Source organism: Eptesicus fuscus, chromosome 15 (assembly GCF_027574615.1).
Source record: "Eptesicus fuscus isolate TK198812 chromosome 15, DD_ASM_mEF_20220401, whole genome shotgun sequence".
Lineage (NCBI taxonomy): Eukaryota > Metazoa > Chordata > Mammalia > Chiroptera > Vespertilionidae > Eptesicus > Eptesicus fuscus.
The window spans coordinates 47449007-47521095 of NC_072487.1; the positions used below are offsets into that span (position 1 = coordinate 47449007).

At 40.7% G+C, this 72089-nt stretch overlaps 1 protein-coding gene across 4 annotated transcripts; it reads right to left on the bottom strand.

The window, feature by feature from the left end:
• Nucleotides 1–997: 997 nt before the first annotated feature.
• TUT7 (terminal uridylyl transferase 7) lies at nt 998–57125 on the bottom strand. 4 transcript variants are annotated; one of them, XM_028146209.2, is made up of 29 exons: nt 56733–57124; nt 55392–55942; nt 48949–49130; nt 48529–48645; nt 47897–48074; nt 45989–46077; nt 44754–44805; nt 44038–44107; nt 43080–43206; nt 40752–40871; nt 37916–38068; nt 34775–34955; nt 31805–32856; nt 30814–30964; nt 28994–29080; nt 28093–28193; nt 26465–26522; nt 23433–23536; nt 21764–21853; nt 21254–21367; nt 20561–20638; nt 19774–19951; nt 18034–18081; nt 17863–17954; nt 15679–15794; nt 13897–14222; nt 11754–11830; nt 11317–11380; nt 998–2601 (listed from the first exon to the last, which is right to left on the bottom strand). In XM_028146209.2, exons 2-29 carry the CDS (start codon nt 55909–55911, stop codon nt 2534–2536), a joined length of 4593 nt encoding a protein of 1530 aa, XP_028002010.2. In that variant the 5' UTR covers nt 55912–55942; nt 56733–57124; the 3' UTR covers nt 998–2533. The 4 variants fall into 4 exon arrangements, with proteins under 4 accessions (XP_028002010.2, XP_054582675.1, XP_054582676.1 ...); XM_054726701.1 differs by lacking the exon at nt 11754–11830 and having other exon boundaries at nt 2531–2601; XM_054726700.1 differs by lacking the exons at nt 11317–11380; nt 11754–11830 and having other exon boundaries at nt 56733–57123.
• Nucleotides 57126–72089: the final 14964 nt, after the last annotated feature.

Consider the following 72089-nt stretch of genomic DNA (forward strand, 5'->3'; position numbering starts at 1 on the left):
CAGGAGGCAGCTGATCAATGACTCTCTCTCATCATTGATGTTTCCATCTCTCTCTCCTCCCTTTCTCTCTGAAATCAATATCTATACTAATAAAAGGGTAATATGCTAATTAGACTGGGAGACCTTCCAGGAGACCTTCTGGATGTTCTTCTGGACAAAGCCATGGTAGAGGCGGGGGCTGAGGCAGAGGCGATTAAAGGCCAAGAGGGGAGGGCAGTTGTGGGTAATCAGGCCAGGATGGGACGGCAGTTGTGGGTGATCAGGCTGTTGGGGGTAAGTAAACCAGCGGGGGGGGGGGGGGGGGGGGGGCAGTTGGGGGCAAGCAGGCTATCAGTGGGGGTCAGTTGGAGGTGATCAGGCCAGCAGGCCAGCAGGAGTGCAGTTGGGGGCAAGCAGGCCAGTGGGAAGGGAAGGTGGGGGTGAGCAGGCCATCAGGGGGAGGCAGTTGGGGGCAAATACACTGGCAAGGGGGGCAGTTGGGGGCGAGCAGGCTGGCAGGCAGAGTGGTTAGGGGCAATCAGGCAGGCGAGTGGTTAGGAGCCAGCAGTCCCGGACTGCGAGAGGGATGTCCGACTGCCAGTTTAGGCCCGATCCCTGTAAACCAGCAGTAGGACATCCATCAAGGGGTCCCAGATTGGAGAGGGTGCAGGCCAGGCTAAGGGAAACCGCGCCCCCCCCCCCCCCCGTGCATGAATTTCGTGCACCAGGCCACTAGTATATATATAAAAAAAGCCCTGGCTAAGTTGCTCAATTGGTTGGAGTGTCATCCTGTACATCAAAAAGTTGCGGGTTCAACTCCTGATCAGAGAACAAACCTAGGTTGTGGGTTTGGATCCCAGTTTGGGGCATGTACAGAAGCTGGATGTTTTTCTCTCTCTCTTTCAAACCAATACAAAAAATACCCTTGGGTGAGGATAAAAAACAATAAAAACAACTTGGGTAGGGAGATATATTGGATTCGGTTTGGTTGAGAAAAAAGTCACTGACACAAAAGATACAGGAATAAACACACAAGCTTCAAAGCAGAAAAATAAAACCTGCAAGGGAATAAAAATCAGGCTGGCCTCAGACTTCTGCTATAATGCCAGAAGACAGCAGCGTCAATAGGCTTTCCACAGAAAGTCTTGTAGAGCAGAGTTTCAGCCCAGGTTGCATAATCCACTTAATTTACGAGTTTGTATTCATTCAAATTGAGTAAGGAATGATCACTAATTCTTTCTATCACAATTCTGAAGTTAATTTTTACATGATTCTCCTTTAGCTGGAATATGTTTTCAAGTAATTTGTTTAAAAGAAGGGCCATGGGTATATATGTTTTGAGTTTTCCCCTATCTAGGAATGCTTGCCCAGCAAAACCCTCTGGTACCTCCCTCTACGTATTTGTCCTCCTAAATCTGTGCCTAGTTGTGCATTCCTAGTGCTTGCCACACAGTGGGTGTCCGTGAACACCAGTACAGTATAAGCACAAGTAAAGGGAGCACGAGATAAAGAGGCTCAGATCTGTACTGCCCTTACTCCCGATCTAGTTTCCTCATAAAAGTTAGGACTCTCACTAGAAAGGGATGTGGATAAAATTACAGGTTGAAATTTTGCTTTTATTTCAAAATCAAACTGAAACATAGTTCTGACCATGTACTACTATTGAAAGGCTTGTGAAGTTACAGAAACAGTTCCATAAGGGTTCCAGTCAGACCCAAAATGACACCAAGCAAACTTATAATTGGCAGAGATGGCTTCTTTAATCTGCAGGGATTTTTTTTTTTTAAGTTCTCCACCCTAATTTCTGAATATCATAAAAAGTAAAAAGCACTTTTATTTGTCATTTTTCCTTTGAAAATGTTTTTTAGCAGCAAACAAGACTACTTGTTTTCCTCACTTCATTTTTAGGAGCATAGTAGATATATGTCAACTTAATTAAAATTAGAGAGGGAAAATACCAAAAAGCCCCTCATTGGCATTGCTCATCCATGGAAGACTCACACAAACAGGTAATCATGTTCATGTTATCACTTCTTCTACAAATATCAATAAAATAAGGTTTGTAAATGGTAAACACAGTAGTAGCAGTTCACACATATTTGACACACTTTCACACAGAATTCAGTAAACAACAATAAATATAATTTCCCCTCTTCAAAACAAAAAAGGGATTTATAGGAAAGAAAGAATTAATTTCTTGGGGTTTATCAGCACACCATTTTAGTGTGATTTGAAAGAATTAAAAACCATGAAATTGTATTCACTGAATACTGGCCCATCGTTACTTTTTTTTTTTTTTTTAAACCTGGCTTAAATACATACACCATGGCTTTCTATTAAAATCCTTAAATCTATGAGGATTTGTGGTAGGTAAGACTACATTAAAAATTTTTTCCTTATTATGAATTTCATTCAGTTAAAAAAAAATCTGACATTTCCCTTAAATGTTAAGTTGAAGCCTGATCTATGCTGCTGAGTCCTGTAAAATGAACCTAATTTTCAGAGTGATTAGGAATGCCTGAGTGGCCATTTAGAGCGCTGCATTTTCCTTCCCTCATGATTCCTGCTGGGTCCTCTTCACTGAGGCTTTTCCCTGAGTCATATATTTACTGGAAAGGCTACCTAGAGGAGGGGAAGAAACAAAACCCAACATAAATGAAATAAGTCTGACTTCATCAAGAAATCTGTAACATTGCTACTTATGGTTAATTATTCACGGAAAGTTTTCACACTGGAAATGGTCACTTGTTTTGAATTAAGTACTTAGGCTAGATATAAAAAAGTCTACAGCATATGAAACATGATCTATTAAACATAAGCCTAGTCCAAATCTTTTTTAAATGCAGACAAGTCGCTAGAGTGACATCATTTTAATACAGTTTCAGAAAGGAGGATTACTAATTAAAACCATACCATAGAACAGTTAATAATATATGCTATAACCTAAACAATTTGACTTCTGAGCACACACACCCTATAGAACCTCTCACCTATACTCAAGGACATTCACACAAGAATGTGCACAACATTGTTTATAACAGCAAAAAATCAGACTCAATTTAATGCTCATGTACTAGGTAATGGATACATACAATATTCTGTATTCATATGATGGAATACTATTAAAAAATACCATAAATTTATATACAGCAATATGTTTAAAATACAGCAATATGTTTAAAATTTAAAAATCATTTTGTTAAATAGATATGAAAAAGCAGGTTGTAGAACACTTTATACAGCATGATGCCATGTAAATTTAAAAATTCACCAGGGGTAATATGTTAAAGGATACATATGTATGACCTTTCACGAAGAACTGAAGGAGCCCTCAACTCATAATAACGGATGCCTCTAGAATGGAGGGGGATATGACGACCTGGGGGTGGTAGTAAAAGGGTACTTTCACTATTTTAATCTTTTATTTAAAAAAAGATTGTAAATGTGCCCTGGCCAGTGTAGTTAAGTAGTTAGAATGTTGGCCTGAGCACCTAGGGTCATAGATTCAATTCCCAGTCAAGGACATGTACTTGGGTTGCAGGTTCAATTCCTGGCAAAAAAAAAAAAAACAAAAAAAAAAAAAAAAAAAATCGATGAAAAAATATCCTTGGGTGAGAATTAACCAAAAAAAGGATTGGAAATAAAATGATGCTACTTCTCTAGTAGATGGGTAGTTGTTATGTGTGTCTTCTTATATTTTCCCCAAAGTGTTAAGAACCATTCTTTTCTAATAGTACTAATAGTTTTATTAATGTATTACCTAAACATGTAACCTCCTATCTCTCTCTATATAAAAGCCTAACATGCAAAGTGTCCCCTTGGGAGTTTGACTGACCGGGAGTTTGCTTGCTTGCTTGCTAGCTATGATGTGCTCTGACCACCAGGGGGCAGTACAGAATAAAAGGCAGCTGCTGGGGACCCTACCTGTGCACGATTTTGTGCACTTGGCCTCTAGTATAAACATAAATCTCAGCATACCTGAAGATACTTTAAAACTAATAGAAGTAAAATATAAATGAACACCATGAAATTCATAAATTGTGTAAGCATGACTTGAAACTACAGGAAAGTTGGCTTGAAATCAAACTACAAAAAGAAACAAACAAGCAAACAAATGTCTGTATGGCAAAACAAATAATAAATGAGGCTGAAAGAATAATAAACTGGGGGTGGAGGAGGTGAAGCACATAACACTTTTGACAAAGCATGAATGAATTTCTATGTAGAAAGAACTAAAAACAAAGATGACTACTATAATAAAAAGTGCAAAGATATAACATGAAGAAATACAAATGAAAACATGTACAAAATGTTGAGTTCAATGGTATAACAGAAATTCAAGCAGATTGACAAAAAAGAGTATCTCAATGAAGTGAGGGTGTGGGAAACAGGTTGTGAATGACTCTGTGATTGCTAATCATAAATTGGCATTACTGGTACCACTGTTGAAAGGTACATACTTTTCAACCCGTCATTCTAACTGGGAATTTATCCTGAGGATATATACCTAGGCAAATATCCTTTATAGGGTTTTATATACATAGTGATCTTCAAACTTGGGTATATGTATTTCTTTTTATTTATTTATTTATTTATTTATTTATTTATTTATTTATTTTTTATTTTTTGGGTATATGTATTTCTGAGCTGACTTAACAAGACAAGTGGGGAAGGGGTGTTAAGAGAATTGCTTGCAGCCTCTCAATTTCTATCTGAATTCTTTCTGATAATGCCTTCATGGCTAAGGCTTTGGGCAGGTTATTAGAGATCACACCAATTTTTCTTTCCAACTCCCCTTTCACAATTCTTTTCCTACTTTCACTATAATACAAAAGACAGGCATATCTCCTAACCATCCAAATCTTAATGTGGTACGCTGCCCTGGAGTGGAAAAACCTGGAGGCAAGGAGGCAAAGAAAATGATGGTTTGTGATAAATGCAAAATGCCTCTAATAAAACCCCTAAGTTTTAGTTTTTTGTAAAATTACATTAATAGCTGATGATCATCATGAATAATTTCTGATATTACATTACTATGTGGTTTTTGGTCATTTAATGAACGAAAAATAATTAAGAGTCATTGTTATAATACATTTTCCATTCCCAAACTCTCAAAAGAATTTGTATTTTTTTTTAATTTGCTATCATAAAGTCTACTAAGTTTTCTCAATATTTACCAACCATAAAAACAAAAAAACAAAAATTAGAGATAATAATGTTAAAGAACTCTGTTTTCATTCCTGCAATAAGTAGTATTGGTCCATAGACAGATAAATGCACTGGGAAAAATCCCATCTGCTCATTAAATGACAGTCATTTTTAGTATGTAAACATAAAAAGTAATTTTAAATCCAAATTTGTATCAATTGCTTTGATCAATCATTGTTCTAATGGTTGTAAAAACAACTTAGAAATGGCGGGGGAGAGGTCAATGGGGGAAAAAAGGAGACTCATGTAATACTTTAAACAATAAAGAATTTTAAAAAAAAACAACTTAGAAGAAAATTTTATACTTTGGGACTTAAGAAAAAGCTTAAAATTCCAATTTACATAAATATTTTTATTTCAGATAAGTATGATAGAGTGATCAATAAAATGCTTGAATTATATGACAAAAATATATCATCCTATATAATAAAAGCCTAATATGCAAATTGTCCCCTCAACCAGCAGTTTGACCAGGGGGCAGGGCAGACAAGACCTGCCCCTGATCACCGCCCCTTCGTGGGGCCAACCACCTGCAGCTCCTCCCCCAGCCAGCCCTGCCCCCGGTGCACGAATTCATGCACTAGGCCTTCAGTCTTAATATAAAATTCTGTGGAAGTGAAACAGAGGTAGTCAAGGAAAAAAATGAAATGATGTAAAGTTTCTGCAATAATATTTATATTTCATTTGATACATATAAGGCTGATTTAAAAGTTGTATTTTATAATGCCAATATTTATAATCCCCCACACCCCCAGAAATTACAAAAGCTTTGCAGTATGATGAAAAATTTAGACATCAACTTAAAAATATAAAGGAGATATATGAACTTTCAATATGTTGTGAAAAAGTATAAAATCAAAAAATGTTTTGAAGACATTGATATATCATATATTTGAAAACAGTCCCTTAATCAGGAATGATTAAAGAAATAATAATATAGTGATACACTGGAATAGCAAGAATACCGGATATCTAAAAGGATGATGTACATTCACGGATAACAAGATCTCTCCACACTGTTTCAAAAAATATTGGCATGGCTCAGAGGTTAAGTGTCGATCTATGAACCAGGAGGTCATGCTTCGATTCCTGGTCAGGGCACCTGCCTGGGTTGCAGGCTCGATCCCCTGTGTGGGGCGTGCAGGAGGCAGCCCATTAATGATTCTCATCATTGATGTTCCTGTCTCTCTCTCTTCCTCTCCCTTCTTTTCTGAAAACAATAAAAATATATTAAAAAGAAAAAAATTGTATAAGTACACATCATCATGAGGGAGAAAAGATACCCATTAATCTATTTACTATTACAGCATCTTTAATTTTTAAGATTTCAAACCATGGAATTAAAGTAGAATAAATGAAGAAACAGGTAGTTCCTTTAGAAAAGTAATTTCCTTTGGAAAATGGGGGAGGATTAAGGATCAGAAATATGTTAGGTTCTTGAGATTCACAGACTGAATAAACTGTTATACGTAATTATGCCAGAGTAATTAATTTATGCAAAAAAGTCAGTTTATAACTACGATTCTCTAATCTCCAAATACTCTTATCTTATTAAGAAGATAAGAGTATTTGTAAGATAAATTACAGCAAGGTTGATACCTCCTGTTAATTACAGTAATAAGAACGGTGATAATTTATTGAGTGGTATGTGCCTGATACTGTGCTATGGGCTTTACATATATGAAATTAATCTTTATTGCCCTGTAAGGTGCTAGTCCCAATTAACTGATAAGGAAACTGAGGCAGAGAGAGGTTCAAAACTTGCTGAGGTGACACAGCCAGTAAACATTTGGGCTGGATTTCAAACCCAAGTATGTCTGACTTTAAAACCTCATGTTCTTAGCCATTCGCACTCTATTGTTCCTCCAAAGTGAGTTCACCTCTAATCAGTACCATTTACACACCATCTAAGCCACTGTGTTGGCCGTGTGTATGTGGGGAGGGAAATAACAACGAAGAGCAAGGAAATTCATGAAATTTTCTATTCAATACTATCTCATTTAGGAGGTTAAGAACTATACGTAGCCTAGTGGAAAAGAATCGCCTGGCTGGCGTGGCTCAGTGGTTAAGCGTCAACTTATGAACCAGGAGGTCATGGTTTGATTCTCGGTCAGGGCACATGCCCAGATTGCGGGCTTGATCCCCAGTGTGGGGTGTGCAGGAGGCAGCCGATCAATGAGTCTCCCTCATCATTGATGTTTCTCTCTCTCCCATCCTCTCTGAAATTAAAAAAAAAAAAAAAGAATGCAGACAGGTGTTAGGAGAGAACAGGGAATGTGGCTGAGTGCTTACTATAATCTGGGTGCATTTTCTCAGCACCCAGCCAGATAAATGGTGCTTCTGCAATTTTATACATGAGACATCTGGAGCTCAGAGAAGTTAACCTATTGCCTAAGGTCAACACAGCTAATGTGCAAGAGTAGGGGCTGTCCATATCAACAGGCTCTGGTGAGAAGGAAGAGCTTTGGGGAAATTTAACACTACTTATAATTGAGACATTTCACATTCAGAACAACATATATAATTTGGGTAAGTTTATCATGGATAAGTTTGGTAGTCTTAACAGCTGTCATGTACTTACTTGAAGAGTTTAATTTATTGGAAAGGATAGATTTTAGCTACCTATAACAGTTATTTGTATTTTTCTGGTATCACACTAATTTTTTTTTTTCCGTAGTAAATTTAAGTTTTACTAGTACAGTTGCTCAAAAGATTTATAAGTGTCAGTTTCTTACTTAGAAGATAATTACAGAAATCCTAACTTACTGTCAATCAGTAATGCTATTTTATAATGTCTAACATCTGTATTCCTCCAGCACTTAAAAAAATTATAATAAAATTCTACTTTCAAGATGTGTAAAACCTTTAGCAGGAGCAATGTTGACATAGCCCTGCAGAAATATCAATGAACCACCACCCACCACAAACCTCTGCTCTGTTCTTGCTGTATGCAGGGGCTGTTATAAGTGCTTTGACATGGATTTCTCAACATCCCTACAAGTCAGGTATTTCTCTTATTATTATCCCTTAGAACAGATGAGGAAACTGAGGCAAGTGGAGGCTAAGCAGGTGTTTCACTATTATAAAGCTAGAAAATATACCATGCAATCTGACTGCAGAGCTGATGTTCTTAAGACATTTCATCTTTGGCCAAATGAACATCTAACCTAAGAAAGAATCAGTGTTTTTCCTATGTAACATGTTTTGGAAATGTCTGTTCAAGGCTGACCCTTACAAAAACAACTCTTGGCTTGTTTACATATGCTAACCTTGTGACCCTCAAACTCTGAGGATCTCTGAGAAACAACCCGTAAACTGCAGTGGAGTCTGTTTCCCACAGGCTTTCATTTGTTGAATCAAAGTTGCTTCCAGGGGCAGCCTGTCAACGTCCTTAGCCTTCGTTCATGGCTGCTCTCATTGTCAATCAAATCATCTCACAATAGGCTCCATTCTCATTTCTCTTCTGTCTATTTGATTTTGGGGTTTTTCCCAGTAGTAGTTTTTTGGTTTATAAGTCCAAGCATCCTACTGAGAACAATTACAAAACCTTCCCAGCTAACAGCTGCTCCTGAATTTTCTCACTGAGCCTCCTGTGTCTTTACCTTTCATGCATTCCAGTCCTCTTTTGGGTAAGGGTGGCAATTCTTTGAAGCTTTGTGCTTCTCTTTGAATCATCTGACCTCACTCTGTGTACCAACCTCAATCCCCATGCCTTTGAAATTTTGATTGTAAAAAGTTCTGATGCTACTAAAAAACCCACCACCTATCAAGTTCACGGATCATAAAAATAAATGCCTATTTCTTTTTAGATTATTTTATATGAGATAATTGACCTTGGCCCTCGCAGAAGTGGAAATAGTTAAACAACTTAACAATTCCATTTACTTTACTCCTGTTAACAGTCAACCAAACATTCCTCACTGGAGCTTTCTTAGCCTTCCCAGGTGAGATCACTGCGCCCTGGCACCCGGCTGGTGAAGCAGGGAAGAGCTCTCTTTACTGCAGGACTTAGGAGGCTGCTGAGGACGTGAGAGTGCTACTTCTCAGTCACTGACATACATGGGAGATAGCTTAGACTCTTCACACTCTCCAATCTAAAGGCAAACAGTTGTTTGTGCATTAGCAATATGACACATACAAACTGAGCATACAAAATGTGGGTTGACATGATGTACAAAAATGTCAGGTTACCTTAATGAAGTTTTAAAATTTCAAAAACGTTTCTCATAAAGTACACAATCAAGTTCAAAAGACTACACATGCTTATATAAATTCCCTCCTTTAAAAAGACTTTACTGAACAAGATGAGAGAGAGAGAAAGGAGAGAGGTGAAAGACTGACAGGCACTTTTAAGTAAAGTTACTAAGGATATCAACAGGCCAGAAGTCAGAATGTTTGCATCAAATTTATAGTTTCATCCCTTCATACTAAAAAAGCTGAAAAAGTTAGTATATTAAAGTTATTTTATTTTTCTTTTCTGTCTCAATTCCCTCCCTTCCATTTCAAGACTCAAAAGCACGACTGAAACTCTAGAAAAAGGCCTGCAGAGCCTTCCATCGTCCCCTCCCTTTCAGCACCTGTCCACAGACCTGGGGCCCTGACACTTGGTGCCCGTAGCTGAAGTCATGTTGCCTACAATTCCTCTCCCAACATTTCTCACCAGAGCTCCCTGTAATCACGTTTTTCGCCCTTGCGTGCCAAAGAAACAGCTCTTTTCAAAGTCACCAGTGACTTCTGCATTGCCAAGTCCAGTGCTTAATTCTCAGTCTACAGCTGCAGCAGACCTATGAGCAGCAATTCACGCAATTCCCTTCTCTTTGAGGAACTTCCTCCATTTGAATTCTAGGACCCAGCTCTCTTGCTGCTTCTGCTCTCTCACCATTTTTTATCTCCTTTATTTTCTACCAGAGTCTCTAAATGCTCTTCTCTCTTCTATCTGTATTTCCTTTCTAGGTGATCTTACTCAGACCCAGGCCTTTAAGTACTATTACACACTGATAATACTCAAATTTGTATCTCCAGCCTGAACCTCTGCTCTAAAGGCCAGGCTTGTAGGATATCCACTTGGCTACTTGGCATCTCTACACAGATATCTAGCCAGTTTCTTAAACTTAGGTTTCTAAAACTAACCCCCCGCCGGGCCCCCCGCCCTCGCTCCCCCCAGATTTGCTCTTCAGCAGAGAAAATTCAATCTCTATTCTTCTGGTTGCTCAGGCCAAATATCATAGTGTCATCTCTGATTTATACTTTGTCATCCAACCTTCAAAAATCATGTTTGAAGATGCTACCTTCAAAATACAGTAAAAGTCCTCACTTAATGTCATCGATGGGTGCTACCTGATCCAGACCATCTACCCTGACCTCACCTCTTACCACCCTTTCCTGCTCATTCCACTCAGTGACCCTGGAGGACAAAAACTGTTTGTAGTTCTGCTGTAACAGTCGAACTCGAATTTCCTATGACTTGCCCCTCCCTTGATTCTTTGCTTAAATTTAGAAGTGACTTTATAAGAAAGGCTGCCTCCCTCTCCAACATTCTCTGTTTCCCTTTTCCTGCTTTATATTTCTTAACACCTGTCACCACATGAAATGTTTATGTATCTCCTCTGACGAGAATGAGAGAAGGGGCTATGCTGGTTCAATGCTGTATCCTCCGTGTTTAGACCCATGCCCTGCACTTAGCAGGTGGGCGGGTGTGGGCCTTAAATATTTGTTAAAGGAATGAACAAATGACTTAGTGAGAGAGTGGAGTTCAGGCCAACAATTACTTTCTTTCCTTCCTTTGGTGCAGTGAATAATCTCCATGAAGGGATTACACTGTTGACAACACAGTGGCAATTTCAAAGCAGAAACAAAAAGCATGGAAGAGGAACAAATAATTCAAGACTATGGTTTCTTCTCAGGGATGGTATAAGAATCACCTATAAATTAAAAAAATATACAGGCCCAAGCCTAACCCTTGAAGAATCTGACTTAGGAGATGAAGGAGGGGCAGGGTAAGTTCCCCAGTTGATTCTGATGTCCAATCCCTGTTAAAACCGCTATTCAAAAGAAGTGTCTCAAAAGGCATGTGGCAACTATGCAGTAAGTAAAATAACACACATTTGTTGTTGTTTTTAACCCACATACCTGACTGGGGACTCAAAAATATAGTTGCTTTTTGTTTCTTTTTGTCTTCATGTAAAAGCACTGCCTAAAAAATGAAATACACTGGTTTACAAAATTGAAAGGAATAGCATCCGAAAGAGCTTTAAAATTGCAACCTTATCCAAGGAGAGCTGAAATTAGGCATGTGGGAGGCAGAACTTTGCAAGTTACTGAAAAGCAAGACACATATGCAGGGATCCTTAAAGCATGCCCTGCCATCCCCGGCACAGCAAGCCTCCTCACCACACTGTGCTGAGGGCAGAGGGAGGGAGCCGGGGGGTTAGCCAGAAGGAAGGAGTCAGGGCCTGGGCCTGCCCAGCACCTCGAGGACCCGGCACAGAGCTGCTAGCACCCAGTAAAGGTTTGCTGAATAGACAGATGCTGCAAGGCCTTCTTGCTTAGTTCTGAGCTAGGTTTACCTGAACAAATGTTTCAGTTGGTCTCAAAGTACTAGGTGAAGAAGGGGATCCACATACCCAATGTGACTTAAACATACCTAAGAAAGAAATCGGCACTTTTTGTTCCTACTTTAAATTGAAAGCAGTAGCCCTGTTTTCAAACTTGCACAGAAAGATTGTCTGTTGATATGACAGAAGCTCCACTGAATACACTGTGTGGACAAAATAATAATGTATTTGCAGAAACGAGAGGGAGCAGCCTAACTCTTAGATAGGAAGCAGCAGCTAACTATTTTTCATTGCTACTGGAGGAAATTCACCTCACTCCAGCCCCACTCTTCCCTTCTTATTTTACTTTTATAATATGACTACTTGACTTAAACTGTACATACTGCATTCTGAAGTAAAGACTCCAAAGCTTTTGCTTTGATTGGATTATACCCACCTCCCGCCCAGGATGTCCCCTCTCCCTCGGATTTGCTGCTGTCCCAGCCTGACAGAATCACTGCTCTAACTGTTTTGAGAGCTTCACTAGTAGATAACGTAAAACTTGCTACTAGCTAGAAGGAAGCAATCCATCCATGCTGAGGACCACAGGGGCATTCCTTCACCACTGCATTGTACCAAAAAGGAACACAATGACAATGTGCTTCGAGCTATTAGTAACACAGACCTTGAGTTCCTCTGAATGGTGGCCTACAAAAATAACGGTGGCAAAACTTTATTACATCTTATCTATACTGTTTACAGTTTCCTCATCTGTAAACCGGGGATATCAATAATACCACATTTGATGGGGCTGTGGTGAAAATTACATGAAATTACCCATGTAGTTAAAATAGTGCCTGGTCTATATTAAGCACTCAATGAATGTTAGTTATTGCTATTATTTTAAATTCTTTTAATTATATTTATCTCATATAATCATAAAAGAAAATCATTTTATTCTGGTATTTGTCCCACATTAGGGCAAAAGAGCTTGAGTTTGTCTGAGTTCTTTAGAAGTAGGGCAAGATGTATCTTTCATAAATGTTTTAAACTATTTCAAAATCAATAATTAATTTACTCCTTTGCATATAAAGCTTCTTTTTGGAAAAAGAAAGTACAGGTGATCTATAACTTTCTTGTCTTAAAAAGAAAAGAGACAAAAAAGAAAGAAAGAGACACCATATTGCTGATTTAATGAAGTGGGGAAGAGGTTATTAGTGTTCCAGGAACAATAAACACTGGAATGAACACTTTAAGGAAACTATCAGCAGTGCTAACTTTTGTATGCTATTCACAAACATATACAATTGAGGACAGAAATAGGGTACTATTTTAATTTTAAAAATGGTCTCAAGAGTTTCTTTTCTAAACTAACCATATTTCATCCACATTCACAGGTTTGTTCTAAAAAAGTGAGTGTATAAACTGCTTATACATACACAAAGGCACCCTTACTCTTACCAGTCTGTTAAAAAGGTACCTTCAATGGATATTTGAGCCATTTAAGATAATATGTTAATTCAGATCCAACAACTTAAAGAGGCAAGATAATGGATGATTTTGAACTACTGACTTATGTTTTTCCGCATCATAATAATCAACATACATATTGCAGAAAAATATTTAATGATAAAATCCAAAGAGAAACTCCTCCATAATTCTCCTCTGCAGTTAGAACCACTATTAACTGTATAACCTATTTCCTTCTAGTCCCTTTTCCACGCATGTGCATGTTATGTATTTAAATAAAAATACATGTGGCTCAGCGAACACACAGTTTGACATCCTGCGATAACCGGATGCCTCCTCCATGGCTAGGCAGTGCTTCAACTTCAAAAGTGCCCACACTGAGTAGCGAAGCTCAAGTTACAGTTTGTTTTATGGTCACTTAGGCTACATTTTTTAGGTACTGGGGATGACCAGGTTTTCATTTTATTGATAATCTTATTTAAAAAGTCAACCAAATTACTTTTATAAGCTTCTAAATAAAACCAGGAATTAAGTGTTTAAGACTTATAAAAGATCAGAATTAAAGGAGGGGAGGGAATCTCACATTCTTAAAAAATATCTTTTTAAGTCATTAGATTTGTTGAAGAAATTAATAGTAGAGAACTCTAAAAAGGAGATTTCCCTTGAGATGTGATTGGGAACATCAAAGTGTGACTGGTGTGCATACCTGGAGAGCCTTTGAACTGCGGGCATTCCTTTTTAATGTGCCCCTCTCGTCCACAAATAAAACAACGTTTTTCTCTCAAGTCTTTGTCATCCTGTCTCTTCCACTTTTCCACCGGTGGCCTGAGCATCTTCTCTCTCCCCAGATCGACAACTGCCTTCGCCGGCTTGGCTTTCTGAGGCGTGTACTGCACGGGCCTCTCCTCTTTTGATGACACCTCCCTCTCCGCACACTTGTTTTGAACTTCTTTGTCATCTTTGCTTCTTTTGTCTTTGTTCTCAGGGTATCTTTGGTTTAGGGTATCTTCCTGATCTCGCCGTCGCCTCACTCTGTAGAAAATGATATAATACTGGTAGAAAAAAAATCCAAACAGAATTCTAACAAAATAAGACAACTCCAGGTTTAGGAAATAACGAGAAACAGAGGGCATTAGAGGGCAACCGCAGAATTTAACAAACTTAAATCTATTCTTTTCTACTAAGAAGCAACCTCAGGGTGTAAAGGGTGTTTTTCCTTTTCATTTTCACAATTACTCCAGTGCTCTAAAACCAGTTTTACAATTAGTGGAACTCCTTGATATTGATGTAATGAAACTTATCCTTGGGGTGATTTTTTAGAACCTTTCTGGCCTGCTTAGCATTCTTTACTAGACACTGGAAATTTGAGATGTGAAACTTTAAATACATTCATTCACATGCCCAAAAAAGGGACTAGAAGGAAATAGGTTCACATGCAAGTGATGGTTATATAAGGAGATTTAGGGTCTTAAAATATTAAAATCATTTCTTCCTTGCCCATGACCAGTGACTATTATTATTTGAGTAAAAAACAAATATGTACTAAATAAGAGCCTTAAATTCCACATGATGACCTGTTTTATTTTTGTTGTTGTTTTTGGTTAATCCTTACCCGAATATATTTTTCCCATTGATTTTTAGAGAGAGTGGAAAAGTGGGGGGAGAGAGAAACATCGATGTGAGAGAGACACATTATTGGTTGCCTCCCATACGCATCCCGACAAGGGCCAAGGATCCAACCTACTACCCAGGTACGTGAACTTGACCGGGCATCATACCCACGACCCTTTGGTGCCAGGGCCAATGCTCTAACCACTGAGTAACACCAGCCAGGGAGATGATAACCTGTTTTTAAATGAGCATATTATCATCCAAGTAAAAACACCACTACCACCCTAAACAGTATGTTCAAAGTGAGCATCCACTTTGTCCCTCTGTCCTCTTGCAAAGAGAAGCATCGTCACCAAGCTGAGTAGGTCACCATAGCAATATTAAGGTGTACAAGTGAAAGGGTCTTAGAGTCTGAGACGCTGTCAGTGAGTCCCAATCCCAACGTGGCACACCTCAGTTACTGTACATTAGAAGTGTAATTGACATCCTGAAGGAACCAATTGTACCTTCCATTGACTGAAATGATTCTGAACTTCTCACTGCTGTAAAAGGGAAGCATTTTATTGTCCTCTTTTCTCTTCCATCCCAGCTGGAGAGGCCGATAACCAAATGACTGAGTAATGATTAGGGCCATGACCAAAATTAGGAAAAGGGACCAAGCCTGAGAGATTGTCACTGTTACACTGGAGTCAATTCTCATTATCTGTATGTAAGGCCATATTTTAAATCACCTCATTTTCATTATAAAAATCCTTAAATTTATGTGAGAACTGCTGAATTTCCTATGAGTTTATTTTCTGTCACAACAGAACCTCATTTAAAAACTGGTACATTAAGAGCATAAAATCAAAACCACCACTTTTGAACAATTACTTACTTTCTCCTCAAAGGACAGTCCTTCATGAAGTGTCCAATTTTCCCACAAATTCGGCAACATCTATCATTTGGGGCCAGCTCTCCTTCAGTTAGCACATCTGGATCAAAAAAGTACTCCTAGAAAAACATAAATATATACAAACATGAACTATTACTATGAGATCAAAACACAAAAACTAACCCGACAGCAATCAGGTATCTTATATCTCAACATCAACATTATCATTAACTTAATAAATATTATTTATACTGATTAATTTCAAATCTAAAACCATTATGAGGTCAAATCAGGATAATTTTACCTAAACTCCAATTTTATGTAGTCCTTTCCATCACGCAGCACTGTTTATCCTTAACCATAAAGGTAGCTTTTCCCCAGCACTTCTATTTTTTTATGTATTTTATTTTTTACAGAGAGGAGAGAGAGGGATAGAGAGTTAGAAACATCGATGTTAGAGAAACATCGATCAGCTGCCTCTTGCATAACCCCTACTGGGGATGTGCCCGCAACCAAGGTACATGCCCTTGACCGGAATCGAACCTGGGACCCCTCAGTCCACAGGCCGACGCTCTATCCACTGAGCCAAACCGGTTTCAGCCCCAGCACTTCTAAATAAGAGCATCACATTCCCCAGAAGTCAGCTCCCCAGGACTTGGGGGGAGCTGAGTCCAGGTACAAAGGCTTCGCTGCTCTAAAAAAAGAAAAGCTAACACCTAAGGAATTGAGGAACATGATTTGCATATACAGATTACAGAGAAAAAGAAAGAGGCTATGTGCTGTTGCTTTATTTCATAGTGGCTTCTGGAGGGAAATATCAGAAGAAAGGAAAGACAATGGTCTGGACTTTAGTCTCTTTACCAGTGAAATTAAGGTGGGGGACCAGCATCACCAGCATCACCTGGGAGCTTGTAAGAAATGCACAGTCATGCCTTGGCCGGCTTGGCTCAGTGGATAGAGCGTCAGCCTGCGGACCCAAGGGACCTAGGTTCGATTCCAGCCGCGGGCACATGCCTGGCTTGCGGGCTTGATCCCCAGAGGGGGCTGTCCACGCAGGAGGCAGCCCATCAACGATTCTCTCTCATTATTGATGTTTCTATCGTTCTCTCCTTCTCCCTTCCTCTCTGAAATCAATAAAGAAATATATTAAAAAAAAAAAAAAAAGAAAAAGAAATGCAAAGTCCTCCTGAATCAGAATCTGCATTTAACAAAATCCCCAAGTGATATGTTTGGACAAGTTTCAGAAGCACTGACAGACTACTACAGCAATATCTACGACTAGATGTACACATGTAATCAAATGCTGAATATGGCTACACACCGAACAGTTAAGGTTCATTAAAAGTGTATTCAGAAGATTAATGCAGAAAAATAATAACTTTATTTTAAACATAAAACCCTCTAGCTCTGCTCTAGCCGGTGTGGCTCAGTTGGTTGGAGCATCATCCCATGCACTGAAGGGTTGACAGTTCGATTCCTGGTCAGGGCACATACCTGGGTTTCAGGTTCGATACTCAGACAGGAGGCAACCAATTGATGTTTTTCTCATATATCAATGTTTCTCTCTCTCTCCCCCTTATCTCCTCTCTAAAATCAGTAAAATATATCCTTGGGTGAGGATAATAATAATAATTTAAAAACCCTCTAGTTTCTAACCCCCTTTTTTCTCACTGAAACATGTTATCTTGATAATGCAATTTTGTTTTTAATGAATGCGGCTCAATAGAAACCTGAGCATTAGTTTATATGAGAACAGACAATTCTAGTACAGGGATGTATTACTCTTTGCAAGTACAGTAATAAACAAACAAAGGAAAGTCCAGACTTCATATGGATGCCCTTAGGCATGTGCAAAAGGCTTGGCTGAGACTGGCATGGAGCTCAATGTTGGTGGCACAGCAATGCCACCTATATGTGTTACCAAGGAAAAGCAGCACCAAAATTATAAATTTTCTCAACCAAACTCCACCTCTGGCTATTTCTCCCGTACTCCTGATGAACTGTCTCAGAGCTGGGATGTTTTAGAAAGGGTTTTTAGGGATTTGTGTTGTAATTGTTCATCTTGGTGGCTAGACTCACCAGATATTCAGAGTATTTAAGTTATTACTGAAGTAATGTGTACTAATTAAATGTTTAATACGGGCTTTCAGAATTGTTTTTATTTTTTTATGTCCAACAGATGCTTACCATTTTTGAGGGGTAGTCCTTTGGAAATCCTTTGACTGGAATACCAAATACTCTTCTACCATTAATAAATGCTTTCATTATAAAATTGGTCACTAAAAAGCAAAGAATAAGAGCTCAAGTAGGTGAATTAAAGAGAGATTACATGAATATTTATAAACAAAGTTAACTTACTTTTTCTTGATAATCCAGCTCCAAGATTATGATTCAAATCAAAGGGATCTAAGTAAAAAAAATGAGAATAAGATAACCAAAAAGAAAATGCTACTATTCATACAATAAATGGTTTATATAATAAGTGTTACATAATTTATCATTATTAAAAGTATTAAATAAATACCTTTTTAATGATCTTCAAATTTGTTATATAGTTAGGTAACATATATTCCCAACTGTAAGGCAAGTTTTTTTCTCAAAAGTGTCCACCAGAAAAGATGGTGTTGCTTTATATTTGAATTCTTATAAAATCTTTCACATTATGAGGAGTTGCTTTATTTTGAACAAGAAAATACTATTTGGAGAAGACTAACATTAGCCTGACATTTTTTAATGCGAGTTTTTGAAGGCATATAGAGGTCACAAATATATTTAAAACATTTTAGAATTAAATGTTCCCGCCAATTAACAAGCTTTTTAAAGATCACTTTAGAAAATAATTCATCATGGATATCACAGAATGCATTCACGTGATAAATTAAAACACACACAGGCAATAGCTACTTGGATCTCAATTTCTAGTAAAGGCTTCATATAAGCATTCCCATATGATCTTAAATATTTCCACTCAAACATCTTAGATGAGTGGATATCTGTTGTGATCTGGAACACTACGGTATTTGTTAGATGATCCAGAAAGTGGTAGGAAGGATAGAAAGCTGCTGATGTCAAAGATATATGTGGGATCTGAATAAACTGGTTCATAAAATAAATGGGGATAAATCATACTTTCTAAATCAAAATACTTTATAAATGATTTAAAATAAATTTACACGCATGATAATTCATAAGTGAAACCTAATGTGTAGATATTTAATTATTTCCTGTAAATGCTTAAAAACATATTCAAGAAAGCAAAAACACAACAAAACAAAACAAAAACCACTCCAAAAATCTTTTTTTTTGGGGAGGGGAGGGGTCAACCCATTGTGATTTGATTTTCATTTTACATATTTTCACATTATAAGACTATCAATAGGTAGATGAAAGTTTAACCTAGAGCAGTGATTTTCAACCCATGTGTTGCCACATGAACTTTAAAACATGCAATACCTGTCTTAGTCAGGGGGACTGATCTCTTTTCCCTGAGACTGTCAAATAAAAACAAGACAACAGCGCCAACACAACAATAGCCATGCAATGTGAATGAGTCAAAATTATACCAATTTATTTTTTGCCAAATCGACAACAAAAATATATTTTTTGGTGTGCTGCAGAATTTTAGTAATTAGTTTATGTGTGCCATGAGATGAAAAAGGTTGAAAATCGCTGACCTAGAGTAACACATTATTTAGGTGATATGACTCCTGATGGGTAAAAAGCCTCCATTAATAGCAAATAAAGATGTTGAAAATTCACTCTTATTAGGAAGGTTTTAAAAGTCCCACTTATTTTGAAGCTGGCTTATGTCTACTGTGACTTTTCTTATTCTCCACTAAGTGTTCAATGATAGTAAAAGATCTGTCATGGTGACCAAAGATGTAATGTGAGAGGCTCCACATGAAGGCACCAATCATTTAAAAATAAGTGTTTAGGTGGGAAGCAGATGCCTCCACCTGATGCAGGCAGTAACAGGATGGTGCACTGCGCACCCCAATCAGTGGCTCCGGGCTGCCCCTCCTGGAGAGATGAAGAACAATGCCCTCCTCATTCAAACTCTACATTCTATGTAACTTTAAGTTTTGATTTTATTTGTACCTTCAATAACAATGTATTTTGAGGTCCACTGTTTCTTAAAAGTTGTAAGCAGGCTTTTTCTTCTGATGCTAATAACATGTTCTTTAAAATCAAAGTCCTCTGTGTAGAAACGAAGAAGTCCCAACCAGAGCTGCCCAACAGATTCTGTATTATTTCCATATTCTGGCCAATAGGTGGGCTAGAAACAGAAGAAAACAAGGGATATCATGCCCTATAGTAAAGTGTTAATGTCATTATTCACTTGTATCTTATGAAGTAAATTTGGACTTATTCCTAATTAACTAGAGTTTAAATACACAAAATATGTAATTACAAAGCTTTTCTTTTACATTTTAAAATACCACCTACATGAGTTTATTAATCTTCAGCCTATGATTTGGAGATAGGGAGAGCTCAGGGTTTTAATATCAAACCTCAGAATGCATGTTAGTGGAAGAATCTTGAAATAAACTTTAAAAGAGCCTTGGTGATAATTAAGTCTTTCCAAGCTATGTACAAAAATCACAGAGCAAATATTTGTTTATTTGGAAAAAACTACCAAATTATTTGAAATTATTAGGCATTAAAGAACCTGGATATAGTCCCTAAAAACTCACCTGGCTTAAAAGTGTTTTAAACTTCAAAGGAAGCATCTGTATATGCTAGCTGTTATTTTTTTACTATCATAATATAAATAAATATAGCAAATGATAATATAGTTGTTGACCATCTTTCTATACTACAGCATAGTATAGCTAACTTTTAGTCAAGGATGTAAGAAAAAAATCTTTACTATTAAAATACGTACCAGTTCATCTATTTGATCAAAAAAATAAATATTCCAGCCATCAACAAATATTTCAGGTTTCTTTTCACCTTTGTATATCTGCAATTAATTTTAAAATTATTAGTATGGATTACAAACTTAATGCACTGATACAAAAATTTTTAGAAAAATTGGTGAAATTTTAACTACAAAACCAGAGAATATTTTAAAAATATATTTTAATTGATTTCAGAGAGGAATGGAGAGGGAAAGAGAGATAGAAACATCAATGATGACAGAGACCCCCCCACTGGGGATTGAGCCCATATCCTGGGCATGTGCCCTGACTGGGAATCAAACCATGACCTTTTGATTCATAGGTCGATGCTCAAGCACTGAGCCATGCTGGCTAGGCTACAACCAAAGAATTTTTGAGAAGGAAGAAGGCTCAAAATATCACCCAGCTTTACAGATGAGAAATATAATTTACTTTATTTTATTTTTAAAATATATTTTATTGATTTTTTCACAGAGAGGAAGGGAGAGAGATAGTTAGAAACATCGATGAGAGAGAAACATCCATCAGCTGCCTCCTGCACACCTCCCAATGGGGATGTGCCCGCAACCAAGGTACATGCCCTTGACTGGAATCGAACCTGGGACCTTTCAGTCCACAGTCCGACACTCTATCCACTGAGCCAAACCGGGTAGGGCTATAATTTACTTTATTAATACCTCTTGAAGGACAGGAATGACTGGTGGATTCCTCTGCTGGAGAAAATATAGCACCATAAGTGTGTATGCATATGATGATAAGCTGCCTCTGGATGCATCACCAATATCACACATCTGGAGGGAAGGAAAAGGAGCACAAAAGAAAGATTACCAATGTTTTCTGCTTGTAGCTATTCTATTATCACTAAAAGTAAGTGCTTCTACAGGGCATTAATATAATAATTACATTTTCAAATGCTAAAATATGCCAACAAAACCAAATAAGAAAAAAAAACAAACAACCCCAAATAAAACAAAGGACCCAACAAAGCAGTGGAACAATTAGTCATAGCAAGATCAGATAATCATGTAAAATTTAAGACAAAATTTTAGCTTGCTGAGTAGGGCTTCCCAAATAGTTAAAAGAAGCTTATGACATGGCTAGTCTTTAAAATAAGAGAGACATGTTTTCAACAAGGTCTAAAGATGCAATAAGATTTCCTGATAAGGTAAAACTGAAAGCATACTCACCTTTGTAAAAACTTTCATGGTATAGCATAAATATTTCACTCTGGGATCAATGGCTGAATAAGCAGATAAGAGCCTTGTGTTATGAAGGGCCTGTTAAAAAGAAAATGATACTATAAGGCTATCATTTAGAAAAAAAAGTTTTAAGCTAGAATATTCTGAAAAGGCTTATACTGTAATTCATTTTAGAATAAACATACTTAGACTAAAACTAGTATTTCTTCCCCCCAAATAAGCTTCAATAATTTAAGAGATAATAATTAAGAATTGTAAATGACATTTGATTTTATGATTTCCATTATGTTAATACTAGAGGACCCAGTGTGCACCAGTGGGGTCCCCTAGCCTGGCCTGAGCCCTCTTGCAATCTGGGACCCTCGGGGGATGTCTGACTGGGTTTCTGGAATCATGCCGAAACCAGCAGTCCGATATCCCCTGAGGGATGTAGTAGTGCCCGGAGCGGCAGGCGGCTGGGGAGGAGCCCAAACCCAGGCAGGACGCTGCACCGCTCCTGCTCATCCTGGCCCCGCTGCACGAGAGGGCTTGCACCGCTGAAGCTGCGCTCGCCAGTCATAAGCCAAGCATCTGGTGCCTGTCAGTCAGCTGAGTGGCACTCCCGCTGTGGGAGCGCACTGACTACCAGGGGATATATATAGACTAGTCGCCCTGTGCACGAATCTGTGCGCCAGTAGCTCTTTGTGGGGCCTGGTCGCTCTGCGCCCGCTGCCCAGAGGCTTTCCACAGCCCAGAGGCCCATCCGCGGCCAGGTGCGGAATGCTTGCCTCGTTGCTGCGGCGACGAAGCAAGCATTCTGCCAGGCCGCTCACGCAGCCTGCTCTCAGTGGCCTCCCCCAGGACTTGGGGACTCCAGTGGGGCTGAGAGGACTGAGTGCCGCCATCTTTGTGATGAGTGACAGTTAATTTGCATATTACTTTTTTATTAGATAGGATGTCCTTAGTGTGGACATTCCTAAAAAATAAGGGCTATAAAATAATCAGTTTCCTGAATATAATGAACAACTTAAACTGATGAACAAAAATAGATCCAGAGATATAGAAATATCGAACAGACCAGTGAAACCTTAGAGGGAAGAGGTGTGTGTGTGTGTGTGTGTGTGTATGTGTTTAAGATATCAACCAAAGGACTTATATGCATGCATATAAGCATAACCAATGGACACAGACAGTAGGGGAGAGGGTGAGGTCATGTGCTAGGGGTGGGAGCAGCTGGGGAGAGGTCAATGGGAGAAAAAAGGAGACATATGTAATACTTGTAACAATAAAAAATTTAAATAAAACAAAAAAATCAGTTTCCTGTAATAAGTTGATGGATGATTCCCCCAACCTGCCCTGGCATTGCCCTTAGGGGCCAGAGAGGTGCCATAAAGCCCTGAAACAAACCAAGTGTGAAACCAGATACACACACACACACACACACACTCCAAAATTAAAAAAGTTCAAGCCAAACAAAAGCACCTGCCACTCTGACCTAATTTTAAATGAATATTAACATTAACTTAATTCTCTGTTATACCCCCAGCCTCAGATCACTGCCAGGCACAGAGCAAGCACTAATAACTACTGTAAGAATGAATGCAATGGAATGAATGGCTTAAGAGACATCTGTTTCCCTTAATCTCTCGAGAGAAGCCACTTAGAAGGTATATCTTACCAATGTGTTATACAAACTGATGTCCACTTCCAGACCACTTCTCAAATGGTAGAACTTTACAATTGGCACCTTTGCTGTTGTAATAGGCAAGATATTTCTCAGACCTAGGTTGAAACAAGAGAATATCATTAAATACTGCTGGGCATGGAAGCTATTATGTGAACACTAGAGGCCCGGTGCACGGATTCGTGCACTGGTGGGGTCCCTCGGCCTGACCTGCTCCCTCTCGCAATCCAGAAATCCTTGGGAGATGTCGGACCTATGGGGCCTGTGGGGATCGGGCTGAAACCAGCAGTCTGATGCCCCCCAAGGGACGTAGCAGTGTGTGAAGCAGCAGGTGGCCGGGGAGAAGCCCAAGCTGGGGCCGGGCAATGCTTCCGCTCATCCCAACCCCACTACGCAGGAGAGGCTCCCACCGCCACATCCATGCTCACCAGCCATGAGCCCAGCTTCTGGCAGAGTGACGCTCCCGCTGTGGAAGCACACTGACCACCAGGGGGCAGCTCCTGTGTTGAATGTCTGACCTTGGTGGTCAGTGCGCGTCATAGCAACTGGTTGTAATGGTTGCTTAGGCTTTTATATATAGATTAGAGGCCTGGTGCACAAAATTCGTGCACGGGGTGGGGGGGTTCCCTCAGCCCAGCCTGCACCGTCTCTAATCTGAGACCCCTCGAGGGATGCCCGACTGCCCGTTCAGGCCCAATCCCAGGGGGCAGTCAGATATCCCTCTCACAATCCAGGACTTCTGGCTCCCAACTGCTTGTCTGCCTGCCTGCCAGCCCGATCACTCCCTAACCACTCCCCTGCCAGCCTGATCGACGCTTAACTGCTCCCTTGCCAGCCTGATTGCCTGTAAATGCCCTCCCCTACAGGCCTGGGTCCCCCCCAACTGCCCTCCCCTGCTGGCCTGGTCCCCTGCAACTGCCTTCCCCTGTAGGCCTGATACCCTGCAACTGTCATCCCCTGAAGGCCTGGTCCCTCCCAACTGCCCTCCCCTGCAGGCCTGATTGCCCCCAACTGTCCTCCCCTGCAGGCCTGGTCCCCCCCAACTGCCCTCCCCTGCTGGCCTGGTCCCCCCCAACTGCCCTCCCCTGCAGGCCTGGTACTCCCCCTCCCCCAACTGTCCTCCCCTGGAGGCCTGGTCACCCCCAACTGCCCTCCTCTGCCAGCTCGGTCACCCCTAACTGCCCTCCCCTGCAGGCCTGATTGCCCCCAATTGCCCTCCCCTGCAGGCCTGGTCACCACCAACTGCCCTCCCCTGCAGGCCATCTTGTGGCGCCCATCTTGTGTCACATGGGGGTAGCCATCTTGTGTTGGAGTGATGGTCAATCTGCATATTATCCTTTTATTAGATAGAACATCAATATAATATGGATGTAAACTTAACTTTATTGTTATTCCCACTTTACAGATGAGTAACTGAGTGCTAATAATGAGGTTGAGTGACTTTCTGAGATCACATAGCCAGCAAGTGGGGGAGCCAAGATTTAAAACCAGAAAGTTTGATTCTAGATCCCCCAACTACTTTGCTATACTGCCTCCAAAGTAGACAGTCTTTTCTCCACCTACTTCCCATTCTAGAACTTGACACTGTTAACCTTAATGACACTTAGAAACCCATCCTCTAGGACTTATTCACAGCACATCATCCTGGTTTATTTTATCCCAATGGCTCCTTTTTCAGTGTCCTTCCTTCATTTCTACACACAGAAATTAAAGTGTAGTCCTCAACTTCTCTAAACAACAATTCCCTTGGCCCCTCTACTTTTCTCTTTCTTGGCTTCTCTACTTCTCTCTCATTAAGGCTTTCAATGCAAAACTTCTATTTTGTTCTACAATCCTGATTTGACAATTCCATATTTTTAGTTTCTTACTAGAGTGCTACCTCTTGGAGATTATACTTTCATGGCAAACTAAACACCTCCACACTAGTGTTTTCTGCAAATATTCCCATTTCCCAAATACCCAGACATCAGCCTGAACCCTTATTTCCTACTTGTAGGTACCAAATCTAAGACATTTTCCTTTGGAATCTCTGATCTTTTCCTTTTCGGACTACTTGGACCTGGATAAGGTCTTTCTGCTCTGTCACTTAGGTTATAGCCTCCAACAGAGACAATGCTAGTTGCCTAAAAAGCTCAAGTTATGCTTTTATTGGGTTCCTCATCTCCTGCAGAAACTTGAGTGGCTTCTTAATATCTACAGACTTTACCTTACCTCCTCATAGTTTCCACTTGAAACTCCTCTCTAAATGTATCAATCTTCTCACCGTTCTCCAAAATATACTACATTCCATTTTAAGGAAAGACTTCTCTCTTCCTATTCTTTTCAAATCATATTCGTCATCATTTGAGATCAGAACAAGCCCATCTTTTCCACAAACCTCTCCTATGCAACAATTTCCCACTCTCTCCTCAGAAGTTATTTAATACTTACTAATATTAGTAAGACACCAATTCTGCAAGTATAATATAAATAAGCTACGATGCTGTTTTATTGGCATTAGTAAATTCTAACTATGCAAAATACTGATTTGGCTCAGTGGATAGAGCATAGATAGGTCTGCGGATAAAGGGGCCCAGGTTCGATTCTAGTCAAGGGCACATGCCCAGGTTGCAGGCTCCATCCTCAGTAGGGGGAGTGCAGGAGGCAGCCAATCAGTGATTCTCTCTCATCAATGATGTTTCTATCTCTCTCCCTCTCCCTTCCTCTCTGAAAAAAAAAAAAAAGGGGGTGGGGGGGCGGTCCTTTAAAAAAAAAAAAAAGACGAAAATATTTTTAGGACTCTCTTCCTCTCTCTCTCTGCCTGCGCCCTCTTCCTTTAGGCGTGTCTCTTTCTTTCCTTTTCCTAAGCTCCAACGGCCATTCTTTTGCCTCTGCAGCTTGTTTCCTGAGCCCATGCAGCCCAGCTAAACTCACTTCCTCCATGGCTCATTTCTTCCTCTGTGATTTTCTAAATACACTTTTGCTTGTAAATAAATAAGTCTATTTCTATATCTATATTTATATTTAGAAAAAAATTATAGAGATACCTGAATGTTTTTTGAGGACTCTGGCCAATTCTTCAATAGTTCTTACACAGTCCAACCCCTGTAACAAAAATGGCATAAAGTACTGAACCAAAAATGGAAGATAGGTTTCTAATCCGGTTATAAATAGTTTCTATTACCTTCAGAAATAATGAAATTAATTTCAACTCGTTTTTTTTTTTTTTTCCCCTTTTAGGTGAGCATTAATTAGTATACATAGCAAATATCCTAAAGATACAATTCCTTCCCCCAAATACAGCCAACTAATTGCTTTTGGAGGCTCAATAGAGGCTGAAATTGGAGCCTCCAGAAGTCTCTGAACCAGTGAGGACCTCCATTTTTCCCTCTGGGTAATTATGTCACCAATTATGTGCCAGCATAAATAAGAGGAAGCTTCTATGCCCTAATTCATTCTGGGTAGCCCTTCATTATAGTTTCATTAAGAGCTGATGAACTGTTATGGGTAGTGATTAAGCTCAAATTATTTTTCCATAGGACTAGACAAAAATATAATGTACAAAATGAAAGTCATACAGCAAATATGAATATTTCTAATAGATCATACTTAAAAATATTTCTGCTGACCCTTTCCAACATAGGTTTGTTTTTTTTTGAAGGTTATATATGTCCCACAATACACTGAAATTTTATTTTAGAAATGCCTTCAAAACTAGTTTATAAATCATGTAAAAATTCCATCTTGATGATGTACATTAAAGTCATTCTATGTATCGATCCCAGTATTACTTATCTACCTTATTCACTAAAGTTGGGCTAGATAACGTGGCTATTTTCCCAAGTCAGATACATCCTCAAAGACAGACTTGAAACTAAGAAAAGGCATAAAAAGATCTTGGGCAACAGCAGCATCACTCATGTGGATATACATACAGTATTTGGACTGTTGCTAAATATCTTTTTAAGAGTAGGGATTTGGTACTTCTCAGATTTTATACCTTTTCACAGTATTTTTATTTCATCTTCACCAGAGCTGGCCAACCTTTTATTTTGTGGATCATATAGTCTGTTGCATCTACTCAGTTCTGCAGTTAGAGTGAAAGTGGCAGTAGAGTATACATAACTGAAGGGGTGTGACTATGTTCTAATGAAAATGTATTTACAAAACAGGCAGTGGGCAGAGTTTAGCCTGGGGACCACAGCGTTTGCTGACTCCTGACATACATGATCCAGGCTGATGTGCGTAACAATCTCCTGAAGCAAAAGGACCAGAATTACCATTTCCATTTTGCAGATTATCAACCAAAGACCACATGTATAGGGACTGATAAAACCAAGTTTATCTTGAATCCAGGTCACTGGACTACAAGTTCAGTACTCTTGTCATTATACCACATTACTGCTTTCTAATCTAAGCCTAGCTGCTATGCCAATGGGACACTGGAGAGGCTGGCTTGGCTTTCTAGAATTCCCCAAAGTTGCTTTCAAATTCACTTTGTACTCCAGGTTGAAAGTATAAGACTTTCTAACCCTTACATCCACTCTAAACTTCTTACTATATTTGGTCAAACAGACTGTGTCCTGATAAATTTGGAGAACATCGAGCTATACTGTCAGTCAAAGTTATCAAATCACACTGCCACAGCAAATGGAAGTTTATGTGGTCACTGTACCTCAGCAGTTTCAAGTCCATTAATTGTCATACAGACGTCAAGATCACTCTGTTTGAACCCAAATCCATTTTTGGAGGAGCCAAACAAGCTCAATTTAGTTCCTGTTAGGGATATATGAAAAGTAATAACTAATTACCTGATTATATTTAATTTTTGGATCAAAAGGTCCCTCTCATAAATCAAAATACCCAGTTAACTATCCTATATTAATCACCTAATTATGTCCTTATTAATCAGTCATTTATTATATTTTTCTTTCAAACTTTACCTTAAATAAATACAAGTTCTACATGGCATGAAAGATTACCAAGTGCCACTTTATTCTTAAATGTAAGGATATTGCCTGGTCAGGGTGGCTGTCATTGAATGATGACCTATAAACCAGAGGTCATGGTTCAATTCCCGGTTAGGGCACATGCCCAGATTGCAGGCTCGATCCCCAGTGTGGGGTATGCAGGAGGCAGCAATCAAGGATCCTCTCTCATCACTGATTCTATCTCTCTCTCCCTCTCCCTTCTTCTTTGAAATCAATAAAAAAAAATAAAAAATGTAAGGACATTTTGAGGAAAATTTGAATCTCCTAAACATATTTAATACATTAAGTTTACCACTTTCTAAACAGACTTTTTAGAGGTGTGAACTTTGACTCTAAACATAGTCCTCAATGAAATTCACTTCGAGGCATCTGCTAAGAGAAATCCTACAGGCAGCTGTCTTCTCTGTTGGGAAGCTAGGACTGAGCCGAACAATGGCCACCCTAGGCATGCCACACACTGAAGCCCTGTCCCCATCACTGCAAGATTACGTTCTCTTTCTCAAAATTAATGTGATTGTAACACATGGACGCTTTCTGAGGAAGGTCACGCTACCCTTCTTTTCTTAAAGGTAAAAAGTTAGTTACCTGGAAACTCCTGCCTTATGAAACTTTCTAGGTTTTGCCGAATATGTTCACGAGCTTGATCTTCTAAAATAGTTGGAGAAAAATCCTCTGTTTAAAATAAAGAGAAACATTCAGAAAAAATGATGTTCACATTCTCTGAAAATTATATGAAACCTAACAGGCTTACAGAAAAAAAAAAAACCCACCCTAAATTTTGTGTCTTCTCAGTAGAAAGCATGTAAAATAAAGAGGATGCCTTTAAAATAAGATTCTACCACCAAGAACTGCTTCTGAAATGGAAAGTAACCTGAGAAATACTGCATTTCAGAGACCCAGGGTTCTCTAAAGGGCAGCCTTCAGGGAACTCTTCCAGAGGGCGCACACACAAGTTTGTGAGCATGTGTGTGTGTGTGTGTGTGTGTGTGTGTGTGTGTGTATATATATATATATATATATATATATATATATATATATATATATCTCCTATCTAATAAAGAGGGAATATGCTAATTGAGCCTCACACCATCACAAAGATGGTGGTGCCCATAGCCAATAAGGAGGGAATATGCTAATTGACTGCCCCGCCTTCAAATATGGCAGCACCCACAGCCTATAAGGAGGGAATATGCTGATTGACTGCCACACCCTCAAAGGTGGCGGTGCCCACAGCCACAAGATGACATTGCCCAGTCCCCTCAGCCCCACCAGGGCATCAGGCATGCAAAAAGGACAGGTCCGCTTGCCTCTGGTGTCCCCCAGTCCCCTCAGCCCCCCAGCCAACAAGGGCTGGCTGAAGATGCAGGCAAGCCTTTGATGTCGGCTGCCCAGCCGCCCACGGCCGGCCTAAGGTGCAGGCAAGCCTCGGATGTCAGCTGCCCAGCTGACGCCCGAGGCTCAGGTAAACAGGGCCAGCAGAGGTTTGCACTGCTGGCAGTGGCAGCAGCAGAGGTGTCATGGGGTGTCGCCTTCCCCTGATTGCTGGGTTGCTTCCCACCCCTGAGGGCTCCCAGACTGTGAGAGGGGCTGGCTGGGCTGAGGGACCCCCCTCCAGTGCATGAATTTTCATGCACCAGGCCTCTAGTATATATGTATGTGTGTATATATATATATATATATATATATATATATATATATATATTAAAGGAGAACCTACAATTTCCTTTCATAGGTTATAAACTCCAAAAAGGCTTAAAAAGTAAATCACTTGTTAAGAATGGTCATCTTTTAGCACACAGACACCTCAAGATGTAGCACTGTGATGCATCCAGTTCTCCTCTAAGTAGCTGCATCCCTTTCTTTTAAAAGATTCTTCTTAGTAGAAATTTAAACCTCTGCACACCAGTGCTTCCCCAAACCAATGCTTCTTCAAGTGCTGTTATGTAGGCTACTAATTACTGTTAACCAAAAGTATTCTAGGCTCAATTTTGGAAATGTGGGATTAAAGAGTTAAATAAATTCTTTACCATAACATTTATCAAAAGCCTTTATTATGCTACTGTGCCCTGTGCTCTCTGAGGGAACAGTAAGTAAGTAGAGTTATTCCCTACTTGACCCGTGAATACTTCTTATCACAAGACACTATTAACTGTACCTAGAAACACATTTCAAGAAACACCACTTGGGAAATGATAGTACTCTAATCTTAAGCCTTTAAAGATCCTCCTTCCTGTCTTTAACAATTATTTATTATATATCCCAAATGGAACAGGAGACAAAGAACATTGGACACAATGGGGAACGGAACAGACTTAGTCCCTATAAAGAAGCTAGAAGGTTAGTGATTCAGGTGACTCTTGAGAAAACATCAATTTAACAAATCAAAAGAAATGGTAACAACTTACTATAACACTGGATACAAACTTGATCTAGGATAGTTGTAAATTTGGGTGTCAATGGTGGCAAAGGTTCCAGCTGGATTCTTTTGAAGTCGTCAGGGCAGTCCTTCTTTAGATGACCCTCTCGTTTGCATAAACTGCACACTACTGTGGGGGACTGCAGGAGGGCAAAGCAAAACAAGACTTAAGATAAAACTTTTATTTGCCAAATAAAGGGGCCCTAAATCTTTTTTTTTTTTTTTTTAAGTACACAGTCTACTCTTCACATTCCACAGGAATCCTCCTATATAATAAAAGCCTAATACGCTAAGTGTCAGGTCATCTGGTTGTCCATTCAACCAATCAAAGCATAATATGCTAATGATATGGTAAGGCAACTCAACCATTCGGTATGATGTGCACCTACCACCAGGGGGCAGATGCTCTGGCTGGTAGGTTAGCTTGCAGTTGGGGTCTGTCCGGCTGATAGGGACTGAGCGAGATGGGCCAGACATGCCCTGGAGCCCTCCCACGGTCCTCCCCTGGCTGGCCAACCTCCTGCGGTCCCTCCCCGGCCCTGATAGTACACCGGTGGGGTCCCTCAGCCTGGCCTGCGCCCTCTCACAATCCGGGACCCTTTGGGGGATGTCGTAGAGCTAGTTTCGGCCTGATCCCGCAGGCCTGGCCGAGGGATCCCACTGGTGCATGAATTCGTGCACCGGGCCTCTAGTGAAAATAAAAAGTGCAGCCATTCCAAGCTATCTGAGATGGGGACACCCAGATGGCATACTCAAGAGGAAAAGGCAGTCATTTTCACTACCAACAGCATTCCCTTTCTCCTGTGCAAATTTCCATGAGACTAAGGAGGGAAGTGGACCAGTGCTGAAGTTGTAGACCAACTCATTAACCACTACCAAATGGGGAGCCCCCTGTTCTAGTATATACAATTGTAACCACATGTATTACAACTGTTTCAAGTCTCCCAGTTCTATGTCTAAGACTGGCACTGATTACCTACCTTGCCTTTGGTGAAGGTGAGCTTACTAAATTCATAGAAGTTCGATGGATCCATGGTTGAATTTCCTTCACATACATTTTCCTCCTTAAGACTGATTTTATTAAGTTCTGTTAGTAGAGCTCCATCCACATCTTTTCCACATTCTTTCGAGTCTTCATACTTAGACTCGCCTACCTCCTCATCCTCGTCAGATAGGGCATCCTCATCCCCTGATCTGGTGTAGGCATTGTCTAACCCATCTTCATTAGCACCATCGTCCTCCTCTTCTTTTCGGGTAACGCCCTCCTCCTCCTCTTCATCAGAGTGAATGATTCCTGATGTCTGGCCCTGTCTTAAAGGGGCAAAGTGGCTGAGAGAGTCTTCTAGTTCATCAACATCTAAGCTTTCTTCATCAACATCTATGTTATTATCTAAAGTAGCAAATCCATCACATTCTTTAGCTGTAGAGCTTTGGAAACCTACATCCAAAGTGCAATCTGTCTCAGTATTTCCTGTGCTACCAGAGGTGAGAGGCTCTCCATGTTTGCTACTGCTTAAATCTTGAGCATCAGCAGTCAAAGGATGCTTGTCCTCCTTTCCAATTTTTTCTTTCTCAGCTTTACTTCCAGTTTCTCCATGGTGTACATTAACATCCTCATGATCATCACAAGTAACTTCTACCTTGATACAATCTGAGTTTCCCAGCTGGACACTGATGTCTGTGCTTCCTGTTCCCTCTGCTGGTGGGCTTCCACGGCTTTCAGCAGTCTCTTTAAGAGTAACTGGCTGTACCTTGCAGGTATTTGCAGTTGAACTGGGAGCACTGGGACCTTGAACAACAACTGAGTTTTTGAGTTTATCATTTTTTGCTTGTAAATCTGGATCATGCTTTGCTACTTCTTTAGAACGTTCTGAACATGTAACAGTACTCAGAGGCTTCGGAAGGCTAGGTTTTGTAATTTTGTGTGGAAGAGCAAAATATTTATAGGTTGTTCTTAAACAATGAAGTATGTATTCAAACACAGGTTGACTGTTTAGGGTTCTTGCCACATTCCTTTTAACAGAGTAGGGATCTGGAATGAAAAAAAAATCCATTGCATACATTTGTATTACACATTTTTAAAATTAGCCTGCTCTAGATAAAATTAGACAACAAATGAATTATAAAATTCAGCATGTATCTTATCTATGCTTTTAAAAACTTGGAGATGGGGAGTAAGATGATTAGAGTTTAAGAACAAAAAGAAATGTTTTCTTAAATATCTGCCCTATGAAGAGAACCCATTCTGTTCTGAACCAGTACCCCTTCTCTATTTTGTTCTGTGACTACGGAGGTAAAAAATATGTCCTGAATGTGGCTCTTGTGCCTGGGGAAGTGTGGGCTTTCTACCAGGTTCTGCTGAGTGCTCTGCCTCCCCACTCAGCCAGGCTGTGTGGTTTGTACAGCTTACCTCCACTCTTCTGCCCTGGGAAGCCCCATCACTGACTGGCTGAGCTGAATTCAGGGGCGAGAGGGAGGCACCAGGAGGAGACACCACTTCTCTCAATCTTTTCTCCTCCCCTAGACTCCAGCAGGTTAGGCAATTGGCCAGAAGAGCTGAGCCAGAGAAACTGCAGGGGAGGGTTTAAAAAGGTGAGATCCCTATGACTGTACAAAGAATTTATGCAAAATGCAAAAAAAAAAAAAAAGACCACCCCAAACCCTCTTATGCAATATAAAGCTTGAAAAAAATCAAGCAAAAATAAGAGAATTCCATTTAGGAGATTCTTTAAAATATTTAAAAGAGGAGAATTAAGATTTCTAGAGAGGTTTCTACTGCCTGACTTTGAAAAGCTGAGAAGAGCTAGTCCATTTAATGAAGTCTATGGGGCACATCAGTGTGTCTTTTATTTTATTTATTTTTAATCCTCACCTGAGGATATGTTTTAGAGAGAGAAAGGGAGAAAAGGAGGAAAGTAGGAAAGGAGGGAGGTAAGGAAAGACAGACAGAGACAGAGAGACGGGGAGAGCGAGAGAAAGAGAGAGAGAGAAAACCATCAAGGTGAGAGAGAAATATCGACGGTTGCTTCTGACCAGGGACTGAACCTGCACCTAGGTATGTGCCCTGACCGGGAATTGAACCCGAAACCTTTTGGTGTATGGGATGACACTCCAACCAACTGAACCACCTGACCAGGGCCACATCAGTGTGTCTTTTAAACAATGTTTTCAATTAATTGAGCCTCACTAGAAAAAGTGTTTTCATTAGTAAGTTCTAAATGTTACTGCAGATATTCTAAAAATAACTTATCTTTTCTATGGTGAGGAATCTAACAAAGAATGTTATTTTGCATGAGAAAAAGTATTATCCTCAACCTCTGTAAAACTAAACAACATCAACAATTCATGAAATGACTCAATTAAAAAATACAGAAATGAGCCGAAACCGGTTTGGCTCAGTGGATAGAGCGTCGGCCTGCGGACTGAAGGGCCTGGGTTCGATTCCGGTCAAGGGCATGTACCTTGGTTGCGGGCACATCCCCAGTGGGGGGTGTGCAGGAGGCAGCTGATCGATGTTTCTCTCTCACTGATGTTTCTAACTATCTCTCTCCCTTCCTCTCTGTAAAAAAAATCAATAAAATATATTTAAAAAAAATACAGAAATGAGGACATTAAAAGAAGAAAGGGGATTCGTACATCACTGGGAGAAAACTTTTTAAGGGCTCAAGTTTTTAAGAAATTTACAAAGAAAGCAAGGACTCAGCCAGCCATTATTTTAGTTGCTTAAGTAATTAAGATGCACTTATTGCTGCACTTAAATACATTTCAAAACAAAAAGTTTGGTTACTTGTAATGACCACTGTAATGCATCCAAGATCCTATCTATTTCACTTTTGGGGTCAGGCCTACCTTACATGTAGGAACTGAAAAGAGACTGAAATAAAAAGCATGCTGTTAGACAGACACCTTAAAAAATAAAAAAGGAATTAAAGATAAACATTTTGGGATACCTTCGATGGCAATGCGCTTTTTGGGCCAATCCTTTGATTCACGAGATATCATTTCTTTGACTCGGATACTTATCACTAAATCAGCCAAATTAAATTCTAAAGCATAGAATCGAAGCAATTCCACCCAGAGCTGCCCAACTGGCACTGAAGGCTGGTGTTTTAAATCAAATATTAATGATACCTATTAATCACAAAGAGAAAACACAGGTATTTCAGATGTCAGCACAATTTGAAAAATTAGCATTCAAAAGCATGAAATTTTTAAAAATCTTAAAAACCTTAGCAAAGATATGAATTTGACAACCATTTAGGATAAATCGCATTCTAGTTTTAATTTTGCTTGTAGAAAAATAGCATTCTTTCACTACACTGCTGGGATTAGAGTATTTTAAAACCTTGTCATCATCATAGGAATAGTCAGGCAGTTGTATGTAATCAGACAGTACTCCTAGTTTTGAAGTTTTAATGACAGGTGGAGAGAACTGTGCATCAATTTCATTGAGCTCTCCCTGTTTCTGCTGCTGGAGGACACCTTTACAATGTTACACACAGAAATGGGCGGCAGCTAAAAGCATAGAGCAAAAGGAAAAATGCTCCCCTTGTTTGCTCTGAGAAGCTACTTAAGCTCACGGAATGTTTAGTGATCTTAAATTAATTTCAAAGTCAAATAACTCTCTATATCAGCTATTATTGCTAGTTTTACATTCACAGACTCTTGACAAGTTGGAACACACTGTAATGTAATTAACTGGAAAGCACACAGGACTTAGAATAGGAAAAAAAAGTGTCCAATACTAATTCTGCCACTTCATAGTTGTTAACTGCTCTGTGACTTAGCTTCTTCATTCTCATTTGGCAGTATAGCAAAGTGGCTAAGAGAACTGGCTTTGGAATGAGACACGCTTAGGTTTGCAACCCCATTCTGCCATATACTAGCTGTGCATGATCCTAGTCAAGGTATATAAGCTGTCCAAGCCTCAGTTTCCTCATGTGAACAATGGGGATCACAGTACCCACCTCATAGGGTTGTTGGGAGGATTGAGTGAGAGAGTGTCTGAAAAGAGCTTAGCACAGTGCCTGGCACACATGTTCAAAAAATGGTCGCTATCATTATCTGCAGAGTAGGGATGATACCACCTATAACACAGGATAGTTATGAGGATTAAGTCAGAAACAAGGGAAAGCAGACGTGGTTGCTCTCTGTATTTTTTCACTTAGATAAAATCTTTAATTACAAGAAATCCATTTATCACTGAAACATAAAGTCACAACTGTAAGATGCTGTTAAGAAGTAATCTAGTTCAACTCCCGTATGTTACAAGAGAAGAAACTGAAGCCAGAGAGTTTACGTGACTTGTCAAAGGTCCCACTGCATGTCAGTGGCAGAATGAGAACAGTCTCCCATCCCAGTACAGTGCTATTTCAATCACACTAAGCAATTCTGACAGTTTAGATATCCCTTTCAGAAGTGGCAGCATGATTCCTCTCTCCAAATAACATAAAAATGTAAAGATACAGTCTTTAATTGGACTTACAGTGATAGCTTTTCCTTCTAAGGTATAAATTTGTTCCTGATTGCACTTTATTATATCAAGCTTCAAAACAAGTGGTAGAGTATTTTAATTCCTACTACATCTCAACCACACAGGATCTATCTAATAAGACAAAGTCATCCGGTGGATTTACAAAGCAGACCTGGTTGAAAAAGGAAGTTGTCTAGGTCCCAAACTCTATATAGTTGAGGACACAAAGAAAACCCCCAGAAATGGAAAGCCTTATAAAATTTTACCTCTTCATCCATATGGCTTATTCAGCATTACTAAGGATTTAAGCATCTCACTGAAATGACTTGGTAATACTGTACTATGGAACTTAAAGAGACCTTTCATCTATCTAAACTAGTGGTACTTCAGTGGTTTTTTTGTTATTGTCATTGTTTTTTTAAAGTAGAGAACACTTTCTTTTTTGGCACTGAGTTAAGCATTTTATAAATCAATGACCCTATGAGAGGGTACCAATATCACCCCCATTTTTAGGTGAGGAAACTGGGGCCCACAGAAAGATTACGTCACTTGCTCAAGGACACGCAAGCTAGGAAGTGGGAGAGCTGGGATACAAATACACATATTCTGGCTCCACAGCCTGTGCTCTTATCCACTACTGGAACCATAAATAGGACACAGATAAAAGTGTTGCTGTGCTGGTGGCAGCAGAGAAAGACAGGTTTCCCCTTCCCTTCACCCCTCCAGGATTACAGAAAGCAAACTGGAGTATCTATGAGTCACCATTACCTCCTCTTTCTAGAAGAGTGACATGACCTACTGGTGTAAAGCTGGGATTAAAATCCTGGTCTCAGAAGTAATTTGTGGATATTATCATCATGTCACCCCCAAGGGTTATAAGGTTGTGGGGTCTGCCCCAATTTGGGGCAAAATCCTGTTCTTTTCCTTTTAAAGTATGTTTTTATTGATTTCAGAGAGGAAGGGAGAGGGAGAGAGAGATAGAAACATCAATGATGAGATAGAACCACTGATTCGTTGCCTCTTGCATGTCCCCCACTGGGATCAAGCCCACAACCCAGGCATGCGTCCTTGACCGGAATCAAACCTGGGACCCTTCAGTCCACAGGCTGACGCTCTATTCACTGAGCCAAACCGGCAAGGGCTGAAATTCTATTCTTATTACTAGTATAGTTATACTGCTCAGATTTTTGTTGGAAATTCAAATGGCAATTCTTTCTTTGTGCATAAACTTCCCTGTCCACCCCTAATAGGATGGAAACAAGTTCATATAATTACTCATTGTTATTTTAATAATCTGAGGTTAACTTTTCATCTGTTTAAACCTCATAATACCATCTAAGACCTAAGTACTTTGAGAATAGGTAGGCTTTAGCTTTGAATTCTCAGTATCTTCCATAGGACCCTGCACACAGAACTACATCAATAACTGTAAATCTAATGTGAATTTTACCTTTTCTCATTATTCGTCTATTCAAAGGACTGCACAGACTAGGAAATGAAACATCAATGAAACAGTTAAGATAATTGAGGAAAGAAGAGAGGACTGATTAATTAATGAACTCTACAATTAATGACAGAGTTAAAAAAAGATGGTAAAATTAAAAATAAGAGAACATACCTGTCCTGTTTTAACAGGTATTTTTTTTTGTGCCTCTTCTTTTGCTGTGTCTGCATCCCCTGTGGCATTATCAGTGTATTCCCAAACCACAACGTCTTTCTGAATATCTTTTAGGTTGAAGTTGCCTAGTTTATTTAGTGAGAATCCTTCAATCTAGAGAAAAATTAGACATACATTATTATAAGGTAGAAACAATTTTATATCAATCAGAACACATTAATCCTGAAAGGAATGAAAAGATAACAACACTCTATGGTTCATTAAAAATGTAAAAGGTATCAGTTATGAAATTTTTCGAAGATATAAATTTTTTAAAAATATATTTTTTGAAGTAAAAAATAAAGTTTTGATTTGCAAAATAAATGATTTTGTGAAATAACTCTTTAGTAAATAAGAGAAGGCAAAACGGCCCAGGCCCAAGGCCACAAGTTCTACAGTAAATCTGTTTGGGATAAAATCTCAACTCCTGGGTGGGAATAGGTAGAAGAGGGTATGGGGGCGATAAATGGTGATGGAAGGAGACTTGACCTGGGGTATGAACACACAATATACAGATGATGTATGATATAACTATACACCTGAAACTTACATAATTTTATTAACCAATGTCACCCCAATAAGTCCAATAAAAAAAAAGTGAAAAAAAATCTCAGCTCCCTCATGACTTTCTTTAGGTCTCAGGTTTCTGTTTAAAGAGGTAACACTAGAACCTCCTTCATGGATAGTTGTGACATGAAATAATGGAAATAAAGGATTCAGATACAGCTATGGGATGGAGTAAATGTCAATAAATGTAAGAAATTGTTTCTCCTGATGTTGTTGAGATACAAATTGCTAAAGAAAAGTCTGGGCTCAAAAGGTCTAAGAAACGTGGACAAATCTGAACAGGTTTCTTGAGTGTACAGTGGGATTTATAATAAGCCTTGAAACAGGTTAATGTATACAATGACTATGGAGTGGGGTGATGTGGTATACTATTTCCCAAATGTATCTCCGTATCAAATGGACTACTTCTTTGGTTTAGCAGAGTAATCCTTCCAGAAAGAGAGAGAGAGAGAGAGAGAGAGAGAAAGAGAGAGAGAAATCATGTTGCTCCCAGTTATAATGGTTTCCTTCAAACTCAGAATGAAATTCATAGCCCTTTCCAGGGCCAAGAGAGGGCCCACATAATCTGGCTCTTTGCTTCTTCTCTGACCCATCTTCCTGACTCACAGCTGATACCTGCTACTTCCTCTGTTTGGAAGGTTCTTTCCCCCAACAATCAGGTAGCCCACTCTCCCTCAATGCACTCAGGCTCTGCTCAAATATCTTTTTCGCTAAATAGATCTTTCCCTTTCACTTTCTGTCCTTCCCCTGTTTTATTTTTCCTCAGAGAAATTACTGCCACTTGATATGTACTTATTTACCTTTCTCACCTCACTGTATAAAGAAATTTGAGGACAAGGATGTTGTTTTGTTCACTGCTCTAACTCTAGCATCTAGAACACTGCCCAGCACAGGTAAATGCTCAGTAAGGACTTGCTAACTGACTGAAAGAACAAACCACTCTTACAGAAAATACGAGGTGCGGTGACTGTTAGATTTATATATTCAATGTTTTTCTTTAATTCTGTAGCTTATGTCTTGTTTTCTTGTTGGGTTTTGAAGAGTAAAACATTTCTAAAGAGCTTATCAATATTTTTCTCTATAGATGTGGTTTGCACTTTCAGTTTTCTACCTAAGAAAGCCTTGCCTATCCCCAGGCTGCAAAGATTTTTCTCCTAGGCTTTCTTCTGGGCATTTTATAGTTTTAACCATGTCATGTATGTCTCTGATTCATTTTGAGTTAATTTCAGGGTATGCTGTAAGGCAAAGATTTAATGTTCATTTACGGATCTCTAGTTTTTCCAAGATCAATTGTTGAAAAGACTTTCCTTTCCTCCAATGAATTGCTTAATTGGGGGAAACTGCTTAACTGGGGCAAGTCATTCGAATTTCAGACTTGGGTGTGACAGAAAGCGTTATTCACTAAGAGTTGACTTTGTTCTCTCATTCTTTTTCCCACCAGAGAAGAGCAGTCTAGCAAAGATACCTTCTCAAGGCCCTGAATTCTTTCCTTTTAGTACTAGAAGCACAAAGAGAGCTCCCTTAGGCAACCTGCCACAAAGTGGACTGAAACTCCTTATTCCAGGACAGAGTTTATAAGGGGCTTATTCTGCTTTAGTCTTTATTCCTGGGTCTTGGCAGATAAAGGATGCTGCTTAATTCTCAATCTATTAAGTAAAGAAAAAGCTACCCCCTGCCCCTCTATGTATCCATAGTAAATAACTACTACTCTGGTAAATGTTCCTTAAATAATGAGAATTCTACATATGGTAAGAAGAAAGGTAGTTAAAATATCCAAATGTGCCAAAGTTAGCTTTTCACCAAGTGAGACTTTCTATAAAGTCAGTGTACACAGACTTTAAGATAAATACCTCGGTATTAAAAGAGAGTTTAATTGTTCTTAAAGATGGTACCAAAGTATTACTCAAGAGGTGATTACTAAGTTCTGCATCAGTAGCAATTCTTATATCAAATTATAAAACTATACCCAGAGACAGTGTGTACCAAATGATAAATTTATTACAGGTTCACATTCTCTTGTTCGAAACCCTTAGGATCATATGTGTTTCACAAGTGTTTTCTTCAATTTAGAATAGTTCTCCCAGAAGAGGATAGAGCAGCATATTGTAAACAAATACATTAACATTTCAGCAAATATGAGTATTCACAATAGGATAAATAAATTCATGTCAATTCTGAGGTTTTTAGATTTTGAAATTATGCACAGGTATTGAATATTGAAGTTTTTTACCCATGATCCTAGATAAACAGGCAGAAGGGGTTCTTTCCTCTGCTGAAGAAAGAAAACAGCCATCAGGGCAAACACATATGGTGGCAAACCTCCTTCTTCAGGGCGATCTATACTGCAAAGCTACAAATGAGAGAAAAGAGGATAAGCTTTCATTTGTACCAACTTGTTATATAATTTGGTCTAAAACCTGTCACTTCTTTTCCTTGTATTACATGATTTACTCCTCAAATAAAACACCACAGTGACAAAATGTAAAACGTCCTTATACTTTTGGAGCAACCACATACTGTGGTTTTGAGTAACAGCTTTAATTTCAACATTTTAATCTTGTTAACTACACATATTTGTAAAGGATCCTAAAATACCATTTGCTGTTTCATTTTTTTCACATCCACAGTAATCCATTCACTTGGTTAAAACACTTTTAATGAAATCAAAACGATGGTTCGATTCCAAGTGCAAGCCCTCATCATCCTAACCTACTGCCTTGAAAATGCATGCTTTGACCACATAAGTGATCAGGAGAGAGAAGGTGGGCAGATTCATTAACACTAACAAAAACAACTTAAAAGCAATGGTCTAGCCTGGCCAGAGTGGCTCAGTTGGTTGAGCGTTGTTCTGTTGCTGGTTCAATTCCCAGTGAGAGCACATACAGAAGGCAACTGATTGATGTTTCTCTCTCTTTCCCTTCCTCTCTGTGTAATCGGGCGAGGATTAAAATAAAAATAAAAAGGATGGACTATTTTGTGATAAAGCAAGAGGCAGCTTTCAAAAAAGGCATACTGTAATTATCACCTTACCCAGTTAAGAGTGGGGAACTCTCTGCTTAGCTTTGACACAAGCCACAGGAACTATATGCACTGTTTTTGTTTTTAAAAAAATATATATTTTATTGATTTTTTACAGAGAGGAAGGGAGAGGGATAGAGAGTTAGAAACATTGACCAGCTGCCTCCTGCACCTCCCCCCACACCCCACACACACACACTGGGGATGTGCCCGCAACCAAGGTACATGCCCTTGACTGGAATCGAACCTGGGACCCTTCAGTCTGCAGGCTGACGCTCTATTCACTGAGCCAAAACTGGTTAGGGCTATATGCATTGTTACTGCTATATATTAACCAGTAAAGCTTTGGATTTTTCTCTATGAAGCACCTGCAGAGCAACTCATTTTTGTAGTCATGATGGGACCCTACATTTTGGGACAATGTTAAATGCTCTACTGGCATTTTAATTGAGATACTGTATTTAAAACATTATGAAAATGTAAGCAAGGCCAGATAGTGGCTTTCATTTTTGGAGTCTCTGGGTATATTACTGGAAATGAAGCTTTATCTCAAACTTTCCTGTGCCTTATAATCACCTCATAAAACTAGTTAAAATGGCCAAAACCGGTTTGGCTCAGTGGATACAGCGTCGGTCTGCAGACTGAAAGATCCCAGGTTCGATTCCAGTTGAGGGCATGTATATTGGCTGCAGGCACATCCCCAGTGGGGGGTGTGCAGGAGGCAGCTGGTCGATGTTTCTACCTCTCTATCCTTCTCCCTTCCTCTCTGTAAAAAATCAATAAAATAGATTAAAAAAACCCCAAAAACTAGTTAAAATGTAAATTCTTGGGCCATATCTTCTGGGATTTGACTCGCAAATCTGATTTATAATATGCACTATAAATCTTTTGAGCAATACTACTATACAGTGAAACAGAAACAATGAATTTCCCTTTCTGTGCACATTAAAATTTCTGTTCCGCCCTAGCTGGTTTGGCTCAGTGGACAGAGCATTGGCCTGTGGACTGGAGGGTCCCAGGTTCGATTCCGGTCAAGGGCACATGCCCAGGTTGTAGGCTCGATCCCCAGTAGGAGGCAGGCAGGAGGCAGCTGATTGATGATTCTTTCTCATCACTGATGTTTCTACCTCTCCCTCTCTATTCCTCTCTTAGATCAATAAAATATATATTTTTAAAAATTTCTGTTGTTGCCCTAACCGGTTTGGCTCAGTGGATAGAGCGTCGGCCTGCAGACTGAAGGGTCCCAGGTTCGATTCCGGTCAAGGGCATGTACCTTGGTTGCGGGCACATCCCTAGTAGGGGGTGTGCAGGAGGCAGCTGATCAATGTTTCTAACTCTCTATCCCTCTCCCTTCCCCTCTGTAAAAAAATCAATAAAACATATTAAAAAAAAAATTTCTGTTGCAATATTCAGATGCCTACTCTCTTCGTGTTTATAAATATGCATCCAAACATTTAAGAGTAAATTAACCATACAAAAATCAAAGCATACTGCTTATGCATACACAGAATATATTCACAAACTTAAGCACTAGACCTACCTTTGCCCAGTACCTAAATGCAATCACCAAAGGAACCAGCTTTGGTTCTAGTTTTCCAAGGGCAGATAAGTGATTTGTTGTCAGACAAGCATGTTCATTTCCTGCACTCACTTTACAAAAAAGACCACTGGTGGGGGTCAGGGGTGAGGATGGGGAGGAAAAAGAGAAAGATAAAAAGTGTTATATAGGTATCTTTTATGCCAACAACTAATTTACATTGATAGTAAGTACTTTAAAAATAAAAATAAAGTTAAAAAAAAATCCAAAACTCACTAAATCTTTATGGGTCACTTAAGAAAGTGTGTTATTGTTGTTGTTGTTTTTAATAAAAAATAAAATAGGGCAGCCATTTTCTGAGTAAATTTTATTTTCAGAACTAAAAACTATGTACTTTCATACATTAAAACTATTTTGTGTGGAAATGAAAATAAGGGAATACTATAAAATATTTCAAATGAGAGTATGAATTCCTATTTGTAAGTATAAAAGTGTTCTCCAAGAGTTGGAGAAATCTGTCTAGTAAACAATCATTACAGCCTATAAACCACCCACTTATAGTACTGATAGTACTTCCAGATGGAGAAATACATGGGTGAAGTCATCTAATTGCTATTTAGCAGTGCTAAAAATGCTGCTAAAAAAGATGGCAAAAGGTGATCTCAACAAGTAACTGATGAAGTTGTTTTTTACCATGTTGAAATGGGTCAAAATGCTTCCTTTCTCTATTTTTTCCTTTTAAAAAATTTTATTCTTTTCAAAATTAATGTTTCCTTTGCATCAATTGCCAAAAGTATAGGGAGAAAGCTAGTAGTAAGCCTATGAAATTAAACACAAGGACTCTATCATTCTAGAAATTAAACATAAGATTTAGTGAAGTATAGAAAAAAAAAGGTTTAGTGAAATACACGTGCTTTCGGCAAGTTGATATTTAATATATGAACAGCTTAAAGAAACAGACCTTTTCTTTTCTTTGCACACCACCATTGGCACCCTCGCATGAAAATCTGCATCAACATCAATAAAAGAATCTGAGGAAAGAAGACAAAAAGGTTAAGTAGGTTAATTATACTTTTGTTTAGAGAACTAGATAAAGTTCAAGTTCCAGTTGTGATTTATCTGCTCAGCCTTTTTCAAAACCATTATTAAGTAAAGCTCCAAGATGACTTGAAAAGGAGAAAGTATGATATTCAAGAATTAAGTAATCATGTTAATTTAAAACCCTAATTTTGTAAAACTATGTTCGACTGAAAATGCTATATTATTGAATTAGACTGTTTAAATGTTATATGAATAACATAATTAGAAATATGGGTAGGCTATTCAAACAAAATTGCTGCAAAAGCTTCTAAAATATGGACAACTGACAAATCTATCTGGGAACAAACGTTTGTTGATTCATTAATCAGGGTTGGGTCACACCTATTTGCCATTAGAAAGTATTAATTTAAACCACTGTATAAAGCAGATTGCCCTTTAGTTATACCCTCGAGAGTAAATTTTACATATTTTGTGTCTTCTTAGACTTGGTCTAAGGTTCATTTAATCTTTATAAATTGTGACATTATTATCAAGCTAAATAATGACTTCCGATTTTCAAAGTTTCAGAAATGATATATTTAAATTATAGACAAAAGAAACATTTAAAAGCAAAATGTAGAAAGAATCTGGTCTTACCACTGTTCTTTAAACATTCCTGAACAAGTAGGAGAACATCTGGCTGAGACATCTAGAAAATAGATCAATGAATACATCAAATTATCTGTAAGTACTTTTGCTTCACTGAGATGATATACAGTCATCTGAAATTATCCAAATTAGAAAGCACATTACAACCAGAGTAAAGAAATTAATCACTATATTGGTCAGGGACAGAGAAATGAGCACCAAACGAGGATGAATATGGGCAAAGGAGACCTACTACACAGTTAACTCCAAATTAATTCCTGAGTTACTTAGCCTCTCAGCAAATCTCAAAAGTTGTGGCTAGAAGTTGACATACTGTAACCACTATTACCTCTCTCACTCTATGAGACTCAGTGCATATTTGCTAAATGAATGAATGAATCAAAAATAACAGCTATGCTGATAAATTACTAATCATAATTTAAGGTTAAAAGAATAGTAAAATCTATTGGTCAGCTGACCATGGAGCAATAGTACCTGGGATGGCAAAGAATGAGGCCATGAAATAGAACATCTGTGGGTGGATTTGTATTTGAACTAGCAACCCAGGTAAATTAAATTGACACAAACCATCTACACACTGGGCTATGGTAACCACCAGTGGATAAATGTATACTCTACTAAAGTGCCTTCCAGTTTTAAAATTCTGACTCATCAAAAGTTTTTTGAGTCATATTTAAACCAGAAAGCTATGTCAGGTGTGGTTCTTCAAAAGCATAATTGTTTTTGAGTGGCTGGGGATAACAGGAGGGAATGAAAAAAAAAGAGCATAATTATTTTAATAAAGTAGGTGTATAATAGAGGGAACCCAGAAGCAAATTAAGCTTTCAGGTCATAGAAGTTATATATCAACACTGCTTAACATCTAAAATTCTTTCCTGCACTGGAAAGTTGACTTTACCAAAGCAATTTAATCATTTCAAGTTAACTGAACCTAAATAGCCCCATAAGATTCACATGGTAAGAATACCAGTATTTGACGTATGAAAGATCTAAAGAGTAAAGTAAGTATGAAAAGCTATAGAGTATTTGAAATAATGCCCTAAAACTGAAGACAGGCAAAAGAACATAGAAATAGAAATTTTTGGAAAAAAAGCTGCCACCATTACACTTAAACAAATCTGAAAATCTCTAAACTATATTCATATTTGAAATATAGCTCATATTTTAAAAAAAGAATTTCCATACCACTCTATGAAAATTCCAACATTTAATTTTGTACTTACAATGGCTGGAAACTGAATGTCAATGTTTACATCCGAATTTTTGAAACCCAATTGGCTACAGGATGACCCATATAATCTTAGAGAACAATCTAAAAAAAAAATGTAAATAAATAAAAGTCATAAATAAGGTAAAATTTCTTGAAAGTTATAACAAAGCACTGTTATTTCAGAAATAGGACCATCAATTAAAACTATACACAAAAGCAAAACACTATTCAAGTCTGGTATAAACAAAGGATAGCAAGGGTGACTCTTTGCTCTTCCTTTATTTTATTTTATTTTATTTTATTTATTTATTTTATTTTATTTTATGTAATAGGGAAGACTGCATTGACAGTGATTTAACATAAGGGCTATCTTTTCAGTTGTAAAACATATTTTAAAAATTCCTAAATTATTATTTCACATTTTGTGCAAAAAATAATACTTGCTATCATTTTTTACATGTTTAAATGTGAAAGTGAAAAAGAAATGGCTAACTTTGTTTTGTATTTATAAACCTGGTAGTATACTAAAGAGTTAATGCAAACACTTCCCCTTTTAGAAAGGCCACATAGGTGTAATTTACTACAAAGATTGTGTTTCTATAAACCAATAATCATAAAAATGACCTTCAGCTTGAAATTTTTTAATAGGAATACTCATATTATAAACAAGCAGCATTTAACATAATATAATCCCTTTAGGAAAACTTTTGAAAAATAATTATATAACTGATACAATTTAAAACACTAGGCAACATGTGATTCACTTTTAAGAGAAAAGTGTGTATATGGCCTATATTTACCACTCAATGTTTTATCACTATTGTGCCAAAATTTTATCCTTTCTCATCAGGAAACTTTGGGTTTTTCCCCCCAGGTTAAGTCAAGTGATTACTTTGGGCTTTAAAAGTTTCTCATGGAAAAAATACATTCAATTTTACAATGGATGTCTATGGCAAAAAACATCAAAATTATAAGTGACTTTTCAGGAACTATCTACAACATAAAGGATGAGGTCCCGCCCTAGCTGGTTTTGCTCAGTGGATAGAGCGTCGGCCTGTGGACCAAAGGGTCCCAGTTTCGATTCCAGTCAAGGGCACATGCCCAGGATTGCGGCTCGATCCCCAGTGTGGGGTGTGCAGGAGGCAGCCAATCAACGATTATCTCTCATCATTGATGTTTCTATCTCTCTCTTCCTCTCTGAAATCAATAAAAATATATTAAAAAAAAAAAAAAAGAATGAGGTCCCTATATAATGAAATGAGCAGGTTCTCACCCTTTATTTTTATGAAAGCATGTATGAATATGAATGATATATTATATGTAATGATCTTACTGTGGAACACATGGTTCTATGGGTAATACGGTAATAATTAAAACAGTGATTTCAACCCTAGCTATATTTTAGAATCACTTGAAGAACATTCTAAAAAACAGTTTCCCATGGTTCCACAGACATAATATGGAGAATGAATTCACCAGTACACAAAATCTATTACATATTAGTTTGCAAAACTCATTTTAGATATTATAAGTCTTTTAAGTGTGGTTAAATAGAACCTTTTTGGACACAGATACGTGAAACTGACTCCAACATACTTCTCTTTATTTTAACTCAAAATATTTTGTCAATTTAAATAGGTAGAATGGTAAACAAATATATACACAAGAGTCCCATAGTGCCCCACTAACATGGGGTATTTAATTTCAAGTACATGCACATAATGAAATTCATAATGAAAACAGGTTTAATGACAATGCATGTAAAAGTCTTTGCTTCCTCAGGGGAAGTCAGGAAAAACAAAAACAGGCAAAAAATAAAGATATGGCAAATCAATTTCTATTAGGTGAAAATTATTACTAGTAGGAAAAATGATTGAAGTACCTTTAGCTAGCTAAATAGAAAAACAAATCTAGAAAATACCTGGTAACTTGTGTTGGAACACATTTTCCATGATACGTTTAATTTCTAGTCTCTGTTCCAAGTTCTCATTGAGTAACCCAAACTCCTGTACAACTCTGTCAATGGCAATACCAATTGCATTTATCTGGGAGGGCGTAGGCGGGGGTAATGTAGTGAGCAACTCTTCCTCCTGCTTCTCCTTTTAAGATCAATGTTGAGATTAAAAAATGACACACGTTTTTAACCTTCTACCATTTACCAAGACAACACTATAAATATTCTTAGCCTTCTCTTTTACTTTAGCTGTGTTAGTTTTCACGTTATCAAACATTTCTTCATGCACATAAAGTGATAATAGAGGGAAGACAGGAATAAGAAAAAAGTGCTAAAAAAGAATATTAAAAACAGCAATGACAAATTATTTTATTACTGGCGTAACGACATATACTTAAGTCCTATCAATGACTTTGTTCATCTTCATAGTGTCCTTAAGGAAATTCATAAGACTATCCAGCAAAACATGTCTGAGCAGCATAAAGTATTTTGGGTAAATTCAATAATATAGGTAGCAAAGTTATTAAGGAGAAGAAAGTCACAAAGACAAGAAATAACAACTGACAGATAAACATTTGTTTTGGTTACATTAAACTTACCTTAATGTTTTTCTTGTGCCTCTTCTCTTTGATATGCTTATGGGCAAATGCAATAGATTCAATGAAAACATCACAAAGTTTGCAGGTATACTTTGCTGTAGGGTAGTTTCTTGGTCGCTATAATTTAAAGAGATTTATAGATATATATATCCTCAAAACTATAGGTCAACAAAAATTAGGCAGAAAATGATTTCCCCTCCACTTTTAAAATTGTTAGTATGTTACTGTCACTCTATCACTATCCTAATAGTCATTTTTATTTAAGTAACTCATTAAATCAAACTGACTATCACTTGTAGCTTGTAGTGCTTCAATACTAATAACCAAAGTAGGATATCTAATTCATCAAAGCACATATCCCCAATTACTAACACAGTTTAAACAAAACAAGGATTTTAACTAACAAATAAAAGATGTTACCCTTTTCAGCCTGTCAATGCAGTCTCTTTTCAATCGCTCCTCAGCCTGCTGTAAACCCAGGAGCTCCTTTGCTGAAAGCACAGACTCGTCGATCACAGGGCCTTCCAAGTCCCCGTCCAGGTCACTTTCCCCATTTCTAGTCCTCCGTGGCTTCCTAGGTCTGGACTTCTGCTTCTTGTCTTCTTAAGTTAGGAAAAAAATATTATTGGTGATATTAAATAACAGAACTGACTAAAAAGCAGAATTTATATATTTATTAATGAAATCGTGTAATATCTGAATGACAACTGAACACAGAGCATAAGGAAAGGGATAGGCATGGATAGAATGCCTGAATACTCATTAAGCACCTCATCTAGATACATAAATCCATAGAAATAGGTGTGTTTTTTTAAACTTAAAAGGAATTCTACTTCAATCAAATAATTTGATTTAATCATCTTTTTGGTATATTGCTGAAAGTATCCTCTGAAGGTGAATATACCTGTTCTCATATACCTAATATATCATCATAATACATAATATACATGTATCTACTATATTCTAGTAACAGGGGCCTGGTGCACGAAATTTGTGCACATTAAAAGAGAATTAATTAGAGGAAATATTTTAATATTGCTATTTGCCCTTTCCCTATAATGGAAGTGTCAGAGATAAAAGAAAATTAGTAAAACGTATATGAAAATCTCCTTCCTGTCAAGAGTCTGGGGTGCACCACGGGACCCAGAGTCAAGTCCCCACACACCGCTTGAACCTCGAAATTGCGTGAGATCCAGACCTGGCCAGCTCTACCCCTGTCAAGCCCCGCAGGGCTGGGGGGCGCAGTCTCAGGTCCCCTGGCCCCACGCCAGGGCGGGGTCGTGGCCTCAGGTCCCCCGGCCCTGGGATGAGGCCTCAGGTCCCTTGGCCCCGGGAGTCAGGGCCTCAGGTTCCCCTGTCAAGCCCTGCCAGGTGGGGGGGCACAGCCTTAAGTCCCCTGGCCCTGGGGCGGGGGGTGGTGGTGTGCGGCCTCAGGTCCCCCCATCAAGCTCTGCTGGGAGGGGGGCACAGCTTCAGGTCCCCCGGCCTGGTGCCAGGGGCGTGGCCTCAGGTCCCCCCATCAAGCCCCGCTGGGCGGGGGGCGCAGCCCTCAGGTCCCCCGGCCCCAGCATGAGGGCGCGATGACCATTTGCATATTAGCTCTTTATTATATAGGATACTTGTAAATATACCTGTTATTCTAATGAAAACTATACACATTTACTTTCATTTTCATAAGTGAACAATATTAACAGCACAGATGGACAATAAATATATTTCCAAAGATCTCAGAAATCAACTACATTCTTATCTGAAATGAAAATTCAGTCTTCACATAATTGTCCCCCCACATTAATATCAAGAAGTTTAAGCCAAAATTTTATTTACTGAGGACAACCATTTCCCATTTTATCTTTACTTTCATTTTCACTTCTTCAATGGCATGCACACTGAATACATTTCAAAGGAAGAAACAATTAGCAGCTGAACTAAAAATTTTCTGCAAGTATACACTAATTTTCACTTGTTTATAGACTGTGCTGTTCTACAATCCTTATAATAAATGAATCTGTCACTTTTTAAAAAAATGTGTAACTTTTAACTTGTGAAACTAAAGGTGATTGTGAGATTGCTTTATAAAAAAATTTGTCTTAAATAACTTTCATAACTTCCCTTAAGTTCTGAAAAATGAAACTATTAGTAACACATACAATTAAAGTTAAATTCATTTCTCCAATTAAAATTGTGATAAATGGATTGAATGACTTGAATGGAAAGAGAGCTTCTAAATGGCTTATCAATAACTAGTCTGAAAATAGAAACCTGCAATGCCCTGCATAAGGCAATTCCTGTCAAGTTTCCACTGGAACTTATTACTTGTATAGCAGGTACAATAAATCAGTTAATTGAAAAAAAAAATTGTCAGAAAAGGGAGATATAGGACCTTTATTTTACAAAAGCTACTTGCCAATAGTTCTAGAAGGAAATCAGCAAGCACTGTGTTCAAACTACCATAAGATGAATATAGTGAAATTCTGCTAACAGTTTCTGTACTACAGTAAGTGGCAATTAAACAAAATTAAAGAAGTATTAGGACAAATACAGTTTTATTTTTAAAAGCAATCAACATAGACCAAACAAAATAGTAAAAAGTAGTCATTGGAAGAAAAAAAATCAGTCTACACCTTAATACCTGCTTTTAAATACTCCCCCTACTCCCAATTAAAATATAAATCTTTTAAGGAGAGTACTCTTGGTCTGCCCTAAACTTTTGAGATAGGCACTTCTTTTACTTTAAAGGTATGTCTATTTTCACTTAATTTGCTTGTCATTACCAACTTTAAAAAACTGCATCTGATTTCAGTATTAAGGACAGAACTTTCTCACTTAGGCAAACACTCATTAGAGATTTACACCAATATGTGCGATACCCATTAGGAAAGTCCATATTAGTCAAAAACACTAAGTGATATAGAACCAAATTCCTTTTTTTAATCCCTCCTCTTTCCTACTCACAAAGACTGCTAAATATAACTATATTTGCTGTCATTTTCTAGAAAGAATGACTTCAATTTCCCTCCAGAGAACACAATTAACTCTTTATTGTTTTTATACAGAGAAGTAGGTGGCTGCAGAAATTTTGTCTGATGCTGATAACAGCAGCTACCATTACAGAGTATTTTATTATGCAATAGGTGCAATGTAAGCAGTTTATATGGCATTGCCTCATTTAATCCCTACAGTGATCCTGTCATGGATGCTAAAATTACTCCCATTGTACAGATGGGGGAAATGCTGGTCCAGGAAAATAAGTGACTTGTGCAGAGACACATGACTAAGTCAAAGCAAAGGGATTTGAAAAAGAGATTAAAGCATAGGTGAAATTCTTAAATTCAGCCTTGTAACAATATACAAACTAAAAAGAACTAATTAAAATCCCTTCTTGCAGCATACTCATTCACAACTGGAACAGACCAGTACTGATAAGTCAATATAACCTTATGAACCTCACAGGCCTGCATAGTAAAAATGATCAAATAATAAAATCTAGCTGTTGGGAATCAGGAAAGCAAAGCTGGGTTTTGCTAAAAAAAATTTCCATAATTACTTAGACTACCTGGCTTATCCCAAGTTTTTTTGTAATATGAATGCATTCTCTATATACAGTATTCTAAGTTTCCCATATTTTACTTGCATATGAACCACTGTTCCATTCACAAAGGACATGTGTATTTGAGTGGATGTTTTCCAGCTAAGATTACTAATGGAACTGTCCCAAATACGATAAATTGGCAACCTAGGATATTTGAGAGATGAAGTGTGAGTGGTAATGGAGAACTGAAAAATAGACAGTATTAAAAACAAAGCAACTTGAGATAATTTCACTTCATTTTCTCATATCATTTAATAAGACCCTCCCTTATTAAGACAAGTTTGATTTCAGGAAAATTTCAGTTCCTTTAATGAAATCCTTTTTAGGAATCTCTGAGTGTAGTGCAAAGTTTAAATTTCTCTCTACAGTGAGCAATGTTATACCAAAGCTTAATATTTCCTTTATGAAGATTTTCAAGAAATAAGAGACTGAAAAGACCTTTAATTAGCATTTGTGAAAGAATACACCTGTATTTCACAGAGAGAAAACATGGGAGCTTTCAATAAAAAGACAGTGAAGACGTATTTCCCATTCAAAACCTCTTAAAATCAACTTCTTTTAAAATGAAACACAAATACATATAAGAGGTTTTTGGTATGTAAACAATCCCTTTTAATATCTTTCTGGTTGCAAACTATTGATCTATAAGTCTTTCTTTTCATAATGCTGCTCAACATCAAATTTTCTTTTCTAAAAGACCAACTACTGGTAACTAAATTAAAATGTCCATGTCCCACAGACACAGTAATACACAAATACTTAAAATCACACAAACTTTTAAAAAGAAAAACACAACTTGAAAGTCCAGAAATCATCAATGCGTGTGCAGTTTCCCTCTGTCAGATTTCCGGTCCAGCGCTGCTGAGTTAGCAGCCAGAGCAGCACGGTACATGATTTCAGTTTCACTTCCTCATCTACCATTCTACATAAACAAGTCTGGATAAATTTAACTTCTCTGGGCCACAACTTCCTGCTTTGTAAAACTGTGATTCTACCTTTGGTATATCACCACAGACAATTCCTTCCAGTTCTTTACAGCTTCAAGATTTCTGAGGCTAAGGTTTGATCTCTCCCATCCATTTGATTCCTAATACCTCTTTCTGTTTTGACTCTTTGATTCAAAGCATTTTCTTTTGCTTTTCCTATTTAAAAAAAATATAAAATAACACCTTTTCTCCCATTTTATACTTTCATAAGACCCTCTAAAGATAGAACATGATGTTTTTCCTACTAAGACTTCTAAATGTACAGGTGACAAATGTCCTACAGGTTTAAAACACACACACACACACACACACACCCACACACACACACACACACCACTGTGAGATAATATGAAGGAAAAGGGCCTAGAAAGTGCCAACATTGCCTACCAGCATTTAAATTAAAACACACACACACACACACACACACACACACACACATGACCAAACCTGTGAAAGTGCTCGCTAGTTTGCAACTCATTCTGTATGGCCTCCTTTCCTTCAGCCACACGGGCTTCCGTGCTCTTCCTGGAATGTACCCGCTCTGTCACAGCCTTTACACGGGGGTGGGAGTGGAGGACGTTTTCCTCAAAAATTCCCAGTGCCGGCTCCCGCACTACCCAGTGAGGGCTACCCTGATCAGTCTATTTAAAGTGTCAACCGCCTCTCCCTCACTCCCCGCCAGGCCCAGCACTCCATTTCTTTCATTATTTTATAGTCAGTCAGGAAGTGCTTTAAGTTTTTAGGAAGAAATTGGTATAGTAGAGTATATATTTTTAATAGGAAGCAAACCAGTAGTGATGATGGAGGCAGAGGGTTTAGGTAGGCTGATTTGGTAGTAGAGATGAGGAAGAACTACAGACTGGGAATATAAAGAAGACAGATTTCAGTAGTAAACTTAATAGGAATAAATTTGGTGGTAAAATTAGTAGGTCATAACTTAGTCAAAAGGGGAAGAGAACATAACTAAGTTGCTTAAAAAAAAAAAAAAAAAAAAAAAAAGCAGGCAGCCCTGGCCAGTTTTCTCAGTGGTTAGAGTTGGCCTTCAGACTGAAGGGATTCGGGTTCGATTCCAGTCAAGGGCATGCACCTTGGTTGCAGGCTTGATCCCTGGCCTGACCTTGGTAAGGCTCATGTGGGAAGCAACCAATCGATGTATCTCTTTTGCATCAATGTTTCTCTCTGTCTCTCCCCTTCCCTTCCACTCTTTAAAATCAATGGAAAAAATATCCTTGGTGAGGATTAACGTTAACAACAACAACAAAGTCAACAAACTTAATAGCCCATTTTTCCAAGAATAATTTTGAGCATACTTTGCATTTTCAGACTAAATATTAGTTTTATTTTTTTTCTACAAATGTATGACTTCACTTCATTTTAGTAATTACTGTCCATTAGATAAAAACAATTTCCCTGTTTACAGATATCACAGGGACATGGACCAAATTTATTCACCTTTTAGAAAACTGTATAATCGCTTTGGGGCAATTATTATCAAACATGTAGGGCACCCAGAATAGGCTTCTGGTTTGAAACTAAAAGGTAAGGCTTTTATGTGTATTTCTGACTTCTAAACGTAATATCTCTCAATATGTTTGTAAAGCTCACTTTTTTTTTTATATATATTTTATTGAGAGAGGAAGAAAGAGGGATAGAGTTAGAAACATCGATGGAGAGAAACATCGATCAGCTGCTCTTGCACACTCCCTACTGGGGATGTGCCCGCAACCAAGGTCATGCCCTTGACCGGAATCGAACCCGGACCCTTGAGTCCGCAGGCCGACGCTATCCACTGAGCCAAACCGGTTTCGGCTGTAAAGCTCACTTTTGAGGGGAAGAAAATCTTGGACTACCCTCCTATCCCTCTGTGGCAGGAGATATATGCAGTCTATATTGGGCTTTTATATCAAATAAGATTTTTAAAATCTTCACAGTCTGTCATTTATATTATTCAAATACAAAACTGTGATACATGATTTAGAAATTATATACACACACTCAGAAATTATGATATAGTCTCCAGGAGAATATGCTCACCCTCTAATGTAAAAAGCACCAACAGGAAATATGTTGACTAAAGTAAAATGAGCATTATGGCAAAGGAAACTTTTAAAGGGACCAATATATACACGTATCACAACTGCAATCCTTAAAATAATTATATTAAATAAGCAGAAACTATGAAAAATTTGAACTGCATTGCTGAAAATAATAAAACTCATCTGGATGAAAAAGAAAAAAAGACTGCTGACTTTGGGTTGTTAACTTGACAAATTGCAACACATTACCGTGGCTTCCTGCTTCCACTTCTGACATGGTTTCCAGGCTTGTTGGGTCTTTATGAAATAGTCGCCTTACAGCTCTACAGCCTCTTCCGTCTTGCCACCGATATCCATCTTCACTTTCTTGAAAGGGCTCTTTTCTTGGTCGGTTCATAACAGGAATTCTAGGTCCTAGTTTGAATTCTCTCCAACTCTCCGAATTACCAGCAAGTTCATCTGATAGCCATCTCTTACTTTGATCTCTGTGGTTGTCATTTACCCAAAGGGGTTGACTGTAAATTGGGTTTTTAAATGCATATGGATTGCTGGAAACGGCATATGGTCCTTTTCTAGGAGTATTCCCATAGTTCCCTGGTGTTATTTTTCTCTTGGGAAGGCCTTTTTCCATTTTATTGCTATGGCCTTTAGCATAATCATCCATTATTAAATAATCTTGTTGAGGGTGACCCCTTCTGAAATCCTCATCTTCTACAGCTCCCCGGTCTTTAGCACGCTTCACAAAATAAGGTTTTGGTGCATCTCCCATGGTCTTTGACTTCACTTTTCTTACTTTGCACCTGAAAGAAAGCATTTTGGGGGAAAATCAAACTATAACAAGGTATCACACCTAGTGTACAAAATACCCCATGTATTGCACAGACGCTCAAAAGCCCATAAGAAACTCCCCCTCTCCCCTAATTTCCATCGCATTCCAATAATCAGTGTATTACACTAGAAGTTAGGAGGCTTATCCTAGGATATTCATCATGAAAATTAGTACCTACTCTGTAACATGAAGATTAAACCTGTGACTAAGGGAAGCTCCCTATAGTCTCTAGTCTCGAGAACTGTAGCATTAAAAAATGTTACTCATACCAAGTTTTACCTATATGACAAAAGCGCTTCTCTTAAAAAACAAAACAAAACAAAAACAACCCTTCATCCCAAGCCCATACTGTTAGCAAACTCCCGAAGCAGTCTTTAAAACTCCACGTCTCCGTCCCTCCTCCGCGCCCCGGGACCTCGGCTCACCTCCCCACCACTATTCAGAACGATGGCTCCGATCGCTTGGGTGACGGAGGCCCCACCGAGGCTCCGCTCCAGTCAAAGGGGCTGGGTTTCCAACCAAGAAACAACTCCAGCTACTCTTCCCCGACCTCCTTCTCCACCCCAAACAAGTTGGTGTTTTGTTTGTGTTTTTTTTTGTCACCAATTGCAATTTCCCCTCGACGATCCCCATCTGATCGCCCCACCCCCCGATTTGCCTCAGTTTCCACCCCTTGGGACCGGAGGCGGAGAAAGAGGAAGCGTCCCCGCACTCCCGGCCACGAAGCCACCGCGGGTACCAGGAAGCAGGAAGTGACCTACCTCCCTGATGGGTTCCGAGGTCCCCCAGGTCGGCCAGGGGGCCGAGGCCGAGTGCTTCCACCGAAATCCCTCCTTCTGCGGCCCTCGCACGGTCTGACCGAAAGTGAAGACAGGGGCTCGAACCTGATCGCTCAGTCCCCGCTGGCCTGGCAACAGGGACCGAGGCCAGCGGAGGATGAAGCCAACGTAAAACTCCTGGGCGGAGCCCGCCCTCCAGTCTGGGTTCCGGAGAACCTATCGGAGACTCACCCCGGAGGCGAGTCCGGGAGGGACGCGAGGAGAAGACGCCCGAAACACTCACCACCTCCGCGGCGCTCCTCCGCCTCCTTCGGTCCCGGCCGGGCTCCCTCTCTGTGTTTTCCTCCGGCCCCACTTCCGGCGCTCAGCGCTGGCTCATTGTGCGCGATTGGGAGGCGGGGGCCGCCCCCGCCGGAGAGCTCCGCCGCTCACGCCGGAAACGCGCGCCCTTCCGAAGGGCCGCCCGCCTCCAGCCCCGCCCCTCCCGCCTCCGCAGCGCCCCGCCCACTTCCGCCGCCGCCGCCGCCGCTGCCGTGCGCTGACTCGCGGGAGAGCGGGCCGTCCCTCCTCGCCCAGGTCTCCTCTCTACCCGGGAAGCGTAGGAAGGAGAGCTCTGGTTCTCCGAGGTCGGCCGCTGCCGCGTGCCGCGTGCCGGGGTAGGCTCGGAAGCTCGGCTTGCCCCTGGAGGCTCCTGGTTGCTGGGTCTGAGGTCTCAGTGCTCTAGATATTTTCCCGGTAATTCCGAGTGATGTCACGTCCCAGGAGGTCTGGGTTGCCGGTCCTGTAGGAATGCCTATCCTGTTGAAGCACCCGCTGTTCACCCAGCTCTCAGTAGGGTCGAGGGAAATGCTTTGCTTTTTTTCTTAGATTGGGTACGTAAACAAAAACTGAAACAAAAACAACACAGGACGGTGTTTTTAAGAATACGTGTAATCTGAAAAGATGACCCAAGAGATGTACTCGAATTTTTGAACGAAAATTGCACACCTGGAGCTAGCAAACACCCCAGAGCGTTGAGAAAAATGTGATGGTTTTGATTGCTCTGCTTTAAAACATTTAAACTTAAATTCGCGAGATCCTGTGAGGCCTTGGTCTTAAAATAATTATGAACCCATACGTACTGGCTACTGCCAGGAACTGGTCTGGGGGCTTTTCAGATTCTTAAGTCATCTAATCCATGCCATATCCAAATGCTTTGGTTCTGAAAAATACCTGGGAATCAAGCCAGTTATCTGTTTGACAGGCGGACAGTGCCTTTCATAGAGTCCAAAGGGAGCTTGGTAATATAATACATGATTGCATTTATTAAGGGACAATAGCGTTGCCTCACCCAGTGGAATAATTCTTGCACACAAGACCTGGTTTAGGAAAAATTCTAGAGGAGCAATAGAAGATACATCTTTTTAAGGATTTTTAAATATTTTTTACTTGCATTTTCTTCAATGCATCTCCAAAATCCTAACTTTTATTCTAAACTTGCTTTGAAGTTTGTTAAAAAGAAATAGCAGACCCAAAATGCAGTCACTGTGGTAAGCCCCACCAAGACTTAATACCTAAACTAATTACAGTTTCAGCCTCTCCCAGGAGTGGAATTTTAATTCAATTTGAAATTTCCTGATCAGCACTAAGGAGGTAATATGCCCAGTAAGACCCCCCCCCCCCCATGGCCATCCCTAAGGGAAGGTGATCTTGCCTGAAATAATCCACTCTTTTACCTTTCTTGTCCTACCTACCATCTTTCTGTCTAAAACAACCTTCCATTTTGTACAACTCCTTGTAGTGCCCTTCTAGTTGCTAGATGGGATGCTGACTGACTCATGAATCAATTAATAAACCAATTAGACCTTCAGATTTATTCAGTTGAATTTTGTTCTTTAACAAGAGTCATCTTGAGGATAAATGAGGCTCTCTAAAACAAGATGCAATATTAACCAAAGATTATTGACAGTTACTATACCTCTGTCTATATTATACTGCAGTGGCAATTTAAACTGGTTGTGGGGACTCTTAAAATTAAGTTGAAAAGTTTGGTTTTAAAAAAATTTTTTTTTAATGTTACTGGAGGGAATTGAGTTTTTCAGATTCTTTGTGTGGTTGCGTCACGGTCTAGACATTTTTCCAACAACTTGGAGCAGAAATGTGGGGCCTGTTTGGTTCAGAGGACATTAATATTGCTTCATATGTTATAAATGTGTCTTCTCTCTTGAACGAGAAGCTTAACATTGTGGCACCTCTTGACAAGTTAACCTTTAACAAACTGTGCCAGTGGTGTTTTTCCTGTAGGGCCATGGAGTCAGAAGTGCAGAGGTTGTGTTCATAGCTTTGTCAGCCAATTTTTTTTCCCTTAGTGCTTTTTATTCACTTTTTTAGTGAATTATATTGGCTCCCCCTTTACCTATGTCCGGAGTTTATTGACTCCTCACCACTTCCACTGCTCCCAACTTGCTGTTAGTAACGACCATGGCTCTGATGCATTGTTGCAATCGTCAGCTTTCACCCTTGCCCTCCTCATCTATTCTCAACACTGTAGCCAGAAAACTCAAGTTCAGATCTGAGCCAGATTACTGTTTCCCACTCAGAATCCCTCAGTGGCTCTTCAGTTCCCTGGGAGTAAAAGCCAAAGTCCTTAAAATGGCTACAAAGCCCCTCCTTTTATTTCTGATCGCACTCTTTATTCCTCTGACTCACTCCACCCGAGCTATACTAGCCTTTTTGCAATTCCTTCATCATGCCAGGGCTTTGCACTGGCTATTTCCTCTGCCTAGAAAGCTTTCCCTCCCTTTGGTGTCTGTATTGGTCACACCTCCATCTCCTTCAAACCTTTGCTCACATTCTCAATGAGAGCAATTCTTACCACTCATTTAAATTGCTGTCTACTGCCCTCTCCTCTGCCTTCCCCCCACTTGGTCTGGATTTGTCATGATTATTTGTTTCTTGCCTGTATTACTCCATAAGAAAAGTTCAACAAGGGTAGAGACTTGCCCATTTTATCAGTATATCCTCTAGGACCTAGAACATTACCTGGCTCATGGTAGACTCCCTAGAAATATTTGTGGAATGAATGAAAGATGCAGGATGTCAATGCAAGAACATCCAAACTTTTGGAGCATTTTTGTAACAGTTTATTTGAACCAAGCAGAGGACACATCTGGATGCAAGTTCTCCTCAGAGGGAGAAAAATGCTCCCCAGAATGACAGTTTGCAGTTCCTTTTATACATTTGGAATTAAGGAGGGAGGGTAAAGAAGATTAGTACATGAACATGGAGGATTTCCCCGACCTGCGGGGTCTTCTAACGGGGGTACCGAGGCGGCGCACCTAAGAGAATGAGAGACAGACAAGGGACGCAAAGAATGGAGGCAAGACAAAAGGGATTCTGATCAAGCCTCAAAACTTTATTTTTACAGCGTTCCTTATATGTGATTTCTAGAAGGGTGGATGCCTAGGAGGGGTGGGGGCTGACCTAGATAATCGGCGAAAGTCGTAACTATAGATAAAGGGTGTGGCAGTTGAAGGGCGGCTACAGAAGAAATGCTTTGTCCTCAGGCAAGAGGAAGTGGGCCTAGTACAGTAACTTACTGAAGGTCAGAGTTAATCCTTTGACCGACTCTTGGTCCCTGACACAGGGAAATCTCTATGATTGGATTACAGGATAGTTAATAAGACTATGTTCTCTCTTCAGGGTGGTTATGCTTCACAGGGATCTAAAAAAGAGGCTTTTCAAGTGTGTTAACCTAGATCAGTGATGGCGAACTTATGACACGCAAGTCAGCACTGACATGTGTAGACATTTCTGATGACATGTGGCCGCTGAGGCGGCCGCATGCCGAGGATGAAACATTTGCGAAATAATGTTTTTTCCTCAAAGTGACACACTACCCGAGTTATGCTCAGTTTTTTGGCGAAGTTTGACACACCAAGCTCAAAAGGTTGCCCATCACTGACCTAGATGCATAAAAACAATGAACAGGTCTTGCTTAAGGCAAAGATAAACCTTTTATGGGCCTGGGATGTGATTAACTACTGTGACCTCCTCTGTTAGGAACTTGTGATCAGATCACCCTGTGAGGTTCCTTTGGTTAGGTTTATTACAGGTTAGGTTTTCATCCAGGAGGACAAACTAGGCTCTACAGCAGTAGTTTGTCATTAACATTTGATTCCTCTCTCTTCTTATGGTGTATTAGTACTCTGACAGAGGTCTAATTTTATAATAGGACTAGAGGCCCGGTGCACCAATTCATGCACGGGTGAGGTCCAGCTGGCCTGCCCCAATGGGGGCTGGCCCGCCCTGATGGGGGCCGATTGGGGGTGGGACTGGCCAGGGGGAGGAGCAGAGGGTGGTTAGGGGGACCTGACCAGGGCCCCGATGGGACAGTTGGCTGCTGCAGTGTGTGTCATAGTGACCAGTCATTCTGGTTGTTCTGTTGTTCAGGTCGCTTGGCTTTTATATATATATATGAAAAATAAACTCAGAAACTTTAAAATGTTCTACCCTTCTTTGCTCTTTCACTATCTGCCTAAAGTTTTCAACATCCTCACAATGGCTTTCTTCTCCCCAATCTCTCCCCCCGCCCCCCTCCCCGCCCCAATTCTCAAATAATTGAGTTAGAATACTTCCTTGAGTCAGTTAGGGTGCATACAGCTTTGAGTTTGATATAAAACCTAATAGATGTGGAATGATGTTGTTGGCTGCTATCCATTCTCACCTTTGTCCTTCCTAAAGGGACCTAAATTTTATTCTGTATCCCATCCTTCTCACTTACAATAAAAAATATCCTCAGGTATTGCCGACCGTCCTTGGGATGGGGGGCTGGGAGGGATGGGGGGTGCAGGCTACAAGGGGTCAATGGGGGGGAGAAAGGGAACATCTGTAATACTTTCAAAAATAAAGATTAAAAAAATAAAAGTAAATAGAGTGGAATTTGATGAAATAAAAATAGTAAGTAGGAATAGAAATGGCTCTAATTTTGAACTGTCCTGTTGTCCCTTGTCCCCTGGGTATGGAACAGTCCATGGTGCCTCCCAGGGGGAGACATACTGAAAAACTGTTTGTTGTTTATCTGAAATTCAAATTTAATTGGGCACCCTGTAATGAATGAATGAATGAATGAATAATGTTGCCCAAATTGGCTATCTGCAGTATCTCCCGGAACCTTTCTGCTGGAGCTTGTACTCTTGGTGAGGATCCACCCAACAGCTATATTGACTGCTTGTCAGATTGTCTGTGCTGTCTTCTTGCAGTGACTGTATACTGGTAAACAGCTCCCTCTTCTCCTCCCCCCGGCCCATGTTGTATTGGAAAAAACATCAAACCTACAGAAAAATTTCAAGAAATATACAATGAACATCCATGTACTATTTACATAATTCATCAATTTTAACATTTTGTCACATTTCTTCCTTTGTGCATGTGTGTATTTTTTGGCTGAACCATTTGAGAGTTGCAGACATCTAGATAGCTAAACCCCCCAACCTTTAGTGTATATCTCTCAAAACTGAGAATATTTTCCTACGCAACTACAAATGTAATTATCACACTCAGGACATTTGGACATGACACAGTATTATTTCCTAACATGCAGTTCTGCAATTGTCCCAATAATGGTATACTTTTTAATTTAACACTTATTTTTACTGAAGATTTGAGCAAGATTCATATATTGCTTTTTTTTTAAGTGTTCTTTAATGTAGCACAGCTTGCCAATTTTTCCCCATTCATGATGTTGACATTTTGGAAGAGTCTGGGCCCATTCTTTTGCAGTTGATTGTTTCCCTATGGTTCGACTTCATTAAACATTTTTTTGGCAGGAATACTATATAGGTGATGTTGTATCACACATCTCAGTGTAGTACAGCAGAGGACATATGAGGTGGCAATGTTTTTTTAACGATAAGTTTGATCACTTGGTTAAGATAATATCTACCATATTTCTCCATTAATAAACATTCATTTTTTCATTTGAAATTAATAAATAACTTGTGATACTTTGGGCTGTGTGAATATTCTGTCCCCCCATCTTTCTCCCAATGGTTTTAGCATCCATTAATGATTAACTCCTGAAATCAAATATTGCTATGTAGTTGTGAAATGGCGATTTTCTATTTTTATCATCCCTCCTGTGTTTATTATTTGGCATTCTTATATAAAGGAGGACTTTCACTTTCTCCCATTTTCTTTTTCTTTTTTTAAATTTCTTTACTGATTAAGATATCACATATTTGTCCTCATCCCCTTATTCCCATCCCAAACCCCTCCCCACATATGCCCCCATCCCCCGGTTGTCCGTGACCACTGGTTAGGCTTATAGGCATGCATACAAGTCCTTTGGTTGATCTCTCCCCCTTTCCCCCACCCTCCCCTACTTTCCCTCTGAGGTTTGACAGTCTGATCGATGCTTCCCTTTCTCCAGGTCTGTTTTTGTTCATCAGTTTATGTTGTTCATTATTTCCCCTAGATAAGTGAGATCATGTGATATAAGAAATACACTTATAAGAGCCGAAAATGAGACAAGCAATAATGGTTATGCTGAGAGGCAAATGAATCAGTCTGTAGTGAGTTTCTTTCTGGGCCAACAGTTCTTTTGAGTCCCAATTTCAATGTCAAACAATTCCTTATGTGTACATGTCAGCAATGATATTTCAGTTCTGGATGGTGGACAAATGGTGGTGATACAGGTCCGACCCTCTCTGGTTTGGGCAACCTTCAGCGACGCACAGCTGCTGTCTGCTAGTATGGCAAGGCGTCGTCAGCGTCTTCCATCTCTGGACTGTTTCTCTTCTGACTTCATGGCTGGAGCAGTCCTGTCAATTCCTCTCTGTTGCAGGAATCCACATGGTCTTGGAGTTGTTTTCTGAAAATATCCATACATATTCTCGACCAAAAGTTAATAAAGGAATATTTTCTATAAATTTGACTTGGGATCCTTTTTCATTTTTTGCCCAAACGATTTTCCTTTGGCTTGTTTTGACACCATGTGTGTTTTTTTTTTTTTTTTTTACCCCAGTAACCTTTTATTTATTTTATTTTTTTTAATTTCTTTATTGATTAAGGTGTCACATATTTGTCCTCATCCCCCCATTCCCATCCCACCCCTCTCCCCACGCATGCCCCAATCCCCTGTTGAACTTAACCGTTGGATAGGCTTATATGCATGCATACAGGTCCTTTGGTTGAACTCTCCCCCTCCCCCCCACTCTCCCCCTACCCTCCCCTATCCTCCCTCTGAGGCCCGATAGTCCGATCGATGCCTCCTTGCTTCTGGTTCTGTTCTTGTTCCTCAGTCTATGTTGTTCATCATTTCCCCTAGATGAGCGAGATCATATGTCACTAGATATATACTAATAAGAACTGAATGTGAGACGAGCAATAATAGTTATGCTGACAGGCAAATGAATCAATCTGTAGTGAGCTTCCCCCTGGATCAACAGTTCTTTTGAGACCCAATTTCAATGTCCAGTAGTTCCTTATGTGTACATGTCAGCACTGACCCCTCAGCTCTGGATGGTGGACAAATGGTGGTAATGGAGGTCCGACTCCCTCTGGTTTGGTCTCGGCCGAACCCAGGGGCACGGCGTCACCCAGACTAAGGGGCACGTGGCCTCACCCTTACCCAAGGGACGCGTGGTCACACCCGGGCCTGGGACCTAGCCTCACCCGGATGGATCCAGGGGCGCACGGCCTCACCCGGACCCAGGATCTGGCTTCACCCGTACCCAGGGACGCTTGGCCTCTCCCAGACCCAGGGGCACGTGGCCTCACCCGGGCCTAGGTGCACGAGGCCTCATCCGGATCCAGGGACACATGGTCGCACCCGGACCGAGGGACGCTTGGCCTCTCCCAGACCCAGGGCCACTTGGGCTCACCCGGGCCTAGGTGTACGAGGCCTCATCCGGATCCAGGGACACATGGTCGCACCCGGACCCAGGGACGCTTAGCCTCTCCCAGACCCAGGGCCAATTGGGCTCACCCGGGCCTAGGTGTACGAGGCCTCACCCGGATCCAGGGACACATGGTCTCACCCGGACACAGGGACGCTTGGCCTCTCCCAGACCCAGGGCCACTTGGGCTCACCCGGGCCTAGGTGCACGCGGCCTCACCCGGATCCAGGGACACATGGTCTCACCCGGACCCAGGGACACTTGGCCTCTCCCAGACCCAGGGCCACTTGGGCTCACCCGGGCCTAGGTGCACGAGGCCTCACCCGGATCCAGGGACACATGGTCGCACCCGGACCCAGGGACGCTTGGCCTCTCCCAGACCCAGGGCCACTTGGGCTCACCCGGGCCTAGGTGTACGAGGCCTCACCCGGATCCAGGGACACATGGTCTCACCCGGACCCAGGGACGCTTGGCCTCTCCCAGACCCAGGGCCACTTGGGCTCACCCGGGCCTAGGTGCACGAGGCCTCATCCGGATCCAGGGACACATGGTCGCCCCCGGACCCAGGGACGCTTGGCCTCTCCCAGACCCAGGGCCACTTGGGCTCACCCGGGCCTAGGTGCACGCGGCCTCACCCGGATCCAGGGACACATGGTCTCACCCGGACCCAGGAACGCTTGGCCTCTCCCAGACCCAGGGCCACTTGGGCTCACCCGGGCCTAGGTGCACGAGGCCTCACCCGGATCCAGGGACACATGGTCTCACCCGGACCGAGGGACGCTTGGCCTCTCCCAGACCCAGGGCCACTTGGGCTCACCCGGGCCTAGGTGCACGAGGCCTCATCCGGATCCAGGGACACATGGTCGCACCCGGACCCAGGGACGCTTGGCCTCTCCCAGACCCAGGGCCACTTGGGCTCACCCGGGCCTAGGTGCACGCGGCCTCATCCGGATCCAGGGACACATGGTCTCACCCGGACCCAGGGACGCTTGGCCTCTCCCAGACCCAGGGCCACTTGGGCTCACCCGGGCCTAGGTGCACGCGGCCTCACCCGGATCCAGGGACACATGGTCTCACCCGGACCCAGGGACGCTTGGCCTCTCCCAGACCCAGGGCCACTTGGGCTCACCCGGGCCTAGGTGCACGAGGCCTCATCCGGATCCAGGGACACATGGTCGCACCCGGACCCAGGGACGCTTGGCCTCTCCCAGAACCAGGGCCACTTGGGCTCACCCGGGCCTAGGTGCACGTGGCCTCACCCGGATCCAGGGACACATGGTCTCACCCGGACCCAGGGACGCTTGGCCTCTCCCAGACCCAGGGCCACTTGGGCTCACCCGGGCCTAGGTGCACGAGGCCTCACCCGAATCCAGGGACACATGGTCTCACCCGGACCGAGGGACGCTTGGCCTCTCCCAGACCCAGGGCCACTTGGGCTCACCCGGGCCTAGGTGCACGAGGCCTCACCCGGATCCTGGGACACATGGTCTCACCCGGACCCAGGGACGCTTGGCCTCTCCCAGACCCAGGGCCACTTGGGCTCACCCGGGCCTAGGTGCACGCGGCCTCACCCGGATCCAGGGACACATGGTCTCACCCGGACCCAGGGACGCTTGGCCTCTCAGACCCCGGGGCACGTGACCTCACCCATGCCTAGGTGCACGAGGTCTCACCCGGATCCAGGGACACACAGTCTCACCCGGACCCAGGGACGCTTGGCCTCCCCCAGACCCAGGGGCACGTGGCCTCACCCGGGCCTAGGTGCACGAGGCCTCACCCGGATCCAGGGACACACGGTCTCACCCGGACCCAGGGACACCTGGCCTCCCCCAGACCCAGGGGCACGTGGCCTCACCCGGGCCTAGGCGCACGAGGCCTCACCCGGATCCAGGGACACACGGTCTCACCCGGACCCAGGGACGCCTGGCCTCCCCCAGACCCAGGGGCACGCGGCCCCACCCGGACCTAGGTGCACGAGGCCCCACCCGGATCCAGGGACACATGGTCTCGCCCGGACCTAGGGGTGCGTGGCCTCTCTCAGACCCAGGGGCACGTGGCCTCACCTGGACCTAGGTGCACGAAGCCACCCGGACCCAGGGGCGCGTTACCTCTCTCAGACCCCTGGTCGCGTGGTCTCACCCGGATCCAGGGGCTCACGGCCTCACCCGTACTCGGGACCCAGCCTTACCCGGATCCAGGGGCCCACGGCTTCACCCGGACCCAGGGTTCAGATTCGCCCGGACCCAGGGGCACATGGCCTCACCCGAATCCGGAATCCAGCTTCACCTGGACCCAGGGGCGCGTGGCCTCACCCAAACCCAGGGGCGTGAGGCCTCACCTAGACCCAGAGGCGTGTGACCACATCTGAGCCCAGAGGCTCGCAGGCTCGCCTGGACTCGGGTCTCAGCGGGGTTTCGTCTTCTTGATCCCAATTCCTGTTGGTCAATTCCCTCTCAGCAATTCCTTCGGTCATTTTCTCAGAGCTCCAGGGCGGCTGCCGCAGAACTCGTTGGGCGGCGGGCTCGGCAAGGCTCCGGTGTGCCCGGTACCCGGCGGTGGGCTGGTCCGGTGTCGCTGCGTAGGCCCTTGGGTCTGCATCGGTGGCCAGTCGCTGAGCGTGCGCACCTGGCCACTTCGGGGCATTGAGATTCTTGAAGGACTCGGAGGTCAGCAAGCACGGAGTCTCCCACCCCATGTCTCCCAGGGGCTCGTCTGTCCGTGCTCGGCAGCGAGTGGAGCCATCCCCTCAGCCAGAGACCGCCGGGGGAACTGCGCCGAGCACGTTCCTGGCCACCATTGTGTCGCCTGAGCCATAGTTCTTAAAGTGTGGACTTTGGGTCACCGGCATCAGCATCATCCTGCGTACCCCTCTCTTTTATTCTAGTTGTAGAGCATCTGCTCAGCCAGCCCCCCGGTCTTTCTGGCTGGTGTCTGCTCTGCTCTCCCGTCGTAGTCTCAATATTGTTGTGGTAGGCAACGATCAGGCTGCCGCCCTATGTCTCCATCTTGGTCCACCTTTGTACAGTTAAGTCTTGATTGTTGTTGGTGTCACTGGGAGAAATTGTCCTCCAGGCCAATTGGCCGTGAGGACCCTCTTTGTCCATATAGGAAGAGTTGCTGTGCAGGAGACATGTTTGTGGGCCGGGTCTTGATGCAGCAATGCCTTGGCGCTCACTGAGTCTGCCTCTAGAATGCCTCCCTTATGCAAGTGATTGAAATCTGGTGTCATCTCCCACCAACCACTAGATGCCCTCGTTTCTGGGTCTCCAATGCAGTGTGGGTCAGCCACTACCTGAGGCACTCAGCAGGAAAAAGCTTCTGCTCAGCTTGGCTGGGGCGGAGCTACAGGGTGGAGCCTACAACCTTGGCTTCCTGTCAGCCCCGCCCTATGAGGCTCCTGTGTCTGTGTCCCTCTGTATTCCTTGCAAACACCTCTGAGAGAAACGCGCCCTGGAGTTTCGCCCACTGCCAAACAGTCCAGTCCCTCCCCTAATGAATCTGGACTCCCAGATTCTCGCCTGGAACTGGGTTTCAGTGTAGTTGGAACTGGGTCACAGTGCAGTCTGGCGTCCCTTTCTCCTTCCCAGCAGGGCCACCCAGTGGCGCAGGCAAAAGTTCGTCCTCTGCGCACCTTCCAGTGCGCGCGTCTGGAGCCGCCGCTTCTCTGTGCCTCCGCCACCACAGCCCAAATTCATTCCCCCAGTGTGCGCCTGGCTTCCCAGGGATTCGCCCGGAACTGGGGTTCAGTGCAGTCGGAACTGGGGTTCAGCACGGTCCTGAGCTTATGTCTCCTTCCCGCTAGGGCAGTTCAGTGGCGCAGGCAACAGTCCGTCCTTTGCGCCCCTTCCCGTGCGCGCCTCTGGAGCTCTGCCTTCCCCCGCTCCTCTGTGCCTGCGCCCCACAGCCCAGATCCATTCCCCCAGCCTGCGCCTGGCTTCCCAGGGTTTCGCCCGGAACTGGCGCTCAGTGCAGTCGGAGCCGGCGCTTAGCGCACTCCGGAGCCTTTATCTCCTTCCTGCCAGTGAACGCCGGCCAGGCCGTCAGCCGCCCCTTCCTCTCCGGCTCCATCCTCCCCGCAGGCGCGCGTGCTCGTGTCTCCGCCAATTTCTCCATACCTCAGGCTTTTACGGCTCCCCCGATTGTCCCCGTGGCCTTCTCCTTCCCCCCATCTGTGGGCATTTCAGTCCGCCAGCTCTCCTGTGGTTCTGGACGATGTCCGTTCTGACCTCTAGTTGTGCCTTTGAAATTGTTGTGCCCGGCTGCAGGTTAGGTGTTTCACCTATGCCGCCATCTTGGTTTCTCCCTCATCATGTGTGTTTTTCATGGATGTCTTGCTGTTAGCATTACAAATGAAAGTTAATTTTATAAAGTAAAAATTTTCTACATGTAATTTACTTACAGGATATTTTTCCTTACATGATATTCTTCTACTATCCCCCCCCCCCTTTTTTTTATTTAAGTATTAGGAGGCTTTTGGAAATTTTATAATGTAGTCTTGATAGCTTTTAAATTTTAATTTTTTGCGCTGAAATATGTCTGCTTTAGGTTCATTACATGTTATGCAATTTTACCATGAGATGAACTACCAATAAAAATTTTTGTTAATACTTTAGGAACAGCTTTTTGTTCAGTACAATCAATTTTTCTAGACTATTTGCTTATTTCAATTAGCCAATTTAAATTACTCTGTAAACTTGACTACTATTTTACTTTCAAATTTAATACTCTAACAACAATCTTATTTTACTCTGTAAATATTAGTGGAAAGGATTATTTGCCTTCTTGAGTAGGCCCTGAGCATTCCTGGTGCTAGGCTGGATTTAGATATCAAAAACCCACTTCCCCACACCATGGGTACAAGACAACTCAAACAAGTCTTGTTGCAGTGAGAGGGCAGATGCTGTCGGCCAAGTCTCTGTCTGTTACCTTGGTCCCGATTTGAGCTGGGCATGGGTCTCCCATTTTCTTTACAGTTTCTCTTTAAGGCCAATGTGAGCTCATGGATTCTATTTTATTAAGTGTGTTATAATCCATTCCAGTCAGTATCTATTTTGATGCCCCAATTGTTCCAAATTTGGCAAGTGGCAGCCCCTTAAACTGGTTCTTATATCTTCCTCAGTTTTGAGTGCTTCCCTAATTTCTGGCACAAGATATCCCAGGTTTACCTTAAAATAGGCATTTTCCCAATACTGTTTGGAAAGTGAAACCTGGGTTCCATGTGTACTCATTGTTCTAGGCTAAAATTGCTTTTAGGTTCTCTCAATGGACAGAACTAGGAAACATGTTTTAAAAACCACTAATTCATGATAGCTCTAACTGATACCCAGTTCAGTAGGAGAGGATTCTTCCTCTTCTTGCACCATTCCATATTTGTGTCTTTGTTCTGCCACAATGAACTCTCTGCTTCCTCAAAACATCAGTATATCTACTCATTTGCTCAATCCTGCAATATACACAAAGCAGTTTCAGAATTGCCTTCCCACATTACTACTCAAAACAAACCTACCAAGTAAAGTTCAAGATATTTTTTGTCCTTAGTATATATCCCACCAAAAGTGTATAGTCAGAATACTTTATGTTCAAAAGGTTTTTTGGATTCTTTTTCTTTGCAATTGTACGTCTTTCCACCCCTACCCCCAATCTTACTGATTTAATTTAATTTTTTGAATATGTAAAATACTAACATGGTTCAAAATCCAAAGCTATATAGAACATTATATTCAAACAGTTCCCCTTTCTATCTCTTCTATTCCATTTCCCCAACCCCCTTAGGTAACCAGATTAATTTGCTTTATGTTTATCTTTTCTGTGTTTTGTAAAAATAAATGAGTATATATTTTATACAGTTATGTAAATATATACAAAATCTAGCATGCTACATATAATCTTTAGTATCTTGTTTTTCCCCACTTAATAATATATTCTGGAAATCAATTTGTCATTTCATGGAAATGTTTTTTGTTTTTTAGTTTTCCAGCTGTTTAGTACTCCATTAAGTAAATGTACCATAATTTATTCAACCAAACTCCTATGTATGGGCCTTTGGAATGTTTCAGTATTTGCAATTATAAATAATGGTGCAATGAATAACCCTATTCCTGTGCTTTCTTGTATTGTCAGAGGTGTATTTTTAGGGTAAATTCCTACAAGTGGGATTTCTAGGCCAAAGGGGAAATGCACATGTAGTTTTGCTCGATATAGCCCAATTCCTCTCCATTTTGTCCCCACCAGTAGTGAATGAGAATGTTTGTTTTCCAAAAATCTGTCCAACAGATTGTTTCTACAGGAGTTTACATTTTGCTAATGTGATGGGTGAAAAATAGCACCTCATATTGTTTTAACATTATCTTCTCTTTTTATGAATTGAGCATATTTCATATATCCTTTTTCTTTAAAAAGTAAATATAAAACTTTGGTGATAATACTTGAACTGAATCTTTTATCTGTGCTAAAATAAATGAAACAAAAAAATCTTTTTCAAAGAGTCTCCCTCTGGGTGGTTTCATGTACACAAGAAGTAGTTTTATAATGGATTAGAGGGCAGTGACTTTCAAGATAAAGCATTATTTTGTAACAATATTGCAAAACAGATATGTGACGTTAAAAGAAACATTACCTGAATGGAATATGTTGTGTATTTTCCTCTGCAATTTAGAGGAAAGTTAATAATAATATCTTTATTTGCTGTTTTGCTCTTATAAAAGGTTCTCACTTTATTTTTTTTCTCACTTTATTTTTAAAAAATATATTTTTGTTTATTTCAGAGAAGAAAGGAGGGGGAAAGAGAGATAGAAACATCAATGATGAGAGAGAATCATTGACTGGCTGCCTCCTCAATCTCCCACACTGGGGATTGAGCCCTGCAACCCGGGCATGTGCCCGGACCTGGAATCGAACAGTAACCTCCAGGTTCATAGGTTGATGCTCAACCAAAGAACCAGGCCAGCTGGACAAGGCTCTCACATTAATTCTGTAGGATCTGTTGGGCAAAAGTTGTTATCCCTTTTTATACATGAGACTAAAGTTTGGAGACTTATCCAAGATCACGTGACTAGCAAGTGGCTGAGTCAGAATTACATCTCAGGCTATTTGACTCCTAATCCAGTATTTTTTTAAGTAACTAAAGATTAAATACTGAATTAATATAAATTTACTAGTATACACTGGGCATTTGTGTTTCAATGGTGGGTCTGAATTGGTGGTGGTGTTGTTTTTCTTGTATGCTGATGGAAAATTCATTTAAAAATACTGATTATTTAAATAAAATAACTGAGTTAACAGTGTTTATTAAATGTTGGTTTGTTGTGGGTTTTTTCCCCCCTGATTTTGGGCTCAGTTACTCAGGCTAAGCCAGATGGATAGTCAATGGAGATGCCTAGAAAAGTGGGGATAAAGTGTAAACAGGGGTCTCATTTACCATTTTCAGGCTTCTGGCGGGGTGGGGGTTCCTGTCAGTCTCCCT

Bases quoted from the DNA above. Each gene is read 5' to 3' on its own strand.
- TUT7 (XM_028146209.2), bottom strand. From the start codon at position 55,911: ATGGGAGATGCACCAAAACCTTATTTTGTGAAGCGTGCTAAAGACCGG. The intron at 29,081-30,813 runs GTAAGTTGTTAC...TATTTTAAACAG, and splicing joins AGTTTGTATCCAGTGTTATA to AGGATTTTTCTCCAACTATT. The intron at 28,194-28,993 runs GTAACTAACTTT...TATCCCTAACAG, and splicing joins CATAAGGCAGGAGTTTCCAG to GAACTAAATTGAGCTTGTTT.